This window comes from Lotus japonicus, chromosome 3 (genome assembly GCF_012489685.1).
Source record: "Lotus japonicus ecotype B-129 chromosome 3, LjGifu_v1.2".
Classification (NCBI taxonomy): Eukaryota; Viridiplantae; Streptophyta; class Magnoliopsida; order Fabales; family Fabaceae; genus Lotus; species Lotus japonicus.
Window position 1 is genome coordinate 28,925,582 of NC_080043.1, and position 72,089 is coordinate 28,997,670.

General features: G+C 35.6%; 6 protein-coding genes and 2 pseudogenes across 6 annotated transcripts; 4 read left to right on the plus strand and 4 right to left on the minus strand.

Annotated features, from left to right (window-relative positions):
- Positions 1-6,064: 6,064 nt before the first annotated feature.
- LOC130743902 (uncharacterized) lies at positions 6,065-7,994 on the plus strand (annotated as a pseudogene).
- An 8,963-nt stretch (positions 7,995-16,957) lies between these two features.
- On the plus strand, positions 16,958-18,887 carry LOC130743903 (uncharacterized; annotated as a pseudogene).
- A 10,089-nt stretch (positions 18,888-28,976) lies between these two features.
- On the minus strand, positions 28,977-31,852 carry LOC130748920 (ferritin-3, chloroplastic). Its single transcript, XM_057602170.1, has 8 exons — positions 31,437-31,852; positions 30,819-30,902; positions 30,661-30,721; positions 30,293-30,380; positions 30,133-30,194; positions 29,907-29,972; positions 29,347-29,410; positions 28,977-29,254 (listed from the first exon to the last, which is right to left on the minus strand). The coding sequence occupies exons 1-8, from the start codon at positions 31,748-31,750 to the stop codon at positions 29,205-29,207; spliced, it is 789 nt and encodes a 262-aa protein (XP_057458153.1). The 5' UTR covers positions 31,751-31,852; the 3' UTR covers positions 28,977-29,204.
- A 3,947-nt stretch (positions 31,853-35,799) lies between these two features.
- LOC130748921 (uncharacterized protein At5g01610) lies at positions 35,800-39,625 on the minus strand. The gene is made up of 3 exons (XM_057602171.1): positions 39,412-39,625; positions 37,844-37,898; positions 35,800-36,355 (listed from the first exon to the last, which is right to left on the minus strand). The coding sequence occupies exons 1-3, from the start codon at positions 39,496-39,498 to the stop codon at positions 35,985-35,987; spliced, it is 513 nt and encodes a 170-aa protein (XP_057458154.1). The 5' UTR covers positions 39,499-39,625; the 3' UTR covers positions 35,800-35,984.
- Positions 39,626-42,224: 2,599 nt separating this feature from the next.
- On the plus strand, positions 42,225-44,963 carry LOC130748922 (APO protein 4, mitochondrial-like). Its single transcript, XM_057602172.1, has 3 exons — positions 42,225-42,555; positions 42,648-42,910; positions 44,096-44,963. The coding sequence occupies exons 2-3, from the start codon at positions 42,654-42,656 to the stop codon at positions 44,838-44,840; spliced, it is 1,002 nt and encodes a 333-aa protein (XP_057458155.1). The 5' UTR covers positions 42,225-42,555; positions 42,648-42,653; the 3' UTR covers positions 44,841-44,963.
- Positions 44,964-54,952: 9,989 nt separating this feature from the next.
- Positions 54,953-56,037, plus strand: LOC130748923 (abscisic acid receptor PYL4-like). Its single transcript, XM_057602173.1, has one exon. The coding sequence runs from the start codon at positions 55,239-55,241 to the stop codon at positions 55,869-55,871; it is 633 nt and encodes a 210-aa protein (XP_057458156.1). The 5' UTR covers positions 54,953-55,238; the 3' UTR covers positions 55,872-56,037.
- Positions 56,038-60,366: 4,329 nt separating this feature from the next.
- LOC130748286 (dirigent protein 20-like) lies at positions 60,367-61,228 on the minus strand. Its single transcript, XM_057601470.1, has one exon. It carries the CDS (start codon positions 61,150-61,152, stop codon positions 60,568-60,570), a length of 585 nt encoding a protein of 194 aa, XP_057457453.1. The 5' UTR covers positions 61,153-61,228; the 3' UTR covers positions 60,367-60,567.
- Positions 61,229-70,066: 8,838 nt separating this feature from the next.
- On the minus strand, positions 70,067-70,909 carry LOC130748929 (dirigent protein 22-like). The gene has a single exon (XM_057602177.1). The coding sequence runs from the start codon at positions 70,878-70,880 to the stop codon at positions 70,290-70,292; it is 591 nt and encodes a 196-aa protein (XP_057458160.1). The 5' UTR covers positions 70,881-70,909; the 3' UTR covers positions 70,067-70,289.
- Between the last annotated feature and the right edge of the window lie 1,180 nt (positions 70,910-72,089).

Below are 72,089 nucleotides of genomic sequence, written 5' to 3' on the forward strand. Positions count from 1 at the left end.
GGTCCTCTTCCAGCAGTGTCCGTGTCAGCTCCGCGATGGTAGTTGCACCCTCTGGATGCCTGATGTTCAGGAACAAGTCCTCTTCAAAGGCCTTCTTCCTCAGCTCTTCTAGTGCTACGTTGTATGATGCCATTTTTTCTTACTGAAAATTATTCGAGGTGTGAAGCTTACCTTTCTCTCCAACGCTTTTTATAGGCTTCACCTTCTCTCTGAAAGTTAATGCTCTTACGGTTTCTCGAGGTTAAGTTCTTGGTAACTGACCCTTCTATTTACTCACTTGACCGGTGGTAAACGTTCATCCTTTGCATTAACTCTTCTATTTATTTTCGCCTAACTCTGATTCTTACATCGTTTTCTCTTTATTTTAAACTTAGACCTTCTCTAAGGGGGAGTACCTTGTACTTCAAGCTAAGTTTTTCACACCCCAAGCTTTTTGCTTATGACAAAAAGGGGGAGTAAACCCAGTTTTTGATGTGTAAGATGTGTTAGTGTGACTTATTTTTCTTTTGGAGATTTTAAGAGTTCCACCTTCATGACCATAGATGTGTCACTGGGCAAATACAAGGAATACATTTCACTTCTTCTGAAGTGATTCCAAGTTGACTCTGATACCCAAGACTCTGATACCTTGTCCATGACTCTGATCACTTATGCGCTCTGATTATTCGTTTTTTCATCTATGTCATAAGTTTTTCACTCTGAACTCTTATATCATTTAGCTCAGAATCTAGACTTTACTAACGTTTTCATCAAGTATTAGATTCAGGGGGAGCTAAGCTCAGAATCAAGCAGTGACTTGAATTCAGAATGAGCAAGATAAACTATTCACATCAGGATAAGTCTTATTCTATATCTCTAAACTCTGAGTGAATTCAGTTTAATGTTTAAGAATTGTTCATCAAAAATCTTAGTTTTGTCATCATCAAAAAGGGGGAGATTGTAAGATCAAGTTTTGATCTAGTAGTACAACTCTATGTTTTGATGATTACAAGTTAACCTTTTGATATGAACAATTGTGGTACTCTAACGTGTTTTTCTGAGTGTGCTATTTACAGGCTCTGACCTCAACTCAATCTCACACAAATCAGAAGCACTGTGTATAAAGGGTAACCCAAGCAACGCTTTCGCATTCACCATGTTCAGTATGAACAGTGGAAAAGCTTCAGAAGTTCTGAAGCTATACAAACTCTGATGTGGACTCAGTCGCTAGAAGCTCTGAAGATCCAGAAGTTCTGATAACCAAGAAACACTGAAGGTTCAGATGTTCTGATGGTGTAGAAGACTCTGAAGATCCAGAAGCTGAATAGTGGAAACTCTGAAGTCCAGAAGCAAGAAACTCTGAAGGCCATGTTCTTCCCTCTGAGTTCAGAATCAGAAGATACAATGGTCAGAGGATCTGTGCTTTCCCTCTGACTCTGATCAACCGGCTTCACAAGTTCCTATATGAAGTATTCCCCTGATCAGAAGTCTCCTAGGTTAAAAGGTCAAGTCGCTATCCAAGTACAAAAGCAAGTGTACCTTCCTGACGACCTACCTAACGTTCTCAGCCACTGCAGAAGCTGGATTTTCCAAAACTGCCCTCCAACGGTAGCATTTCCCATGCAACGCTCAACCCTAATCCTTGGAGTATATATAGAGGCTGAAGATTGAAAGAAGCGGCTAGAAGAAACTAGCAAGAAGCAATACACGCGCAAGACATATTCAAAATATTCTAAGCTTTCTTTCATCTGTTCTTATTTAGTTTACACTCAGCTTATTTAGAAGCAAACCTTTGTAAACACCAACCTCAAACAGTTGTTTGATTTTCCTTAAGGGACCGGGTAGGTCAGTATCCTTAAGAAGACTAAGAGAGTGAATCTTAGTGGTGATTCCTTTAGGAGATCAAGGTTGATCGGATCCTAGAGAAGACTAAGAGAGTGAATCTTAGTGTGAGCTAAGTCAGTGTAATTGTTAGTCACTTGTAGGTTTCAAGTGCAGTTGTAACTCTTACCTGATTAGTGGATTGCCTTCATTCTAAGAAGGAAGAAATCACCTTAACGGGTGGACTGGAGTAGCTTGAGTGATTTATCAAGTGAACCAGGATAAAATACTTGTGTGCTTTTCTATCTCTTATCTTTAGCACTTAAGTTCTCGAAAGATTTGTCAAAATCTTTAAGGTGGTAGTTTTGTACTGAAAACGTTATTCAAACCCCCCCTTTCTACCGTTTTTTCATACCTTCAATGGGTTTTGGCGTAGTGGTAAGCACGTGATCCTACAAGTGGTATCAGAGCCAGGTCCCGTGTTCGAATCCCACGGAAGGCATGCTGTGCAGCTAGTTTGGCTGGCAGGTGCTGGGGGGGGATTGTTGGGTCCAGGTGGGCCAGCATCCTGCCTGCAGGTAGCATTCGAAACGGGGCGCTGTCTGCTACGCTATAAGAAATAACGTTGCGCCCTCACTAACACCAATTGGTTTTGGCGTAGTGGTAAGCGCGTGATCCTACAAAATGTGTATTGCTTAGTCCCACAATCAAATGACTTAGTCCCATGGTATTCATGAGTCATGCATATTGAGAAAATGGGCATGGTAAGTTCTTTTGATATGTTTGGTTAGTGGGAGCATTGTATTAATATTTTCATGTTAAACCTTTATCCTTGAACACTTATATTGTTGGGTTGACATGTGTTCTAAGCAATTGATAATACAATTATTGTTTAATTTTATATATCATTACATATGCTTATGTTTATGTATATCAATTGCAAAATCTTGGAACTCGGTGTTGTTAGGACCATCGTGCCCATGGTTGACACCAGCTCGGCGTCATTTGGGACCTCTGTGCCGGTGGTCGACGCCAGTTTGGAGCTGAGGCATATCGAGGCTCGGTGTTTTTGGACCACCATGCCCATGGTTGACACCATTTGGGAGTCTGAGGCATATTGGAACTCTATGTTGTTGGACCATCATGCCTATGGTCGACATTAGAGTTCGAGGCATAATTATAATTTTGAGCTCGGTGTCGTTGGGACCACTATGTCAGTGGTCGACACTAGATTGGAGCTGAGGCATAATGGTTTTAAGAACCATACAATTTCTTTGGCTCTAATGCATTTGAGAGAAATTGATATTTTAGCTCGACGTCAATGGGACCTCTGTGCCGGTGGTCGACGTCAGATTGGAGCTGAGGCATGATGGTTCTAAGAACCATACGATTTCTTTGGCTTTAAGGCATTTGAGAGAAATCAGGAGGACCGACAAAAAAAATAGCAGTTTGGATGTTGGATCATATTGGCATGCTATTTTCTAGCTACACTCCACACTAATGACTAGTCGACGGAGTTAGTGATGTTTGTAACCATGGAAGGTCATATACCAATAAATGCTATGATGACCGCCATGATTCGATATTACTTTACTATAGTTGGACAGAGTCTCAGATATCGCACATTGGATCATGTGTTTTCAAAATGTGGCCACATAACAAAATTAGTCATTAGCCCGAGAGTCGTTTTTAAAATGTTTTTCAAAATATAAATTATGCAATTGATTTTGCCCAAGTGGGAGAATGTAAGAATTATTTATTAATTCTTGTGGGCTTCAATCAATTGCAGTTTTTGTTTTAATAAAAACGGGCTAATTCATGATCCAGAAAAGTGCATATGTAAGCCAACTTAATCAATTAAGTGATCTATTTATTTGGGCTTGAATATCTGTATTGATTAGTGTGGACTACAGTGTAGGCCTTAACCTATAGGCCCATGATGGGAAGGGGACTAGGGTTAAATATATGTTGGCTAGGTCCCCTCTATAATCACTGATCTAATCTGGCTCCACAGTTTGTCCCATTGATAGCTGTGAAAGGGAGTGTGAGATACAGAGGAAGCCCTAGTCACTTTCAGTCACTTGACTGTCACAAGATCCGATGATGCTAACAAGAATCCTTATTCCATTCATGATTTGTCAGGTACGCAATCTATCTCATTCTATTTGGTGTTCTATAATCATATATGGATTCCAATTTATGCTTACAATAACACCAACATCAATATATTGCCATAACAAGAACTATGAGTACTTGTGGACCTTAGATTGAAGGTGTATATCTGGTTTCCACCACTGTTGAAACACAACCCCCTCCTCACCACCAAACTTTCGAAGCCTACCAACAATCAAACTCAACAACAGCCCCCACCCACCAACAACCCCACAAAACTCACCCAAGAAACCCAACAAAACACCCATTTAGCCATGCTCGAATCTAGGGTTTGCAAAACCCATAGAGAATGGAGAAATTGAAGATGACAGGGGAACCAGAAGAAACCAAAATCAAAAGAAATCAAATCAATTTAAGATTTCCAAGATAATGAAAAAAATGAACCAACCTGAGATTTTGAGGGTTGTGTGCCACGGTGCTTTGGTTGTGCGTTGCAGTGCTTGGGATGAGAAGGTTCTAGCAGTGCTTGGGATGAACAAGTTCCAGGAGAGCTCATCCCTATTTAGTTGAAAAGAAAGCGTTTGATACTTTTGATAGTATTTACCAAGTTTGCCATTACTGAAAACACCCACTTCTCCGTGTTTTTTCAGTTTTGGAAAGAGAAAAGCAAAACTGAAAAGAAAAACACATTTTACCTCTTTCCGTTTTTCAGTTTTTAAAAAGCAAAATTGAGAACAGTTTTTAGAATTGAAAACAGTTTTTTGATTACCCAAGCAAGTTTTTCAGTTTTTTAATTTTTAAAAATTGAAAACAGTTTTTAAAAAGGGTTATCAAACAGGCTCTAAGTCTCTCTTTAATATAATCCAAGCAAGCCCACCACTTACTTTCACAACCCACTCATCAAACCCTTTGATGAATTGAGACAACAGAAGGAAAACATATTCCCAAATCCTGAGAAAGGAAACCCTATGAATAACACACATGAGAAACTAAATAACACTCCGCTTTATCTTTGAAAACTCATTATAAGTGTATTAATTGTTTTACATGTGTTTTGAATAAAAGGAAAGGTACTATATGAACACAAAGGTATTTTTGTAGTCAATCTTGCTAACATAAGCTCTATTGTAGTTTGTTAATGTTAAAGCCTGAACGAATCTATGAATAAACTCTAATTTTGACCATGGAGAATTAACATGGTTTGAGTATGAATGACATGAGTACATTTTGTATCTATGCTTGTAACTTTTTTTATGAGTTATGAGTTCTTATTTAGTTAGCATGACATGGGTACACTCTATAGGTAGCTTTATGAGTTCTCATTTAGTTACCTATATGGCCCCACATTATGCTTGTAATTTCTTAATAATTTTATTGTTGTTTTCTTGAGCCAATGAAAACATAAAGTTCATATTATTAATTTGCTATGTTTATACTTGTCATAATTGTGTCTTAATAATAGGGGTAAATATGAATCAAAAGCAGCGTTGAATGCTAATATATTTAATCATGGAAGCTACGCTTTATGAGATAGTGGGGATTGTTTTGCCATTGCAATGACAATTAGTTCTTCTGCACAATGGTTTTATGAAAATAATTGTCATAGGCATCTACCGAGATAATGTGATATGTATTGATCAACTTCATGTGGATATTAGGTCTTTTAATTTGTCATGTGTTCTCCTTCATAATGAAGGTAAATTGAAAGATGATGGGTTAGTCACAGTTGAGGAATAAGTGTCTATGTTTCTCCACATATTAGCACATCTGTTGTTTTGAGGGAATATCTTCAGTCCATCAATCTGGAGCGAGTGGCAACATGCAAAATACTCGAGAGTCGAGACCAAATTCATGCTTTGGACGACAATTCAAAGAATCGTGTCATTAAGTTTCTCTTTAAGCGGTCTTGAGAAACAATTAGTAGGTATTTTAATAAGGTGTTGAATAGCATCGTACGAGTGCATGCATCACTCCTTAGAGCACCAGATCCTGTATTAGAAGATTGCTTAAATGAAAGACGAAAATTGTTTAAGGTATGGTGAGCCTATTGTTCTTAAGAAACGACTTTCATTGTCAATTGTTGTGTATTATTCTTTTTAAGATATTCATTTTATGTTTGAATTTTCCATATAAAACTGTCTTGGGGCAATAGATGGAACACACATTGAAGTTAATGTTCCAGCAATTGATAAACCAAGATATCGTAATAGAAAAAGGAGATATATCTACCAATGTCCTTGGTATATGTGCTAAAGATATGTGGTTTATATGTGTTACCCAGATGGGAAGCATCTGCATCAGACTCAAGGACATGATGAAATGTTGTTTTTAGGAGGAATGGTTTAAAAGTTCCAACAGGTAAAAGCATTGCATATTTACAAAGTTTATATGATTTTAGATTAAAAATATTTTGAATTGACACATTTATTATAGATTATTATTATCTCGTGGAAGATATCTTGCTCTATACAGAGGTTAACATTACCACCACAGTGAGAGGAGACGTGGATACACTCCACAATGTAAAGAAAAGTTCTTCAACATGAGGCACTCTATGGCTAGAAACATGATATAGTGAACTTTTGGAATGTTAAAGACGTGATGGGCTATAATTCGGTCTTTATATTCACTCAAAATCCAAAATAACATAATAATTTCTTGTTGCCCCTTACACAATTTTATTATAAGAGAAATGTCTACGGACCCATTGGAAGCACTATTAGATTTGGAATGTGATGCATAACTACACAGTGAGGATGATCCTATATGTACGATTGAGACAACTGAGGAGTGGTCTGAATGGAAAGAAAATTTAGCTACACATATGTGGAATGAATGTGTTGCTACTACAAATATGAATTATGACATGTATTTTTTGTCATGCATTTTGAAATTTGAGTTACTTTGTTGGTCTATATTATACTTTTGTTTGTTACGTTTTTAAAAATTTGGTTATGTACTTTGATAAGGAACTAAGACATATGTTTGTTTGTATTTATTGCACTATATTTCGGAATTTCAGCCATTGTGTTTGTCTATGACATACTTATGTTTTATGTCTTGATTATTTTTTTGAAACATGTTGAATAAAGTTTGAGTATCTCATAGAAATTGACTCTGAAAGTTGCATGCAGCAAAACAAGAGAAAGAGAGATCGTAGACAATGGTAAGGATGAAGTATTCTTAGATATATTGGTTGAAACTATTAACCAAGGTCAAAGATATGAAAATAGACAATTCAAATCACATACTTTGAAAGCAACTAAGAATAAATTTGAGATGTTTCCTGAATGTGATATTAAGGTAAATCCACATATTGAATATTCAATAAAATGGTTAATGGGAGTTTATAATGTTGTTTATGATATGCTGAATCAAAATGGATTTGAATGGGATGACAAGTAGAAGATGATTAAGGGCGATAGTGAAGATGTGTGGAATGATTATATAAAGGTTAGTGTTTATAATTTTCTCTCACTAATGAATTTTTTTCTTTCACAAACTATTTATGATAAATTAAATGTTTTCCATTTTGTGTTGTTTGAGTCATCCGAATGCATAAGATTATAGGAATGCACATATTCCACTTCTTGAAAAATTAGCTTATGCTTTAGAAAAAGACCGTGCTATTGATAAATTATCTCGTTCTCCTGCAGATGTTGTTGAGGAATTGGATAAAGAAGAGGAAGAACAAACTGATCATGATGTTGTTAGAGTGAAGATGACCCCGACATCATCTATCAATCAATGACAATGCAGAAATGATGACCTTGTAGAATGTCAATCAAGAAAAAGATACAGAGGAGCAAATTTGATTGCTAATAATATATCTTAATTAGGAAATACTATTAGAAAATGGCTTAAATTAAGTGCTGAAAGATTGGTTGAGGCTACTAACTGCCTCAAAGTTGATAAAGATATGTTTGACGATTCCAGGGGCGTCATGGACGAGCTGCTGAAAATGGGCTTAACGGATGAAGAGTGGTATGCATATGAAGATAAAATAATGTCCATGCACCATCGTGTGCCCATGGCCTTTTTGTGGAAAGGATTGTCTCAAGTTTGTGAACTCATTAATATAATTGTTTTGAGTGAGTAATTTCTTTGAAAAATGACATTTTGTTGGACGGTGTTTATGTCATTTTGCTTTGCTTATCCAGCCCACCTCCAATTAAGGGTATGATATGAGTCTATCTTATCTAGTGCACCCCAAACGCCATACAGACTAACAATCTATCCTACTCTTATCTTATCTTGTCCTATCCTTTCATGACCACCAAACGAGCCCTATATGACAAACTTTATTAGATTCAATTGAACACATGGTCAAGATTATCTAACCAATCTATGTGTTCAAGCAGTACATGAATATGGGAATTATAAAATACAGTAAAACACAATAAACTCATGTAAGCTATTTCTCAAGTTCTTCTTTTTGACTCGTGTTAGTCTTCTTCAAAAACTCTGTTACAGTCCAGAGAAAGACCTCTTTCCACAATCTCCCCATTTTACTGATGATAAATACTTTTAAAATGTTAGCTTAGATCATGAATGAACAACTCCTTTTTTTTGCACTTTAAGAATTCTTGAGGTAGTCATGTATGCTCTAAAATATTATCAATATACACACATCTTCTCCCCTTTTTGACATTATTCAAAAGATAAAAATACTGAAAGGTTACTAGGCATAAATATAAGAAAAATAACAAGTAACACAAGTGTTAAGGGTTCAATTTGACATCAAAATATCAAAATATGTCATTAGAGTTGTCAAACAATCAAAATATCACAGTAATCAATAGAATCCAATTAGTCTAATAGTCAAATAAATTAAAAGAACAAAGTACATCAAAACAACTAATCATCCTCTAGTCGAATCCTTCAAATTTTCCAAGAGTCCATCAATTTTATTAAGACGAGTATCAAATCATTCAAAACGAACACGATGTTACTCAAACACTCATAAGAGCTTGAAGAGAATCCAGTCGATCAATGACCAACTAAAGAGAAGGGTGACCATAGGCACTAGGGATATCAGAAGCAACTGTATTAATATGAGAAGAATAAGATCATCTTGAACAAAAGAGATAAGTTATGTAAGTGTTGAGTCTTTTCCTTAGGTTATGTAGGCTAAGTCTATTATGAAGCCTTTTGATGTAATGTAATGACGAAATGCAGAACATCATTAGATAAGTTGCTTGTTTAAGTGTTACGTTTCTAGTTTTCTAAGACAATGTGTTGTCAAGTAGTGTAGAAAAGTAAGTCTTCACTCAATGTATTTTGTATAAGTATATTTTCTATTGAATGAAAATCAAGTTGTTGTTTTTTACTTCAAACTTAGCTAAAGACCAACAAATAGCATGAAGACCTCCTTAATCTTAAGGGGATTGTGAGTGAGAAGGAAAAACAAGTGAGGAACTTTCAACCCAAAAAACACAAATAAGAATGATACCCAACAACAACTCCTTGCCTCCACCTCCTATATTTGCAGGTGAAAACTATGATTTATGGGCTACAAAAATGAGAACTTATCTTAAAGCTCAAAGTTTATTGAATATGGCAGAAAATGGAAACAATCCAGCCCCTCTACTAAACCTGAGGCATAGCCAGGATATTTACACTGGGAGGACTACAGATCAAACAAATGATTTATATATGCACGTTTGGTAATACTTTAAAAAATTATAGTAAACAAAAATAATGTGAAGTTTCTTGTGTCGACTATAATTTTTCATTTGCATGATTTTTATTGTGTATCCAAACTTACTTTTGGGTATAATTTTCACATACAAATCCAAACTTACTTTTGGGTATAATTTTGGGTATAATTTTCACATACAAATCCAAACTTACTTTTGATATTTTTTTATAAATAAAAGAAATATATAATTAGTTCGAATATAAGAGATACCAACAAAAAACTGTATTTGTTATCTACAAAAGTAATAGTAAATAACACATGAAAATTGGTATCGAATATTTATCAAAATGACTATTGATGTTGTTATTTAGATGTAGAAGTTACGTAAAACATCATTTGGTGCCCGTTTGAGATTCCGTTGGAAATGTGGTCTTTGAATTAATGTGATTTCGGACGTGATTTTAGTATAATTGTGTTTGAGTAAACGTGATTTATGTTTGGATGATTTGTAACAAACGTGATTGTGAAAAAAATGAATATTGTTTGGATGATATGAATCAAACTCACGTTTAGAATTAAAATAAAAAAAAAGACATTATTATCCTAATTTTCCAAACATTATAACTGTGGGTATAAATAAATTAATAACAAAGGTGGAAAATCATCACATCATAGGGCAGATGGTGTTTGGATAAAAAATAGATTACATTTTCAAAGTACAAATACAAAACTAGTGATTTTGCATGCTATCTACAATCTGATCTCTATTTGAGTTCCGAACAAAATCCATTTCTGTCGAAGAGGCAACAATTATGGATGGATTCTCACCAACTTGATTGTCATTGTCATTGTCAAGGATATCTTCATCTTCAGAGTGCATGATAAAAGTGTATATAACAGTATTAAGTTGGTCATAACAAACTACAATAATTCAGCATATCATTACCAAAATATCATAACAGAAATTGAAACACAAGATAAAGACTCATAAAATCTGTGAATAGCAGATTAATTAGGGTCTTAAAATCTAGTAAATGTGCAGTTTTTCTAACATCAGTAGATTGAACATAGGATTTCAGTTCAGCATGTCAAAAATAAAATATTGAATAACATATTACACAATTTTTCAGATCAAGACCCAGTTTGAATTTTGGAACATTAAAAGAGACCAAGACCCAGTTCTTCAGATTACACGCATGAATATTGAATAGCACATTCATTTAAGCAAGAGTAAACAATAGCAAGAGTAGAATAGTTACAAACCTGAAATAGCTTACAAGAATGAACCACAAATATAATTACAAAGAGAACCCTCTTAAAACACTCTTCAAGTCCTCAACCATCCATTGTGATAAGGTGAACCGATGCTTTTCAATATATAAATAGAGACAACAAAGGAATAACAAACCAAGATATAAATGGATTTACCGGTTGCCTTTAATTCTCTATCAGATGCACATAAGATGACTTGGTGAGTGAGGTAAGGACTTGAGAGCCATAATTCAATTCAAGGTTTGTACCAATGTCTGATGCACCCACTTGCATCTACTTGCCTTTCATTCAAGGTCTAAACCACCCAAAACTTTCAAGAGATTTGGTGAAACCCAAAATTAAATTTTACTTTTACCTTTCATTACTGATGCGAAAGGAGTGAGCCAAAGCTTTCAATAAGTTGGTGAAATCCAAAAACCTGCCTTTAATTCAAAATCTGATGTGATTCATATGTGTAGTGAAGTGAAGCCAAAGCTTTGAACTTGATCTGATGTGCAATGAAGAGAGTTGGTGAAAGTCAAAAAAACTAGTCTCCAACGGTCAAACGTTGTTCCTTAACGCCAATGCTCCAATTTTACGTTTCAGGAAAAACGTGATTTGGGGGGAGATGAGCGTTCTTGCGTTTTTCTGAACACCAAGTCATACGCATGTGAAAATTGGAAAATAGTTAACAAACGCAACGCACGTTTGAGCCATTAATGTTCAAGAGTTGCATCTATTATAGTGGTAGTTCATTCTCACAATATTCTTGTTGGAATGGGTTCGACTCATTCAAATCATTTGTCCATGTTTGAAATTTTTTTCGTTAAAAAAATATAAAACTGAGGGATCAAGGATTCAAACTTGGGACTTGTACAAAAATGGCAGTAGTGCTTGCCACTGTACCACCATGTAATTTATGATTTCTACTAACTTTTACTTTATATTATCTTGACTACATGGGCGAGAATATTTTCTTACATAATATTACTATAAAAACTTAAAATATACGAGGGTGCGAAGCATCGGTAAGCCACCCCGCTGGATCTGCCCCTGTACAAAATAACCCAACAATAACTCAAATAAGGTTGCACAATGAATAGGTGGCTAAGGAAGGCAAAGCTCTTGCCATCAGTGGCGGAGTTATGATTTTTGTGGAGTCTGGACAAGGTTAAGCCTAGGCCTAGCTGCCCATACCTAACGCCTGACTTAGGGTTTTAAATTGCGGTTGCGATCGCGGTTGCAGGTGTTGCGGTTGCGGCTTTGTAGTGTTGTGGCGTGAATAGTCTGTTGCAACAACAAATATGTCCCATTTTCAATTAAATACCCAACCCAAATATATACGAATAGTCCATAATTACCAGATTCGTCATATCAAATTGAAACTTAAAAGTCGTTGACAATAGATTTGAGATAAAATAAAAGACAAAACTATTTTCATATCAATATCTATAGTATCAAACCAACTGATTTAATTCTTCAATTTTATGCAAATTAGGGAATTGACCATAAATATATACATATATATATATGTATATATGCAAATCACTATTGATTATATATAATTAGCTTTTTGCTCTCAATAGTTGGCAGGTCATAAATCGTTATTGCGTTTGTATTGACCCTGCATAATGCAACTATTGCTGTGTATCTTGGGCTGGACCCATTTCATCTCTAATAAAAGATTTATGTTCAAAAAAAATGATGTGACAGACACGTTTAAAAAAATCTTAATCACAACATATTATCCTTAATCCTCTTTCATAACTTTCATTTAAAAAAAAATCTTAACCTCCAAAAATTCATCTTCATCATTCATGTTCTTCATTCCTAGTAACAACCCAAAAATAAATCACCAAACCCAGAAATTTAAAACTCACCCAAACCTAGAAATTAAAAATTGATGACAAGCCAAGTCATTAAAAGATGGTTGTGTTAATCAGATTTATAGAACTAAATTAAATTATGATGGTTCTTTGAACACATTTAAGGTAAGATTAGTTGATAAAGGCTATTATCAAAATCATGGAGTTTTTTGCAATAAGATTTTTGATCATTTGGCAAGTCAAAGCAAGCTTGGGGCCTCTAAGGAGTATCAAGGAGTGTTAGGTTTAAGTCTTTTCCTTAGGTTATGTAGGCTAAGTCTAATAGGAAATCTTTTGATGTAATGTAATCATGAAATGTAGAACCATTAGATAGATTTCTTGTTTAAGCGGTTTTACTTTTCTGGTTTTCTAAATCAATATGTTCAATGTATTTTGTATAAGAGTCTCTCACACCAAAGAGACTCTTCACTAGTGTCTCACACTATTGGAGCACATGAAACTTGACAGCATGGCTTAATGGAGTGTGTCTCTAAAAAAGGTCTTCGTATAAGACAAAAGAAGAAATATTATTATATTTGGCTATTTGCTCATGGAAATAAACTGTATCATTCCAATTGTACCAAGTCATTCAATTATGTAATAATTAGAAAAAAAATTAATATCCACAATTCTTGAGCACCAACGTCCATATTATATAACGGTAACATTTTGTACAATTTCAACGGTAAAAAATTGTGTTTATATCAAATGTGTATTGCTTAGTCCCACAATCAAATGACTTAGTCCCATGGTATTCATGAGTCATGCATATTGAGAAAATGGGCATGGTAAGTTCTTTTGATATGTTTGGTTAGTGGGAGCATTGTATTAATATTTTCATGTTAAACCTTTATCCTTGAACACTTATATTGTTGGGTTGACATGTGTTCTAAGCAATTGATAATACAATTATTGTTTAATTTTATATATCATTACATATGCTTATGTTTATGTATATCAATTGCAAAATCTTGGAACTCGGTGTTGTTAGGACCATCGTGCCCATGGTTGACACCAGCTCGGCGTCATTTGGGACCTCTGTGCCGGTGGTCGACGCCAGTTTGGAGCTGAGGCATATCGAGGCTCGGTGTTTTTGGACCACCATGCCCATGGTTGACACCATTTGGGAGTCTGAGGCATATTGGAACTCTATGTTGTTGGACCATCATGCCTATGGTCGACATTAGAGTTCGAGGCATAATTATAATTTTGAGCTCGGTGTCGTTGGGACCACTATGTCGGTGGTCGACACTAGATTGGAGCTGAGGCATAATGGTTTTAAGAACCATACAATTTCTTTGGCTCTAATGCATTTGAGAGAAATTGATATTTTAGCTCGACGTCAATGGGACCTCTGTGCCGGTGGTCGACGTCAGATTGGAGCTGAGGCATGATGGTTCTAAGAACCATACGATTTCTTTGGCTTTAAGGCATTTGAGAGAAATCAGGAGGACCGACAAAAAAAATAGCAGTTTGGATGTTGGATCATATTGGCATGCTATTTTCTAGCTACACTCCACACTAATGACTAGTCGACGGAGTTAGTGATGTTTGTAACCATGGAAGGTCATATACCAATAAATGCTATGATGACCGCCATGATTCGATATTACTTTACTATAGTTGGACAGAGTCTCAGATATCGCACATTGGATCATGTGTTTTCAAAATGTGGCCACATAACAAAATTAGTCATTAGCCCGAGAGTCGTTTTTAAAATGTTTTTCAAAATATAAATTATGCAATTGATTTTGCCCAAGTGGGAGAATGTAAGAATTATTTATTAATTCTTGTGGGCTTCAATCAATTGCAGTTTTTGTTTTAATAAAAACGGGCTAATTCATGATCCAGAAAAGTGCATATGTAAGCCAACTTAATCAATTAAGTGATCTATTTATTTGGGCTTGAATATCTGTATTGATTAGTGTGGACTACAGTGTAGGCCTTAACCTATAGGCCCATGATGGGAAGGGGACTAGGGTTAAATATATGTTGGCTAGGTCCCCTCTATAATCACTGATCTAATCTGGCTCCACAGTTTGTCCCATTGATAGCTGTGAAAGGGAGTGTGAGATACAGAGGAAGCCCTAGTCACTTTCAGTCACTTGACTGTCACAAGATCAGATGATGCTAACAAGAATCCTTATTCCATTCATGATTTGTCAGGTACGCAATCTATCTCATTCTATTTGGTGTTCTATAATCATATATGGATTCCAATTTATGCTTACAATAACACCCACATCAATATATTGCCATAACAAGAACTATGAGTACTTGTGGACCTTAGATTGAAGGTGTATATCTGGTTTCCACCACTGTTGAAACACAACCCCCTCCTCACCACCAAACTTTCGAAGCCTACCAACAATCAAACTCAACAACAGCCCCCACCCACCAACAACCCCACAAAACTCACCCAAGAAACCCAACAAAACACCCATTTAGCCATGCTCGAATCTAGGGTTTGCAAAACCCATAGAGAATGGAGAAATTGAAGATGACAGGGGAACCAGAAGAAACCAAAATCAAAAGAAATCAAATCAATTTAAGATTTCCAAGATAATGAAAAAAATGAACCAACCTGAGATTTTGAGGGTTGTGTGCCACGGTGCTTTGGTTGTGCGTTGCAGTGCTTGGGATGAGAAGGTTCTAGCAGTGCTTGGGATGAACAAGTTCCAGGAGAGCTCATCCCTATTTAGTTGAAAAGAAAGCGTTTGATACTTTTGATAGTATTTACCAAGTTTGCCATTACTGAAAACACCAACTTCTCCGTGTTTTTTCAGTTTTGGAAAGAGAAAAGCAAAACTGAAAAGCAAAACACATTTTACCTCTTTCCGTTTTTCAGTTTTTAAAAAGCAAAATTGAGAACAGTTTTTAGAATTGAAAACAGTTTTTTGATTACCCAAGCAAGTTTTTCAGTTTTTTAATTTTTAAAAATTGAAAACAGTTTTTAAAAAGGGTTATCAAACAGGCTCTAAGTCTCTCTTTAATATAATCCAAGCAAGCCCACCACTTACTTTCACAACCCACTCATCAAACCCTTTGATGAATTGAGACAACAGAAGGAAAACATATTCCCAAATCCTGAGAAAGGAAACCCTATAAATAACACACATGAGAAACTAAATAACACTCCGCTTTATCTTTGAAAACTCATTATAAGTGTATTAATTGTTTTACATGTGTTTTGAATAAAAGGAAAGGTACTATATGAACACAAAGGTATTTTTGTAGTCAATCTTGCTAACATAAGCTCTATTGTAGTTTGTTAATGTTAAAGCCTGAACGAATCTATGAATAAACTCTAATTTTGACCATGGAGAATTAACATGGTTTGAGTATGAATGGCATGAGTACATTTTGTATCTATGCTTGTAACTTTTTTTATGAGTTATGAGTTCTTATTTAGTTAGCATGACATGGGTACACTCTATAGGTAGCTTTATGAGTTCTCATTTAGTTACCTATATGGCCCCACATTATGCTTGTAATTTCTTACTAATTTTATTGTTGTTTTCTTGAGCCAATGAAAACATAAAGTTCATATTATTAATTTGCTATGTTTATACTTGTCATAATTGTGTCTTAATAATAGGGGTAAATATGAATCAAAAGCAACGTTGAATGCTAATATATTTAATCATGGAAGCTACGCATTATGAGATAGTGGGGATTGTTTTGCCATTGCAATAACAATTAGTTCTTCTGCACAATGGTTTTATGAAAATAATTGTCATAGGCATCTACCGAGATAATGTGATATGTATTGATCAACTTCATGTGGATATTAGGTCTTTTAATTTGTCATGTGTTCTCCTTCATAATGAAGGTAAATTGAAAGATGATGGGTTAGTCACAGTTGAGGAATAAGTGTCTATGTTTCTCCACATATTAGCACATCTGTTGTTTTGAGGGAATATCTTCAGTCCATCAATCTGGAGCGAGTGGCAACATGCAAAATACTCGAGAGTCGAGACCAGATTCATGCTTTGGACGACAATTCAAAGAATCGTGTCATTAAGTTTCTCTTTAAGCGGTCTTGAGAAACAATTAGTAGGTATTTTAATAAGGTGTTGAATAGCATCGTACAAGTGCATGCATCACTCCTTAGAGCACCAGATCCTGTATTAGAAGATTGCTTAAATGAAAGACGAAAATTGTTTAAGGTATGGTGAGCCTATTGTTCTTAAGAAACGACTTTCATTGTCAATTGTTGTGTATTATTCTTTTTAAGATATTCATTTTATGTTTGAATTTTCCATATAAAACTGTCTTGGGGCAATAGATGGAACACACATTGAAGTTAATGTTCCAGCAATTGATAAACCAAGATATCGTAATAGAAAAAGGAGATATATCTACCAATGTCCTTGGTATATGTGCTAAAGATATGTGGTTTATATGTGTTACCCAGATGGGAAGCATCTGCATCAGACTCAAGGACATGATGAAATGTTGTTTTTAGGAGGAATGGTTTAAAAGTTCCAACAGGTAAAAGCATTGCATATTTACAAAGTTTATATGATTTTAGATTAAAAATATTTTGAATTGACACATTTATTATAGGTTATTATTATCTCGTGGAAGATATCTTGCTCTATACAGAGGTTAACATTACCACCACAGTGAGAGGAGACGTGGATACACTCCACAATGTAAAGAAAAGTTCTTCAACATGAGGCACTCTATGGCTAGAAACATGATATAGTGAACTTTTGGAATGTTAAAGACGTGATGGGCTATAATTCGGTCTTTATATTCACTCAAAATCCAAAATAACATAATAATTTCTTGTTGCCCCTTACACAATTTTATTATAAGAGAAATGTCTACGGACCCATTGGAAGCACTATTAGATTTGGAATGTGATGCATAACTACACAGTGAGGATGATCCTATATGTACGATTGAGACAACTGAGGAGTGGTCTGAATGGAAAGAAAATTTAGCTACACATATGTGGAATGAATGTGTTGCTACTACAAATATGAATTATGACATGTATTTTTTGTCATGCATTTTGAAATTTGAGTTACTTTGTTGGTCTATATTATACTTTTGTTTGTTACGTTTTTAAAAATTTGGTTATGTACTTTGATAAGGAACTAAGACATATGTTTGTTTGTATTTATTGCACTATATTTCGGAATTTCAGCCATTGTGTTTGTCTATGACATACTTATGTTTTATGTCTTGATTATTTTTTTGAAACATGTTGAATAAAGTTTGAGTATCTCATAGAAATTGACTCTGAAAGTTGCATGCAGCAAAACAAGAGAAAGAGAGATCGTAGACAATGGTAAGGATGAAGTATTCTTAGATATATTGGTTGAAACTATTAACCAAGGTCAAAGATATGAAAATAGACAATTCAAATCACATACTTTGAAAGCAACTAAGAATAAATTTGAGATGTTTCCTGAATGTGATATTAAGGTAAATCCACATATTGAATATTCAATAAAATGGTTAATGGGAGTTTATAATGTTGTTTATGATATGCTGAATCAAAATGGATTTGAATGGGATGACAAGTAGAAGATGATTAAGGGCGATAGTGAAGATGTGTGGAATGATTATATAAAGGTTAGTGTTTATAATTTTCTCTCACTAATGAATTTTTTTCTTTCACAAACTATTTATGATAAATTAAATGTTTTCCATTTTGTGTTGTTTGAGTCATCCGAATGCATAAGATTATAGGAATGCACATATTCCACTTCTTGAAAAATTAGCTTATGCTTTAGAAAAAGACCGTGCTATTGATAAATTATCTCGTTCTCCTGCAGATGTTGTTGAGGAATTGGATAAAGAAGAGGAAGAACAAACTGATCATGATGTTGTTAGAGTGAAGATGACCCCGACATCATCTATCAATCAATGACAATGCAGAAATGATGACCTTGTAGAATGTCAATCAAGAAAAAGATACAGAGGAGCAAATTTGATTGCTAATAATATATCTTAATTAGGAAATACTATTAGAAAATGGCTTAAATTAAGTGCTGAAAGATTGGTTGAGGCTACTAACTGCCTCAAAGTTGATAAAGATATGTTTGACGATTCCAGAGGCGTCATGGACGAGCTGCTGAAAATGGGCTTAACGGATGAAGAGTGGTATGCATATGAAGATAAAATAATGTCCATGCACCATCGTGTGCACATGGCCTTTTTGTGGAAAGGATTGTCTCAAGTTTGTGAACTCATTAATATAATTGTTTTGAGTGAGTAATTTCTTTGAAAAATGACATTTTGTTGGACGGTGTTTATGTCATTTTGCTTTGCTTATCCAGCCCACCTCCAATTAAGGGTATGATATGAGTCTATCTTATCTAGTGCACCCCAAACGCCATACAGACTAACAATCTATCCTACTCTTATCTTATCTTGTCCTATCCTTTCATGACCACCAAACGAGCCCTATATGACAAACTTTATTAGATTCAATTGAACACATGGTCAAGATTATCTAACCAATCTATGTGTTCAAGCAGTACATGAATATGGGAATTATAAAATACAGTAAAACACAATAAACTCATGTAAGCTATTTCTCAAGTTCTTCTTTTTGACTCGTGTTAGTCTTCTTCAAAAACTCTGTTACAGTCCAGAGAAAGACCTCTTTCCACAATCTCCCCATTTTACTGATGATAAATACTTTTAAAATGTTAGCTTAGATCATGAATGAACAACTCCTTTTTTTTGCACTTTAAGAATTCTTGAGGTAGTCATGTATGCTCTAAAATATTATCAACATACACACATCTTCTCCCCTTTTTGACATTATTCAAAAGATAAAAATACTGAAAGGTTACTAGGCATAAATATAAGAAAAATAACAAGTAACACAAGTGTTAAGGGTTCAATTTGACATCAAAATATCAAAATATGTCATTAGAGTTGTCAAACAATCAAAATATCACAGTAATCAATAGAATCCAATTAGTCTAATAGTCAAATAAATTAAAAGAACAAAGTACATCAAAACAACTAATCATCCTCTAGTCGAATCCTTCAAATTTTCCAAGAGTCCATCAATTTTATTAAGACGAGTATCAAATCATTCAAAACGAACACGATGTTGCTCAAACACTCATAAGAGCTTGAAGAGAATCAAGTCGATCAATGACCAACTAAAGAGAAGGGTGACCATAGGCACTAGGGATATCAGAAGCAACTGTATTAATATGAGAAGAATAAGATCATCTTGAACAAAAGAGATAAGTTATGTAAGTGTTGAGTCTTTTCCTTAGGTTATGTAGGCTAAGTCTATTATGAAGTCTTTTGATGTAATGTAATGACGAAATGCATAACATCATTAGATAAGTTGCTTGTTTAAGTGTTACGTTTCTAGTTTTCTAAGACAATGTGTTGTCAAGTAGTGTAGAAAATTAAGTCTTCACTCAATGTATTTTGTATAAGTATATTTTCTATTGAATGAAAATCAAGTTGTTGTTTTTTACTTCAAACTTAGACTCTAAAGACCAACAAATAGCATGAAGACCTCCTTAATCTTAAGGGGATTGTGAGTGAGAAGGAAAAACAAGTGAGGAACTTTCAACCCAAAAAACACAAATAAGAATGATACCCAACAACAACTCCTTGCCTCCACCTCCTATATTTGCAGGTGAAAACTATGATTTATGGGCTACAAAAATGAGAACTTATCTTAAAGCTCAAAGTTTATTGAATATGGCAGAAAATGGAAACAATCCAGCCCCTCTACTAAACCTGAGGCATAGCCAGGATATTTACACTGGGAGGACTACAGATCAAACAAATGATTTATATATGCACGTTTGGTAATACTTTAAAAAATTATAGTAAACAAAAATAATGTGAAGTTTCTTGTGTCGACTATAATTTTTCATTTGCATGATTTTTATTGTGTATCCAAACTTACTTTTGGGTATAATTTTCACATACAAATCCAAACTTACTTTTGGGTATAATTTTGGGTATAATTTTCACATACAAATCCAAACTTACTTTTGATATTTTTTTATAAATAAAAGAAATATATAATTAGTTCGAATATAAGAGATACCAACAAAAAACTGTATTTGTTATCTACAAAAGTAATAGTAAATAACACATGAAAATTGGTATCGAATATTTATCAAAATGACTATTGATGTTGTTATTTAGATGTAGAAGTTACGTAAAACATCATTTGGTGCCCGTTTGAGATTCCGTTGGAAATGTGGTCTTTGAATTAATGTGATTTCGGACGTGATTTTAGTATAATTGTGTTTGAGTAAACGTGATTTATGTTTGGATGATTTGTAACAAACGTGATTGTGAAAAAAATGAATATTGTTTGGATGATATGAATCAAACTCACGTTTAGAATTAAAATAAAAAAAAAGACATTATTATCCTAATTTTCCAAACATTATAACTGTGGGTATAAATAAATTAATAACAAAGGTGGAAAATCATCACATCATAGGGCAGATGGTGTTTGGATAAAAAATAGATTACATTTTTAAAGTACAAATACAAAACTAGTGATTTTGCATGCTATCTACAATCTGATCTCTATTTGAGTTCCGAACAAAATCCATTTCTGTCGAAGAGGCAACAATTATGGATGGATTCTCACCAACTTGATTGTCATTGTCATTGTCAAGGATATCTTCATCTTCAGAGTGCATGATAAAAGTGTATATAACAGTATTAAGTTGGTCATAACAAACTACAATAATTCAGCATATCATTACCAAAATATCATAACAGAAATTGAAACACAAGATAAAGACTCATAAAATCTGTGAATAGCAGATTAATTAGGGTCTTAAAATCTAGTAAATGTGCAGTTTTTCTAACATCAGTAGATTGAACATAGGATTTCAGTTCAGCATGTCAAAAATAAAATATTGAATAACATATTACACAATTTTTCAGATCAAGACCCAGTTTGAATTTTGGAACATTAAAAGTGACCAAGACCCAGTTCTTCAGATTACACGCATGAATATTGAATAGCACATTCATTTAAGCAAGAGTAAACAATAGCAAGAGTAGAATAGTTACAAACCTGAAATAGCTTACAAGAATGAACCACAAATATAATTACAAAGAGAACCCTCTTAAAACACTCTTCAAGTCCTCAACCATCCATTGTGATAAGGTGAACCGATGCTTTTCAATATATAAATAGAGACAACAAAGGAATAACAAACCAAGATATAAATGGATTTACCGGTTGCCTTTAATTCTCTATCAGATGCACATAAGATGACTTGGTGAGTGAGGTAAGGACTTGAGAGCCATAATTCAATTCAAGGTTTGTACCAATGTCTGATGCACCCACTTGCATCTACTTGCCTTTCATTCAAGGTCTAAACCACCCAAAACTTTCAAGAGATTTGGTGAAACCCAAAATTAAATTTTACTTTTACCTTTCATTACTGATGCGAAAGGAGTGAGCCAAAGCTTTCAATAAGTTGGTGAAATCCAAAAACCTGCCTTTAATTCAAAATCTGATGTGATTCATATGTGTAGTGATATGAAGCCAAAGCTTTGAACTTGATCTGATGTGCAATGAAGAGAGTTGGTGAAAGTCAAAAAAACTAGTCTCCAACGGTCAAACGTTGTTCCTTAACGCCAATGCTCCAATTTTACGTTTCAGGAAAAACGTGATTTGGGGGGAGATGAGCGTTCTTGCGTTTTTCTGAACACTAAGTCATACGCATGTGAAAATTGGAAAATAGTTAACAAACGCAACGCACGTTTGAGCCATTAATGTTCAAGAGTTGCATCTATTATAGTGGTAGTTCATTCTCACAATATTCTTGTTGGAATGGGTTCGACTCATTCAAATCATTTGTCCATGTTTGAAATTTTTTTTCGTTAAAAAAATATAAAACTGAGGGATCAAGGATTCAAACTTGGGACTTGTACAAAAATGGCAGTAGTGCTTGCCACTGTACCACCATGTAATTTATGATTTCTACTAACTTTTACTTTATATTATCTTGACTACATGGGCGAGAATATTTTCTTACATAATATTACTATAAAAACTTAAAATATACGAGGGTGCGAAGCATCGGTAAGCCACCCCGCTGGATCTGCCCCTGTACAAAACAACCCAACAATAACTCAAATAAGGTTGCACAATGAATAGGTGGCTAAGGAAGGCAAAGCTCTTGCCATCAGTGGCGGAGTTATGATTTTTGTGGAGTCTGGACAAGGTTAAGCCTAGGCCTAGCTGCCCATACCTAACGCCTGACTTAGGGTTTTAAATTGCGGTTGCGATCGCGGTTGCAGGTGTTGCGGTTGCGGCTTTGTAGTGTTGTGGCGTGAATAGTCTGTTGCAACAACAAATATGTCCCATTTTCAATTAAATACCCAACCTAAATATATACGAATAGTCCATAATTACCAGATTCGTCATATCAAATTGAAACTTAAAAGTCGTTGACAATAGATTTGAGATAAAATAAAAGACAAAACTATTTTCATATCAATATCTATAGTATCAAACCAACTGATTTAATTCTTCAATTTTATGCAAATTAGGGAATTGACCATAAATATATACATATATATATATATATATATGTATATATGCAAATCACTATTGATTATATATAATTAGCTTTTTGCTCTCAATAGTTGGCAGGTCATAAATCGTTATTGCGTTTGTATTGACCCTGCATAATGCAACTATTGCTGTGTATCTTGGGCTGGACCCATTTCATCTCTAATAAAAGATTTATGTTCAAAAAAAATGATGTGACAGACACGTTTAAAAAAATCTTAATCACAACATATTATCCTTAATCCTCTTTCATAACTTTCATTTAAAAAAAAATCTTAACCTCCAAAAATTCATCTTCATCATTCATGTTCTTCATTCCTAGTAACAACCCAAAAATAAATCACCAAACCCAGAAATTTAAAACTCACCCAAACCTAGAAATTAAAAATTGATGACAAGCCAAGTCATTAAAAGATGGTTGTGTTAATCAGATTTATAGAACTAAATTAAATTATGATGGTTCTTTGAACACATTTAAGGTAAGATTAGTTGATAAAGGCTATTATCAAAATCATGGAGTTTTTTGCAATAAGATTTTTGATCATTTGGCAAGTCAAAGCAAGCTTGGGGCCTCTAAGGAGTATCAAGGAGTGTTAGGTTTAAGTCTTTTCCTTAGGTTATGTAGGCTAAGTCTAATAGGAAATCTTTTGATGTAATGTAATCATGAAATGTAGAACCATTAGATAGATTTCTTGTTTAAGCGGTTTTACTTTTCTGGTTTTCTAAATCAATATGTTCAATGTATTTTGTATAAGAGTCTCTCACACTAAAGAGACTCTTCACTAGTGTCTCACACTATTGGAGCACATGAAACTTGACAGCATGGCTTAATGGAGTGTGTCTCTAAAAAAGGTCTTCGTATAAGACAAAAGAAGATATATTATTATATTTGGCTATTTGCTCATGGAAATAAACTGTATCATTCCAATTGTACCAAGTCATTCAATTATGTAATAATTAGAAAAAAAATTAATATCCACAATTCTTGAGCACCAACGTCCATATTATATAACGGTAACATTTTGTACAATTTCAACGGTAAAAAATTGTGTTTATATCAAATGTGTATTGAACACAAAATTTATACAATTGAGCTCCAAGTTTTTACACAAATAGCTCACAATCAATTTAATACCAATATGCTTTTTAATTGGATGCAATACTCTCAATCCTCTAGTGATCAAAATTCTCCAATGTTTTTAAATTCTCATCATCAACCAAACATGAGAAATTTTCCTATGGTTCCATTTCCTAGTTTCTTTCATCCACAAATGTCAAATATGGGTAATCAATTTGCAATGTCAAGCCAACCTTGAGGTACAATTCAATTTGCAACACTCAATCCCGCCATGTTTAGTGGGGCTTCAACAGGAAGCAGTGCTAGAGATTCACTAATAGGGTCCATACTAGAGTCTCAAGTTGCGCCTTTTTCACCTCCAATTGGCGCGGAAATTGTTACTCTCAATGAAGCTGCAATAGTGGATGGTCGCACCAATCATAAGATAAGGTTCTCAATGCAAGATGATAAACTTTTGGTCCAATCCTGGCTAAATATTTCGAATGACTCAATTAGGGGCAATGATAAAAAAGCATATAGCTTTTGGTAAAGGATCAAAGACAACTATAATTAGCATCACTCTCATTTACGAGAAAGGGGCACAAATGCGCAAAAATGTCGTTGGAAGAAGACAAAGAAGATAAACACCGTAGTTCAAAAGTTTGTTTGGTGCTACAAACATGCAGTCGGAAGGAAAAAAAAAAGTGGTAGCTCTGAAAATGATGTCATCAATGATGCATTTTCAATTTTCAACCAAGATGAAGGAGAACCATTCAAACTTGCATATGCATGGCGTCTATTGAAAGATGATCCAAAATGGAATTCACGGTTGAGTGATAATTCTTCAAAAAGAACAAAGACTTCCACTTCAGGAGCGTACACATCATCCCCGTTGGACACGCCCACACATTTTGAATTTGACCCGACATCATCCCATTCACACCGTCCAATGGGAAATAAGGACGCAAAGAGGAAGGCAAAGGAGAAAAAGAAAGAAACTTCTTCCGGTATTGTTGAGTTAAGGGAAATGCTACAAGAGTCCCAAAACAAAAGGTTGGCTGAGGCAACATAAATGAGACGCCTTAAAAGAGAGAGAGGTGACATTGAAGGAGTTTGGAGTTCTCATGAAGGATACAACTGAGATGAACAAGGTACAACTTCATTACAATTTTGAAATATGCATAACAGAAATATGCATGAATTAGATTAAGTCTATGATGTGATGTAATCCTTGGTTTTTATGTTATATTTTACTATATCATGTAATCCTTTAAGTTTATCTATTATATCATGTAATGTTCAAGTTTTATATTATGTAATGTTTAAGTTTTATGTCATATGCATCAGTATTAAGTTCTAATCTTAATTTTTTTTCCTAGTCTTAAGTTTTATAACCGTTAGAATGAATGTTTAACTTTTATAAGATACAATGTTTAAGTTTTTTTATTTTATTGGAGCTATGTAGTAGCGTACATTTTTTTTTTTAAAATGAAAATATTATTAATAATAAAAATCACGAGGAATAAGAACTCATGACCAAGAACAACAAACATCAAACATAACAGGTGTGGGTCTTTCACCAACAAACATCGAACATTGAAATGGTGAAAGACTCATTCTACCCATTTTTGTACAACTGGTAGAATGGGTCTTCACCATTACAGAAATGCACTACTGCAATTCGTATGTTGGCTTATGGGTCACCAGCTGATAGCGTTAGTGTGGATGAGTATGTGCGAATTAGTGAAAGCACCACAATGGAATGTTTGATCAAGTTTGTTACAGGAATACATGAGATATTTGGGCCAGAGTACTTGAGAAAACCGAACAACCATGAAGTCACACGCTCTATGGAAATAGGGGACGCACGTGGGTTTCCCTGTATGTTAGGAAGCATTGATTGTATGCACTGGGTTTGGAAAAAATTTCCTACCGCATGGAAAGGTCAATTCTGTCCAGGAGACCATGGCAAACCTACAATCATCCTCGAAGTAGTAGCATCAAAAGACCTATGGATTTGGCATGCATTATTCGGTGTTGCAGGTTCAAATAATGACATCAACGTCCTCAACCAATCTAATGTCTTTAATGAGGTTTTGCAAGGGCAAGCTCCTGAGGTACAATTTACATTGAGTGGAACCACATATGACACAGGCTACTATTTACTTTTTAGCTGATGGAATTTATTCAGAATGCGCAATGTTCGTCAAAAAAATCTCAATGCCACAAGGAGAAAACAGAGAGTTGTTCGCCCAACATCAAGAAGCGGCAAGAAAATATGTGGAGCGTACTTTCGGAGTACTTCAATCACGTTTCATAATATATGTATGCATAACATGACTGTTGAAGATGAAAGAGCAAAGTATGGTGGCAATATTGATTTTTTGTACGACCAACCAGAGAATGACGCATCAACACCTAAACTATTTAGTGGCTCTCCTCTTGGTTTTGCAGCGTACCTACGGATGAGAGCACATATTCGTCAAAGGGATATACATCGTCACCTTCAAGTAGACTTAGTGGAGCATATTTGGGAGTGTTTCGGACGTGAGAACAAAAACAAATAGATTGTATTATAATTTTATGATATTGTATTTTTCTAACATTTCATAATTATTATAAATTTGAATTTTCTATTTTCTACTATTTTATTTTTTAATTATTTCTATTTTTCATTATTTCAAAGTTAATTAAAAATATAATTAATTGAAATGAAGATAAATAATAAAATATAAAAGTGTGATGTTGATTGTGGGGTGGACTAGAGAAACTTTTAAGAGTTGTTGAGTTGGAGTAAAAAGTTAGTAAAATGGTCTAGATGATGTGGCACTATGGGGAGTTGTAACGAATTATATAAAATAAAGTGTAGACACTTTAATGAATGTGATGGATAAAGATGCTCTAAGTATCTCTTCTATTGAATGAAAATCAAGCTGATGTTTCTTACTTCCATCTTAAAGTCTAAAAACCCAACATGCATCAAGCTGATGGATTTTGTTTTTGGTGTATTTGGTTGTTTCTCTGATGGTTGTGTTGGCTTTTTAGTGGTGTTTTGGTGTTTGGTTTTCTCTATTGGGGTTTTAGTCGGGTTCTTGGTTGTTGGCAGTGACGGATCCAGAAATTTAATGTTGTGAGGGCAATATATCCATATAAATTTGTAATAAAAAAAATTAACACATACTATTAGAAGTTATGAATTTTTTTACCAAAACAGACACAAGTGAAAGCATTTTTTACTAAATGAGTCATCAAAAACCATACTTTTACTACTCAAGTGAGGGTATATAACAATGTGAGATATAAGTGAGGGCATTTTTTACCAAATAAATCATTAAAAAACACATATTTTTACTACTTAATTTTTTTTCTAATGATATTTTCTAAATTTAAGTGAGGGCACTTGCCCTCATGATGTTGAACATGTATCCGTCCCTGGTTGTTGGGAGTTTCTTTTTTCGCCTTAACGGTTTTTCTCCGTTTGAAAGTGTAACTCCCCATTCTGTTATATTTATATATCTTTTATCTTTCTAAAAAAAATGTCTAAAAACCAACAACATCACTTTTGGAGGTCTTATTAACCTTATCAAACACGATGTCCTTCTTTCCATACACATTGCATTGCAACTTATCATATTATCTCGTGTACGCATCAATGTATTTGCTTCATTAGAGAAATTAATATTGCAATACTTAAGAATATCAGTAATAGTCAAACTGTAAGGCAAATGATTTTTCTCTCTACACTTCATCATGTGGCTTATAATCACGAAAGTTTAATCAAACTCCAAGGTGTTCTTAAATCCCATATATAAGTTGTAGCTCAATAGTACTGAGCATGATTTAAACCCTTAGGAATAATGTTCTTACCTGTCCTAGATATCTTAGATATAGGGTTTTGTGCAAGGATTGTTTACCTCAATAGAGAATTGGATTTATTATGAATAGGGTTTTATCTTGTATGGTGGGACAATGACTCTAACCTTAAGTCTATTACAAAATGGGTCTTACAATAGCTTAATGGACATTTAGTTAAGACTAGCCCAACCCGCTAGGATTCTGTTTATGTCCTAAGAGGTGGACCCGGCCTTACCAATCCAATGACAAATCACAAAAGATAATGGAGAAGTCTATCATTAGGGTGCAAATTTTCAGCAATCAAACAGTTTTTGCTTCGCTTCTCTGTTCTCACTGTCAACTGATTACCTCTTCTTTCTTATTTCCTCAAGTGGAACATCTCAAGATTCAATTCTATTTTCCTTCCTTGAACCTCACTAACCAGCACATCACCATCACTCTCAGGTTACAATCGAAACTCATGCCGTGTAAGTTTATGCGCTGAATCAAAACCATCAGGTTTAAAATCATATAAAGAAATATACTTAGTGATCCAAGTACATTTTCATTTGCTCTTTCATAGAGAACCATCTTTTAATGACCAATTTCTTGCGCACATCATCTTCTTTGTGCCTTGCTAGAGCATTAACTTTATTCTTAGTTTTCAAGTCCTGAAGATTAATCCATGGAGGAGTTTGGGGTTTGAACAGGGTTTTCAAAGAATTTTGAAATTCTGATTCGTTTCTTCATCTACTTTCTCACTGCAAGTCACCAATGCCTCTCCTATTGATGTTTTTGTTCATTGTTATGTTGTTGGCATGGTGATAGTGATTGTGTGTTATTATATTGTGTTTGAATGATGAATGTTTAATGTTGCATTTTTATTTCTAAAACAAAGTAATTCGAAGCTACAAACACACATGATTGCATTGCACAGAATAATGACTCAAGTCTTCTACAATCAAGCTATGATACACACACCACCTACATCTTCACTACCTACGAGATACTACACTTATTCACTGGGCTAAAATTGCAAGACACCGTGCTACTACTTCATCAAACATGTGGAAAGCTGCATGCTGTTCATGATCATGCATGACCTCCCTCTTCAAGAAGGCGTTGATCAAAGTGCCACACACCTACAAGCAGAATACAACAGAGTTAGTAAATTTTTTATGTAAATGTTGATCCCACAATAGCAAGTTGAATAGCATATATATCATAAGCATACCGTGACCCTTTCCAACTAATCTCAGCTGAGTCACATACTCTGATATCTTCTTAATTGATTGAACCTGTACAAACCAAAACAACATGTTCTACATGAGAAATTTGAGTCACATGTTGACAGCTGGTTTTTACCAAGAAATTTGACTAATTCATACCATTGTGTAAGCAATTTTTCCATGACAAACCCCTAGTACTACCTCTTAGAACTAAACTTTTCTTGTTGCCATTTTTCATGTGCATAACAGCTAACACTAAAAATATCATGAATCTGTTAAAATCATAGATAATCTAATGTATATTATGTGGTAGATGATCACTAATACAGAACAGAACCTTTCACTTGTTCCATTTACACCTAAATATTATCGTTTCATTCAGTTCTTTTTTTAGTAAGTTTATTGCATTTCCTTAATTGAAGGAGCTGAGGCGTTAAATCTCATCAATGAATCCCAACCATGAAGTTTCTTGTTTCATTCATTTCTGTTATGGTAAGTATATTGCCTTTTCCTAGTTTAAGGAACAGGGGTGTTCAATCCTTAATGACATTTAGCAAAGTTTTACCTGTTCATCCAAAAACTCGCTCTCAATGAAGTCTGCAAGTTGAGGGTCATTGTTACGATCCGCCACCTATTAATCATGAAAGAACAAGTGAGATCATGAAAGAACCGGTGAGATTATCCTAACATGACACAGACTAAGAAAAAATCTTTTGTTATGGTTAGGTGAAATAGTTTATGGCATTATGGCATCATGAAAGAAAAAATCAATCAAAAAATAGAGGCATTACACTGTGAAGATTCAGAAGTTTCTCATTCACCAACTTCTCCAATGACAAAGCAAGTTCCATGGCTGAATCAAATCCAAAAAGGAAATTAGAAAAATCAGCACATATGATGAGGGATCAAGGTGAATGACGGCATCTTGAGTAATGAAAACAGAACACTCACCGTACAATGCATCCCCCTTTTCAACATGGGCAAATTCTGAGAGGGGACTCACAATAGGGTGCAGCACCACCCTTCCACCACGAATGTTCTAAACAAACACAGAGTTCATAAAATTAATTAATCCATTATAAAAGCAGGGAACAATATCAGCTAATGCTATCACCTAAAGAATCATGATTGGTTCTAAAATACCATGTTAATGATTGTCCCCAAAACATAACAGAGTAATGTTAAGGATAGTAATTGGTTTCAACCAGTAAGTTTAGGAATCTGTTACAACATGCTTTCTAATAAAGTTTGAACCTTGATTAAAAGGTAGATCCTAAAATGAGGAGCCAAAAAGAAGGGTAAGAATGTTCAACACCAACCTGATATTTCATCAGTTTCTCTGCATGCCCTCTTTCTTCATCACTTGATTCCTTAAAGAACCTGTTCTCCACCAAACAACACAATAAAATGAAAACCCATTTGAGAAATGTATGAAACAACAAGGAAGAGGTAACATGTATGGGTTTAGGTTAATTACTTGGCAAGCCCCTTGAGGGCTATGTTGTCCCTGTCGAAGTATGCAAAGAGGGAGTGGTACACATAGGAAACGTTGTACTCCACACTGTATTCAGATTTGAAAGGCAAAATAGGTTGTTAGCAAAAAGACTCTCCTTAACAACAAGAAAGTAATAAATGCCATAAAAAGAAGAAATTAGTAAAAAATTAACTAAGATAGAAAGGTAAACACAAATGGATCTTGGGTAATAATAGAATAATAAAGCAAAGATTATATTATAGTGATTCTGCAGGGAAAAAATGCATCAACTTTAGATCTTTACAAAATTACAATAAAGAAACAGAAAAACACAAGCAAAAGATTTCACTTTCACATAAAGGGAGTAAAAAATACCATAAAAATAAAAAAATAAAATAAACAATCAAAATCAACTGAGATACAAAGGTCACAACTACCATATGGATCTTGGGGAATAAGTGGATAACAAGATAATAAAACAAAGAATACATCAGTGATTCATCAGGTAAAAATGGATCTTTAGATCTTCAAAAAGTTACAAACATAGAAACAGAAAAACACAAATTAAGGACAATAATACAAATTTAAATGAAAAACTATAAGAATCAAGGGATTTCTTACTTAATCTGCTCATTGATTGCAGCTTCAGACTCATCCTCAAAGCGCTGACGAGCCAAGGAAACATTAGGAGCTATAGGAACAGCCAGAACCTCCTTCTTAACCTCCTCAAAGGGTTGAAAGATCACCCCAGTGAGTGACACCGTGGCATCCACAGCAGAAACCTTCAAGCTCCTTCTCTGAGAACAAGGAGAAGAAGAAGAGGGAACAAAGCTCATAGAAGAAGAAGAAGAAGAAGAAGAAACAAGCTTCTTTGAAACATCACCCACAACAGGTGAGAGAGAAAACACAGAAACATTGGAAGAAGAAAGAGCCATTAGAGCGAAATCTCAAAATGGGTATTCAGAGAAAGGAAGAGAAATGGAGAAGAGAAGGAAGATAGGGATGAATCAATGGCGGCTCTGAGGGATGAAGATGAAGGGAGGGACAAAGGTGATATAAGTAGTGGTGGTGAGGGGTAGTTTGGGAATTAAGGTTGTTTTTGGACCGTTGGATGGAATCTTGCGTGGACGGTTGAGATTGATTTTGGTGTACTGGCGTGTGGCGAGCTCGTGGCCTATCCAGTGTGAACGTGGAATCAGCGGAAAAATCCGTTCCACGTTGCTGTCGTTTAATTGAGCATCGATAGAAATTTTCGGTCATGTTTTTCTTACGCGCGAGAGTACTGTGTTGTTGTGCTACTCGCGCTTAGAGCTTTTCAACAAATAAATGCATTTTTCAAAAAAAAAAAATTTTTTTTTGTTATATCGAAAAGATAAATTGCACCCGCCAGGAATCGATCACTGGATCTCCCTCTACCTAACTCATATGTCCCCCTGGTCCTACCACTTAAACTATCATACGGCGACTATTTCATATTTTATTATAAAGAGGGTTCTTTTTAGAGTTTAATTAATGGATATGCACTGACAGTGTAAAATAGTTTTACACAGACATCTAATTGAATTTCGCCAAATCAGAAAATATCTTATTCTTTTAATTAAAATTAAAGTCAAATGTAATTATCTCTCTTATGTGGCATGCTTTGATTGGATGACTGTGTAAAACTATTTTACACTGTCAGTGCATATCCATTAAACTCTTCTTTTTAATGTAAGGTAAATTAAAATATTTAAAATTAATGTCTATGAATTTAATTGCTCCTTTATTTTGTTTTCTATCTTCGCATGGTCGTGAAATAGTTATATATTTCTCTTAACGAATGTTTTTTCATGATTCAAACATCCTAAAAGGCTCATGTATACCTTACTTACCATTGTATCAACAACTTATTAGTAATTTTTCTTTTATAAACTGCACCCTCCATTCCAAAGTATATGTGTTTTCAACTTTTCACATATTTTTTAAAATATATAATGTTTTAGAAATTCACGATTAGTTATCTCACTTTCTTCATTCTATATCTTTTTTAGTATTATAACTCTCACTTACCGCTTTCTATTTTCATTTATCATAACTTTCAAAATTCACTTAACAAATAAACATCTTTCACTCTCTTTTTTTTTTTTTTTTAAATCACATCTTTCACTCTTCTTAATATGACTCAAATTTAAATAGAGATATTTTAATCAAAGTATTTATCGAATGAGTTCTTAATTCTCATGCATAACTTTAAACAACATTTTTTATTTTGCTTACATGTGTCTTTTAGGGAAGGTAGTTCAATTTGAGTTGGAAACATTCACATTATGATAAGATTAACTCTTCTAATGGAGGTTTTTTTCACTTACAAGACTCTAACTCGAGAATTTAAGAGAAATCAAATATGTACCACTTGAACCAATCATTCATTTATTATTTATAATGGAGCTGAGGAAGTATTAGTTAACATTTTTACTGTTTAATTAAATATATAGAATTTCTCATCAAATTAAATGTGTAGAATTTGTAGTGAAGGTTATATGCAGTTGTTCACGAAGGTACTTTATATGTTTTCACTTACCACCTTATATATTAAGCAAATGATAACCTTCTGTGATTAAAAGGGGTAAAGATCAAATATATCTCCTAATAATTGGATTTTTCTTCTTCTATTATTAATTTAGATGACATAAACAAGAAATTCCAGAATAAATAAAAGAGAGAAAACAGAAACACCACAAAGTGAATGAAATGGAAGTGCGTTGGATGAAAGTGAGAGAATGAAGCGAGTGGAGATAGGAGTTAAGGAAACCGCCAAAGTGGGCCAAACAAGCTTTTGTCCAATAGCGTTCGGAGACTGAGAACTTCAACTCAGTGACTGACAGATAAATGTTTTCTACTTTTTCTCTTAAGGCTTTGTTTGGATGCTAAAACTAAATTAGAACGTAGTAATGAAAACTTTATATACTATTTGAATTTCAAAATGATAAAATGAGAGTAAAACTTTATTTTTTCTTTGTATTTATTTATTGAGATATTTTCCAAAGCCTCATAATTCTTAAAGTTCGTTCATACATTACTAACCCTTTGAAAGAAAATGCATGTTTTGATAATTGCACGGGTGAGAATCTACTTCCCCTTCAACAAGAAGGAGAGTGTTAACAGGGTCAGGGGGGCTAATCCTATTTTCTGAAGCTCTTGAGAGATGAAGGGTCTGACATATGATCACAAGGCAACGCTATGGTTTAATTTTGATGCAATATTAGTATAAAGCTACTTTATATTGACATCTAATTATTAGGTTCAAAAAAAATCCAATTATTAAATGTCTTATGTTCAAATGTAGTTACATTCTTTTTATTTTAATTAAATTAAAAGCATATTTTTATGTGACAATCCATTATTGGATCGGATATCGGTATAAAAAAAATTACACTGATAGTACATATACTTTAAATCATTTACTTATTTTAATTCAAATCTGAATGAAAACATGTCATGTATAAAGTGGAAATTAATTACGAAAAATGTTGTCATATTTATTTACTTTAGCATTCTCTTTCGAATATCTGGGATCCATTAAAAATATGAGTCTTATTTTCAGTTTAATGGAATCTTCATGAATTTCAATCACTCATTGAGAAAATGTTACAATGAGTGTTGCTAGCACTCCTCACTATTTATCTAACTTCAAAATTGATAATTCAACTACTTCATAATTGATTCAAGATTTATGAGTTCAATTTTCATTTAAATTGATTATTATTACCATTGATAAATGACAACTTGAATTAAAAATGTTATAAATCATATATTTAATATTTATGCAAAATTACACTTATATTTATATAGTATATGGGAATCTGTGCCAAAAATTGTATACAAATCATCAATTTCTTGATAGTAAAAATGAACAAGTAACTCTATATATTAGTAACACTTATTTTTATCTTTTTTTTTTCCTATTTTCATCCATTTTTTATTCTCTTATTTTTTTCATCACATTATTATTCATATCTCTCACTTTTTAATTTGTGAGTATGTGATTTTTTTCCCAAGAACAAGCTTATAGAATGCAAGACGCAACTCCTTGTTGGCTTTACCTTGGTAAACACGACAAGATGTAAAATTCTAGTAGGGGCGTAGGGCTATTATGTTGAAATGTTGAATGCAGGTTCTTTTGTGTAGCCCAATGTCAACTTTTTCCAGAGGTTTGAATGGGTATGATGAATTCATTATTCCAAATATATAGATTTTCAATCGACCATACAGTCATACACATACAATGGCTTTCTCTACAAAGATTGAAGTGAAGTTCCACTCCTTCAAGGATGTTTTCAATACCTCCATCTCTTGTTGCCTCTATCGATGACTTCGTGCACCGTCGCCATGACACAACCACCTTCATTATCGTGTTGCCGCTGCCGCTGCATTCGCACTCGTCTATGACCATTCCCACCACTACCACCACCACCCTCCTCTTCCTTTTATATTCTCTACTGTTGATGGGTAAAGTTGGTTCTGAAGTTGTTTATTTTCCTTAATTTTAGTATTGTGGCTTCATAGCCACAATGTAGGCTTCCTTGAAGGCTTTTTTAGATTGCAGAAGTTGGAGTTGTTGGTTAAATTGGAAAGAAAAACAAAATTGCTCGCCTCATTCAGTGTTGGTAGGAATTTAGATTTAGGGGCTTTGTTTGTTTTCTAGTATGGTTTTTTTTTAATAAGCAGTAGTTTTCTAGTATGGTAGTTACTTATATCAACATAAGTGAGTAAGCATGCTTTGTTCTTAATGTTTTCTCGGATTGTATTGGAAACTCTGATTATTAAACCTAATAAAAAACATGGGCTTTGTGTGCCGTGTACTACCATAACTAGATTAGTGTATCATCATGACAAAAAAATAGTAGTATTGTGTGTAACATCATTTTCATTTCTTTAAAAAATAAAGTACTATACATAGATTATAGAGTACCATTTGCTATGGGAACACCCCTAACAAGCGCCATGAACAAGTACCGAATAGATTTCACTTTCAGCAAATCACAACATTGGAATTGCAAGGCAGTATCTGAGATACATATTTTACCACTACTTACAATAACCAACCAAGGAAAAGAAGATCAAAATGGTCCACAAGAACATACAGGTTTTTACATATTGCCAAACTATAGACAAAATGATGTTAAGGCTTTAGAACTTATCTATACATATACCATCTCTTGTAACTTCATATGCTTCCCTACTCCTTGTTTTCTTCATGCCAGCAGTCACATAGAGCTTCGATCCCTCCGAGGAAATGGTTGTCACTTTTACCCAGATCAACACTTTTGTCTTCATTCCCTCTATGTCTGCTAGCTTTCCTTTCTCCAGATAACCAGTCACGGTGGTGAAGAAGCGTAAAACTGATGAATCCTTGTAGCCTACTTCACAGACTTGAGGAATGTAAACAACAAGCTTTCCTGTCTCTGGGTTAAATTCATAGTTTGTTGCGTCACGAGGAAAGATTCCGATTGGTAGATCATACTCCTTTAGCAGCTCCGTTAATGGCTTTTGCATCTTTCCTGTTAAGTGATCAAAACATAAACATGAAATTGAGGGATAACATTTATTTTACCTCATTTGATTTGCTTAATCACAAGTATGAGACAAATAAATAACATGAGAAAGCTAAGGGTGCATGAATTATCTTTATTTAGCATGTTTTCGAAATTCATGCAAGTGGGATTCGAAAGCCAATAAATAAGTAACTGCACACTAATACTTGACAGCAGTGTAATAACCAAAGTCTATTACCGGGTGGGTTAGATAGATCAAATGACATTGTCGTTTTACGCACAAAATGACAATATTGGTTTCAAATTTCTAATTCTCAGATTCCACTTCATTGGACAAGATGACTGGGACATACATTATAAAGTTAATGTTACAATGCCAGTATGCTCTGCTGCAGAGTGCAGTATAAGTATTAGAGGTGAGAAAATTATTGCCACTTCAAATAATGTTAGTTTCTGTAGAAGAGACAGGCAAACAAATTTCCAACTAATAATGATTCCATAAAAAGTTATATTGAACTACAATTACATTTCAATTTTGTTTTTATGGCGCGTAAATTTCAAATCAAGAGTCCACAGCTACAAAGACTATAATAGATGCCAGAATAATTAATAATTGATAACTTCAAGTTTCCTTCAAAATAGAAATATATCCACTAATGTTCTACAAATAATATGTCATCTAGAGAAATGCGATTTGAAATCATGTGATGAAGAAGCATTTAGCATACTTCAAAAGCAACCACAACTGTTATTTCAAGTATAATCTCAACAACATTCATACTTATGGCTTGAGGAATCTATTTGGATGATAGGCATTTCAGGAAGAAGAGAAGTAAACAGAAGCATTGACGGTTTTCCATCTTTTCCTGTTCGTACATTTTAAATTCCTTGTTCTTGAAATAATTTTGAAAGTAGCTTCAGGAAAATTAATTCCAAATAAACATTCACAGCAGAAACTGTCGTTCCCAAAATAACAGTCGTGTATCCATGGTTCAGAGTTCAGAAATTCTCAAACTTCTTTTCAGCCCACTCACCCTGCAGATCCATTATAAAGTTTAATGCCATTATGTTGGGAAACCAGCTATTGCTATTGCTAAGGTATACATCAGATGGAGCACAAACATCCAGGTCTCACCGGGAGAGGGAAAACTTATAGTAATAGATTGCAAGTGAGTCTTAAAGGGGAAAGTTCGATCTGTATGGGCATAAAAGGGAAAGGGAGAAGATAGAGAGGCAACGGAGAAAGTGGATTTGCAGGGTATCTCAGTACATGGCGTTATACCTATTTTCTGTTTCAAGACTTCATCTTCTATAATAAATCCACCAAACAAATATCAGTATCCACCAAATAATAATAAACTGAGTGTGTTCCTATACAGCTTCTGTCAATTTCTTTATTTTGGATTATAAGGTTAAAGAAAACGAAATCATAAATATTGCATGGGTTTCAAAGCCTGGACTTGTAGCAACAGATAGAAATAGGGAAATACAAACCTTTTAATTTGTTGACCAACCATTTGCTTCCCTCTTCGAGAGTGTTTGACAGTGACTGATCATCAAAAGAAAAGGTGTCAATAAGGACATTACCCAAGCAATTAAAATTCATCTTTACCAAATTTTGTAGTCTAGTAGAAATGTTTGTTTTTAAAATTTGACATATGAGAGGTTCATTATCTCCAACAGTAAGAAAAGTATGTACCAAGGCTTATGCTAAACTATCTAATCGCTTCCAATTTATCAGCAATCAGAAAATCTTATCACCGCACCTTTTTCCCACTAATCGTATCAAAGACATTTTCGATACCCTAAGCAGGAAGAGTTAGCTGCCTAGGCAACCGTTAAGTCATTAGCAAGCCAACATACTTTCTTTTATTAAGAGCTTTTATACACCTGACAGTAACAAAACTCAGTTTAAACATCTATTTAGATTATTAGATAATTATTAGACTCCAACCCATAACGTGACATTATTTTAGCTAGATTAACATAAATAAGTGGGTTAAAAAAAAATAAGTTGATGGTTAGAAACACTAAAATACACAAAGGATTTGTAATGCAAATTTTGTAAATTATCTTTACGTTAACCAAGAAACAACATTATTTCAATTTTCATGGGGTTCATCTTGATGCATCTAAAATTGATTCAAGAAATGTAATATATCACGCAATATATTGCCTATACACTACGGTAAAATGGCTTCTCCAGCTCCCTTGCTCATTCCCAATGTTATTTTCCCTACCGAGCATTCAGATTACACAAAAGGGCCACCCAATTCTGTAAAGCTCCCACCATGGCGGAGCTCAGGGAAGGCTTGGGCCAATTGAAAACTTATTGTAAGTAGTGGTCTTAGCTTGTATTTACAAGAGAGTAATTCTCCAACTGAAACACATGAACTCTCACACAACAACGCAACCAGCTGCACAAGGGCTTCAACATAGACTTTCTGAATTTCCCGACGCGACCCATTTCTCATATAACTACACTCCTCCCTCACCATAACATGATGGCCTCATTAATCTTCAGATTTTGGGAATCAAACTTAGACAGGTAGGCTTTTTTCCCTCCATCAATTCAAAATCATAACTTCTATATGCATTAAAAACTCTATAATAAATGCAAAAGCTAAGAGTTGATAGATGCAATGAGAACAAATATGGACATCAAGAAATTAGTAGTTACAATTGAAAACTCTCACTGACATTTTACAACACAAGAAAACATTTTGCTTCATGACTCTACTACTTATGCCTAAAATGCTGAAATTAACCTAATTCCCTGCTTTCTGTCAAAGATATAAACTTGATAATTGATATCAAAACAAGGTCAACATTCATAATCCAATACCTCACACTTTCAATTTTCCAAAATTCATACCCAACCCAACCAAAATTGGGTCAAATGCAGCATCTTGGTCCCAATTTCCAAAAAAAAAAACTCATTTTCTTGCATTCTTTTTTCAGATCTTGGTGGATCCGAAACTGTAACCTCGTGTTTGATTCACAACAAATAAAAATAGAAATAAAAAGTGAAATTTTGCAGGAGAAAGTGAAATTGCACGTACGTTGATGTCGTCGCCGACGGAATTGATCTCCTTGGAGGCTTTCTGGTTAAACCAATAGGATCCAACCTTGCCGAATATCTGATCCATCTCGTTCTGAATCCAAAAGGCTCTTCCTCTCTGACTCTGTTCTTCGCCGAGAGAAAGAGAAAGAAATGTGAAATGGAGAACCACCTTGCCTGCTTCTTCGGTGGAATGTTTTTGTCAGAGTCGTGATTTATTTAGGCTTAATATGTTTGATGTCCCTGAGATTTTAAGAGGAATCAATTTGAGTTGAAAAATAATTCTTTGAAGTGTCATATTGATGTGAAATAAATCCACGTGAACAACCTCTGTTGACGGCTTGTAACTAGACCGTTAACCGATCAAAGTTGATGAAAATAACTTAATTTTATTAAAAAAAATTCTCAAGGATTTCAAAGAAATTTTTTCGAGATACCGTATTTGATTTATTTTACAATCTCAATGACATCAAGCATATTTAAGCCTTAAATTAATTAGTAATATAAATTTATAATTAAAGTTTCAAGTACATCCTTGGACTATGTTTATGAGTTTTTAGAAGCTGGGTGGAAGACTTTGAGGACTCGTTTGGAATGTAGTATAATATAAAGGTCTGATAATGTAGGTTGATAAAAATTTAGTCAAAAAAAATACATTGTTTAAATTGATGTAATCATATGTTTTGTGAAATATTGATTAATGATAGATAGTACAAAAATGATGATATGGAATTAATGGGTGGTGAAGATGTGGTGATGACAACGGCGGAGGCGGTGATGGAGGGTGGTGGTTATGGCGGTAGAGGTGGCAGTGATGATGCTGAGTGATGGCAAGCAGGTGGTTGTGGCGATAGTGATGGCGGTGACGGTGGCGGTGGTGGATCGTGGCGATAAGCAATGATAATGGTGGTGACGATGGTAGCAGAGGATGGTGGAGACGGTGGTTGTGGTGGTGGTAGTAGTAGTGGTGGTGGGTGGTGTTGGTGGAGATTATTGTGGTGGCGGCAATGGCGGCTGCAGTTCTGGTGATAGTGTTGTAAGGTGATGTTGATGATGGTGCGGGTGGTGGTGGAAATGGTGGAAGTGATGTAGGCAACGCTAGTGGCAGCAGAGGTGGTGGAGGAGGTACAGGGTGGTGGAGGGTAGCGATGGATTTATTATTTTCATATAACACTCTTATAATATCTTATCCATCATCTATATGGTGGATTAAATAATTCATTATTTTAGGGCTCGTTTGGTATGCCGTATTAGGCATGATTATATAAGCTTATACAATACATTATGAGTTTATCCATTGTTTGGTGTTAACATTGTATTGTATAAGCTTATCCATCAACTCACTCTTATACATCAAAATGATGTATTATTTAATCCATCATGTAGGTGATGGATAAAGTCTGATAAGATTTGACGTATAAGCCACCATCACCACCACCCTCCACTGCTTCCACCATTCGCCTTCAACTACCACTACCGTGACCGCCACTATCCTCCACTATCTCCGCCACGATCGCTGCCACCATCGCCACGAACACCGCCATCCTACGCCCACCACAACCACCCACCACCACCACCGCCACCCTCCACCACTTCTACCATCGCCGACAATATCACCGACGTCGGCGCCACCACCACCATACCGCCACCATAACCATTGTCCTCCTTCACCACCACCCTCCACCGTTGCCCCACCACCGCCATCGCTGTCGATATCTACACTATCCATCCTCCACAACCACCACCACCATCATCACCCCCTTCCACTGCCGCCACCACCACCAACACCACCCACACCACCACCCTACCGCCACCGACACCACCATCACCCTATCGCCACCAGAACCACTGTTCTCATCCACCACCACCACCACCACCCTACCGCCACCAACACTGCCACCAACATCCTACTGCCACCACAACCATCGTACGTCCTCCTCCACTACCATCACAGCCACCACCGTACCGCAGCCACCACTACCACCGTCATCACTGCCACCATCAACACCACCCTACCACCACCCTAACCACTGCGCTACCGCTGACACCACCACCATTCACCACCACCAGTACTGCTACGACTATATATACTCGCAACCACCATGTCCACCAGCCTCCACTATCACCACCTTCTCCACTACCACTACCACTACCCACACCACCACCGCCACCCTCAATCATAACTATCGCCACCATCCTTCACCATCACTGCCACCGGTGCCGCCACCACCGCCGCCGCCACCACCATCCACCACCACTTTCGCCACCAAATTATACAGTGCATGAGCAAACGTTGTATAATATTAAAATTTTATCTGGTCTTATCCTATCTGACCTAATACAATCAAGTATTATACTATCAAGCCTTATACTATACAGCATATCAAACAGACCCTTAATGTATAAGAGTGAATTGATGGATAAACATCTAACATACAATGTTTTTCACTTAACAATGAATAATTATATAATGCATTGTATAAGTTTATACATCATGTCCAATGCGACACATAAACGAGTTCTGAGAGAAAAGATAAAGGAGAGAGGAGGCCAAGAGAAGGGTAAGCGTAAGTATTTCCTTGTTTTGGTTTTTTCAAGGTATTCCCACACCCGACAATCATGAGACTAATCTTTCGAGACTCATAGATAACATTAAGTGAGTAAGTCTCTCCCAAAAACATTTCCTTGTTTGAGAGTATAAAAATTGAGAAGTAAAAAATACAATTAAGAGTGAGCAAAAGTGGGAAGGAGCAAAAGTGGGGGAAAGTAATGGAACATAATGGAATTAATACCATTGGTTTCCATCTGATTCCATCCTTTTTTTAATTACACAAACAATGGATCTTTCAAACCTCTCTCTCCCTTCCGCTCCACTGCATCCCCTTCCCCTAATCCAAACGAAGCCTTAAGAGAGGGTCATGGATGGGTCTCCGAGGGTTCATATAAATTCTCCAACCTCTTCCCGTTTAATTAAAAACTCTCAAACTCTCATTCCTCCCTTTTAAAATTCAACTCAGGAACTCACTCTTACGAGTAAACAAGCATTCGTAAACAAGTGCACAAAACCCACAAGAAAGAATCGAGATCCACCGTCTGAGATTCCATTGGGGCTTGGTTTCCTCGTATCACATCTCTATTGTACGAGGTCAGTACCAATTTCAAATAGATTTTCACGATATCATTCAATGAAATGCCCCTTTGCCGATTTCAATGTTTTTTCTTTTGCTTTCATTGCAGGTTTCAATGGCATTGAGTAAGATTCCGCGGCACAATGTTGCTTTGTTCGTTGAATCAGGTGGCTGCCCTCGCCGGTGTTACGCCACCAGCAAAGTAGACCTGAGGAAGTTCCACCCCTTGATTCTGGAGAAAATCGAGAAACGTTCTCAGGCCTACCCTGTTGGCACCATGGTTCCTGTTGCCAAGGAGGTCCTCCTCTCTAGGAATGTTCTCATCCATGGCGTTTCCACCCTCATCAACTACTTCCCTTTCATGGCTTGCAAGTCAGTGTTCTTTTTCTTCTTGTTATTTGATTTTTAATTGTGACTTACATTTTTAATTAATTTAGTCCTTATGTTAAAATGTTTTGAATTTAAGGTGCGTTTGGGTAAACAACTTAATGTAGTGCGGATAGCAATGAACGCATTAGCGTTTATTCATAAGTTAATTTGAGAAACTTAGTGAAATAAGCTTACTGAGCAACTTATGAAAATAAGCTCATAATAGCTAATAGGCAGGTCATAAGCTGTTTACATAAGCTCTTTTCAGCAGTTGCATAGACGCTTATGCTATAAAGTAAGCTCAAATAAGCTCTTCCGAACGGAGCCATAATCCTGCATTGACGATCATTTTCACTTTTCTTCAGGGTCTACTTTGAAATTTTGAGAGTCAATGAGTCGTGTGTAGGGGGAAAAGCAATATAGCTCAGTTTTTATTGGTGATGGTTATTTTATAATTTGGTCTTTATACTTCAGAGTAAATCCATATCTAATGGTATTATATTGAAAATAATTGTACATGTACGGAATTAGGGATTAAACCTATAAAGAACAATTTGAAAATGAATGTTCAGCACTGGGACCAAAAAATATATTTGAACTTTTAAATTTCAGTATTAGGGTTTGGGATTGTTTCTCTAAATTTAATGTGGGTGCGTTAGCATTTTACATTAGGCAGCTTCTTCTGCATTGTCATTACATTAAGTAGTTATCTTGCTGATACTTATAGTCCATTATGATTCTTGAACACTGGATATGTTTTGATCCTTCCATTTTTTGGCTTAAAATCTTAAATTTCCGTTTATATATTAAGCAATGGAGGAAAGGAAAGTGCAAGGTTTTCTTGGTGAATGAAACGAAGATTGGAAACATTAGCCTGTTATAACATAATGAGCAAACACTTTTGCTTGTTGCTGTTGCTTATAAATGATGAATGCTATCTATCATAAATATCAAGTTGGTAATTTCTACTTAAAATGCTAAAGCCGATTTTCAAGTATTTTTCAGGATTATGTTCTTCAAGAATCGTTGCCATTTAATCACAGTCGAGCATTATTTTAAGGAAAAATGTTTGAAATAGGGTGATCATTGAGCAAATTGTATTTTACTTGGACTTGTTGTCTTCCAACTTTTGTAAGCTGAAGTTATTGAGATAACTATATCTGATCTACTTAAATTGTGTAACTACAGATTCTGTCCAGAGATATATATTGGCGAGCAGGGGCATTTAATTCAGACTTGCTGGGGTTACAGGCATCGTGCCACGAACCGGGTTCATGAATGGGTCAAAGGTTGTTTGAATGATATAGTTGTTCCTGTTGAAACATTTCAGCTGAAAAACATGTTCCAAGGTGTTAGCCATAACCAAAGGTTTGACTCTGATCGCATCCCTGCTGTTGTTGAGTTATGCTGGCAAGCAGGGGCTGATCCCGATGATAAAAACCTTTGTCCAAGTAAATGGAACTTGGAGGCTGCCAATGGTGGTGTTGACGGAACTGAGTCTTTGTCACCAAATGATCTTGCTTCTATAGCAAATAACACTCTCAGAGCTTGGGAGACTCTTAGGTCTGGGGTGGGGAAGTTGTTATCGGTTTATTCAGTGAAAGTTTGTAAACATTGTTCTGAGGTTCATGTTGGGCCATCTGACCATAAAGCTAGGCTCTCTGGAGTGTTTAAGTGTGAGAGTTGGAAAGGAGCTCACTTTTGGATAAAAGCTAATGTGGATCATTTAGTTCCCCCAAAGATCGTATGGAGACGAAGACCTCAAGATCCTCCTGTACTTTTGAATGAAGGGAGAGACTTCTATGGGCGTGTTCCAGCTATATTGGATCTGTGCGCAAAAGCTGGTGCTATTGTGCCTGCAGAGTATAATAAAATGATGAAAGAGCAAGGTTTGCCTGGTCCTGCCAATAATAAAATTTGGCAAGGGCATTAGAGCATCAAGATTTTGAAAGCAACAATGAGTTGAATTCTAATCAGGCCACTCAATCAGGGACAGTTTGGAGAACAAATCTGACTTGTCATTACTTTCATCTGCATTTTTCTGCATAATGTCAAGGTTGTCTAGCATAATGCCTATTCTTGTGTTGCTTACTTCAAGATATTTTGTTCCCATATCTCACATGTCCCCAAAATGTTTATGCAGAGAAAATCAAAATCTCAGACATCTATATATGTGGATGGACTGGAGATGGACCCGCGCTTCAGGTTGGGCAAAGGTACTCTAATGTTCTACTCTTAAAGTCAAAGATCCCAGTTATTTTTCCCTGGTTATTATTTTTGTAAACATTGAGGAATCATATCCAATAGTTCCTGGAAATATTGACAGGGGAGATATTGCATTGTTGTAAATATCTGTAACAAGTTCACCACTGCCAAAAAGGGGCAGTTTGCCAAAAAGGGAAGTGACATATCACATGAATCGAACCTCTGCTTTCTTGAAATGAAAGTTTGTTTTCTATAAAGTATCAAGTGTTTAGTTACCAAATTTGGATTATTCAAAGAACAAGGTTCACTCTAGAGGAAATAGTAAGGATCAATAAATGTTGATTGAAAAATCAGTAAATAAGATTGTAATGAAATACATGTGAATATCTAATAGACAATGAAAGCATTAAAATCTACTCTAACAAACAATCAAGTTATTCAAATTTACTCTGAATCTTCCAATTATTAGTTACAACTCTTCACTTTTCTCTATAAAGTAAATCTCTAAAAACCAAGTCTCTAGTTTGTTGGCTTTTATTTGCAGGTGGTGGTTCATCATAGATAAATAAATTGCAGATGGTGTTTCATTGTGCATAAGTTCTTTCGATAAATAAAACTCTCCTTGAAGTCTGAGTGATATCTTTGAAACAAGAAAGATAATGATTTGGTGATTGGCTTTTATCATTTGGCAAGGATAATATAATTATCCCTGTTTGCCTTATCTAATGTAATGGCCAAATTTGGTGAAAGAAAAGCGAGAATTAGGGATTTGGTTCTTCTAAAGTCTACAAGCAAGATTCTCTTACTTGCTTGGTTGTGAAAAAATACCGGGTTACCACACTGATTTTCATGCTATTATTAGTCAATGTTTATCTTACTATTTAGTTCTTTTTAATCAGTTAGCTACACTGATACATATTACGAATTTACGACTCTTAAAATTAGTTGTTAACAAGTTTAATGAATTAAATGATATAAAAGAAAGGAAAGGATACAAAATTCGAACTATTCCATCTCTCTGACTACTGAATGGTTGATACATTTAATTTTTATAATGTTGGAAGAATAATGAGATTTAAATGCAGGCCAACCATCTCTGTTGTGAACTGTAAGATACAAGAGGTGTATGATAGTACTTTTTTTTTGCTTATTGCACTTTTGGTCTCATTGTTGGATTGTGTAATTTTGGTCCCCTTGTTTTTTTTTTTCAAGTTAATTAAGTTCTGATAGGAACCCAAATATTAGTAGTCTTAGTATTGCTAAGGTATTTGTTAGGAAGGGTAAAAGGGGGAATAAAATTGATTCCCACTAGTGATAACTGCCAAGCTGATGTGGCAGTATCTTCAGGGTGCTAGGAGTGTGAAAGAGAGAGAATGCTGAGATGAAAATGGGTATATAAGCATGTATTGGGAGAGAGGGTGGTAGGCTTGATTTGGGATTAAGCTTGCAAGAGTAGAGGCACTCTCGAATTGCCTCAGTTTCTTTTCTGTTATTCTCTGTAATTTTCCTAAATTGGATCTGAGATTTTCTCAGTTTCCAGTACCAATCAATAGGAAACCTTTTCAATTCATTTTCCTTTCTCTGAATTTCTGGGTTCCTAACAAGTTCCTTTAGTTTTAAATTTTTGCAAGTTTTATCCTTCTATCAATTTCATGTACCTAAAGACATCATGAATCATCATTTTCTATTAAAATATTTTGGGGTTTATGATGGATTGGAAATATTAAGTAATTTTAACAGTATGAAATTTAGTAAAAATGGGATAAAATATGAAGTATTCTATATGATTTAAAATCAGGTTTTGAAGAGGGGTAAATTTGAGATTTTTATTTGTGTGAAGTTTAATATTTTGGTTGGTGAGTGTTTGAAGGAGGCCTTAAGTGTAGCAAATTTAAATATTTAGGGACTAAATATGCTAAAATATTTATTAGGAACAAAAATCACATATCAAACTATAGTAGATATGGATATGTTTGCTTTCAAGCTGGATCGTGTTAAATGAAAACGGAGCAGAATACTTTCTTTCACATTGAGTGTGTTCAGTTTCATGTTTGCCTCGACGTGAACCTGAAAACACATCCCAACGCATAAATGGAGAAACATGATTTTGCCAAGTTGACTTCAATATGATACTTTCTGTTCTGCTTAACTGCATTTGGACTCATCCAAGTTATACAGTTCCTTTTCAATGTATCTGTATATATACTTTCAAGGGTGCTGTAATTGGTTTCTCTGGTTTGACCTTTACTTAATCCAACTCCAGTATATCAGGATTACATGTTAAGCTGTCTTTTATTGGTTGTTAGCTTGATCCTGTCTTTAATTTGGAACAGTGTTGTAAATTTATATTAACCTCTTTATTAGATTTGAAGGTACGAGTGTTAGTTAGTTGTTACAGTTTGAAGAAATTTTGATGCTGATACCAAGATTAAAGAATGAAGGGATTCAATTGTACAGATAAGGTTTTCTGATTAAAAGGTTGGTATAGTAGCTGGATAACATGGTCAATTTTCACTCCTAGTCTCCCTTTAGAAAGTTTGCACTATGAAGATGTGTTTATTAAGCTTCCCTTGTAGTTTAAATAGCTTTGTAATTTTGTTTTATTTATTTTTATTTGGTGTCCTTTGCAGTTTTGCTATGAATATGATGATTGAATTTTCTTCCATGGATTTCAACGTCTATATCATTATCACTGATGAATCTCAGGATTTGCAAAATTGCTTGATCACTGGTTCAAACCTGTCTTTTATTTTTGTTTACCAAGTTGGACTTCTGTTGTGAACACAAAACTGTCTTAAATTGCCTGATTAAATGTTAATGTCTTGAATGGAGATTTGATTATTTGATAGTATCCCTTAGCTGATAGCAATTTATAGTATAGTAAACAAAAATTACATCAAGAAGTGTTATTTTTCTGTTTTAATACTTTTCTTATTGTTATTCAAAGGGGCACTAAAAACTGGTCTAAGACCAGTTTGGTTCTTAAATCGGTTTAAAATGGTTCAGAGTCAGTTAATTGTATACATATATCTGTAGCAAAAATATTGTATAGTTGTATATTCACTTAGGAAAACTATCATTATATCGACATACCTGCATACCCTACATTTGAATGTCAAAATTAAATCAACCAATCATAGAAAAGATATCTACTCAAAGTTGGTCCCAGAGGTCAATGTCGGCAATTTTTGTGGTACACCACATCCCAACTAGCCATGGCAGTGGCATAGGGAACACATGTTGGTATAACTTTCATGTCATGTGTGCAAAAATAGAAAAAAGGTCCAAAGTCTCGATTTGCCTCTGCCTGCCGCTAAAAAATTCAATGTATTTTGGTAATATTACATTTATTCTATTCAAAACAAAATGTTTGATTATACTTAGGATATTTTATTGACATATTGGAAATTAAATCTAAGCCGATGAAATATATTAATTCGCCCTTTACTTTAAAATTTAGGAGACGTACAATCTGAGATTTTGAACACACCAAATTGAATCTTCGGAAGATTACAAGAAACTGCATGTGGTGCAGTTTTGTGATCCCATTATATATAATGGTTGAAGTATTAAATTATAGTCTCTTTTTATATAATGAAAACTTTAAAGGTCAAAATTTCTGTAAAAAGAAAAAAAAAGCATAATAAGAATGTGCCTCTTCACGTTAAAGCACACATAAAGCCATCTGCAAATGGGCATGCACAGATAGATATGTGCCTAAAAACTGTACGGTGGGTAGAAACTAGATGTATGAATAGAGTCTGGAATCTGTACTTGGTTAAATTGTATCGTAGTTTTTAATGTTTTTTAATGTTTATAATATTGAGAATGATTCTTAGAGCAACTCCAACGCTGGTTTCTTAACCCAGCTGGAGTTGCTAAGAAACCGTATCCTATTTTTTGCAGCATTGGAGAATGCCTAGTTGGCACTTCTGGTATCTTAGCAACAGTGCAGAGTTCCTTGCACAAGGAACTCTGCTTTTTGGTTTCTTAGCATTTAAAATTATTATTTTCTCTCACTTTCTTCAACCGAATGCTCCAGAATTCAGAGGGAAAAAAACAGATTGAAGGAACTTGGAAGAAGATGAACAACAGAGCTCCAAAACAACAATTTGATTACAACAAAATTATAACTTTAAAATATAAATTATTACTTTACAATAAAAATTAAAACTTTACCCTCATGATCTGGGTTACATGAAAAAAAATAAGGAAGAGGGAGCAAAGTGAGCAGCAAAAATTAAAGCTTGGACCACCGATCAAGCACCTTGCATGTCTGATCCAGAAGCTTGAGGGGCGATTTGGGTCTTGATTGAAGCTTTGGTGGCGGCTGGGGTAGGTTTTAGCTGCGGTGGTGGGTGTTTGGTGGTGGTGAGGTGGGTTTCGATGGGTGTGAGGTGGGTTTTGGTGGCGGTGGATGTTGCATCGTGGCCGGTGGTGGGTGTTTGGTGGTGGTGAGGTGGGTTTCGATGGGTGTGAGGTGGGTTTTGGTGGCGGTGGATGCTGCATCGTGGCCGGTGGTGGGTGTTTGGTGGTGGTGAGGTGGGTTTCGATGGGTGTGAGGTGGGTTTTGGTGGCGGTGGATGCTGCATCGTGGCCGGTGGTGGGTGTTTGTTGGCGGTTGAGGTTGTTTGTTGGCGGTGGTGGGTGTTTGTTGCGGTGGTGGGTGAGAGGAAGGGGAAAAGGAGACGCTGCAGGTCGTGGAAGAGGAAGGGGGAAAGAGGAAGGGGAAAAGAAGAAGGTGAGTGAGAGCTTGAGGAAGGAGGTGAGTGAGAGAGGTTGAAGAAGCTGAGCGTGAGAGAAGAGAGGAAGGAGGTGAGTGAGAGAGGTTGAAGAAGCTGAGCGTGAGAGAAGAGAGGAGCGGCTAGGGTTGAGGGTTGGGTCTGAGGGTGAGAGTGAGGAAAAATAGATTATATAGTGGGTGACCGGCTGAGCCGGTCATCCCACCGGCTGGAGCCGGTTTTCTGCCCGTTTGGGCTTTTTTTTTTTTGAATTTTTTTAAATTGACCGGTTTGACCGGTTTTCTGACCGTTTTTTCAATTATCAGCTTCTTTACCGACCGTTTTTTCAATTCTCAGCTTCTTTACCTTATATATAGTGCAGTAGACCATTTGAAACACCAACATTTACTCCCACAATATCTCTCTTGTCCAAAAATTCTCAAATTTCTCAAAATGTCTAATCCTTATGAGCAATATTATCCACTGCTCGACAATGAAACACCTCCTACAAGTGAAGGTTTGCAACCTTCGCCTATGTTTCCGCCACAAAACCAACCTCCGCAGATGATTCACCCGCAAAGCCAACCTATGATGGTGTTCCAACAACAAAACCAACATTCGCAGGTGATTCGCCCGCAAAGCCAACCTATGCCGATGTTCCAACAACAAAACCCACATCCGCAAATGTATCAACCACAAAGCCAACATCCGCAGATGTGTCACCCTCAAAACCAACCTCCTCACACCGGTGGTAATGTTCAAAATCCTTCGTATCAAATGTTTCCACAATCGTTCTACCATCAAAACCAACCTCAGGGTCAAATGGGACCATATCCACCACAAATGCCTTATCCAAACAATCCACAATATTGCATGTATCCACCACAATACCAAGCACCTCCTACTGGTAGCAGCAGTAGTTCAAAAGTCTCAAGTACACATTGTGAGGCTATGCCCGATGAGCCTGAATTTTCTACTCAACGGGGTCTAGATGATATTGATCTTGAAGAATCCGGAAAGAAACGCACCAAATGGAGTGGTAAAGATAATATACTTCTTCTTCAATCATGGCTCAACGTTTCTACCGATCGGGTCGTGGGAAATGAGCAAAAGTCAGATTTGTTTTGGAATAAGATTCGAGCCCAATATGAGGAGTACCGCGACGATGCCTCTCCTTCGAGGACATGGTTATCCCTGAAATCTCATTTTAATAAATTGAATGCTGATCTTCAAAAATTTGTCGGTTGCCACACTAAAGCCGTCAATCATTGGAAAAGTGGACACTCAGATAAGGACATCATGGCTACGGCGCATCAATTATATCATGTAGATACAGGTAAAGATTTCAAACATGAGAATGAATGGCGGTTGGTGAAGGATGAACCAAAGTGGAAGGGAACATTTATGACAACCAGTTCAACGAGGCAGAAGAAGTCAGTAGATGGGGTGTATGCAACATCGTCTGACCGGAGTGCATCAATCGAGGGCGACGAATATGAGGCCACACAACCAGCAACCCGCCCGTTGGGAAAAAAGAACCAGAAAAGGAAGGCCAAAGTAGGAGACACAGCTTCAAGTGATCTCGATTATGTTCCTAACTCCGAGATGATAGCCATCGGGAAAGCTAAACTGGGATTCCTTGCGAGTTTTGAGAAGCTCAAGACTGAAGAACTGGAGGTGAAAAAGGAAAAAAACAAACTTCAAAAGGCGCGGTTATTGAAGGAATACAAAGATATCCTTATGGAGGACACATCACAAATGAACGAGGTGCAGTTAGCAACGCATCAGCGCCTAGTTGAATTCGCCATGAAAGAACTAGGAATGTCTTAATTCTTGTTGTTGTCTTTCTTAGCGTGTGCCAATGTTGTGATTTTAGCATTTCTACTTATTGATTCTGCATTAGTGTTGTAATTTTAGCATTTCTACTTATGTGTATTGCATCAGTGTTGTAATTTTAGCATTTCTACTTATGTGTATTGCATCAGTGTTGTAATTTCAGTATTCGAATTTTTCTTAATGTGTACTGCGTTTCTACTTATGTGTTCTATATAGCCGTTGGGGAATATAGCCGTTGGGGAATATAGCCGTTGTGGAATATAGCCGTTGGGGAATATAGCCGTTGTGGAATATAGCCGTTGGAGAATATAGCCGTTGGGGAATATAGTCGTTGGGGAATATAGCCGTTGGGGAATATAGCCGTTGTGGAATATAGCCGTTGGAATTTAAATTAAATTCGTATTAATTTTAATTAAATTATTTTTAAGTTGAAGTATTGATTTAGTATTAAATTTTAAATCTAAATTGGGTGAAAATAAATATTATTAATTTATGTTGTATGGTGGGACACGGGTGGGACCCTTCAAATAGTAATTTAAGAAACCATGGGTTGGAGCAAAATCTGCTTCAGTTTCTTAGGAGTTTCTTAAGTCTGATGTGGCAGACAGGGCCCACAGAAATAGTGCTGAATAGTGCTGAATAGTGTGTTAAGAAACCAAATAAGAATTTTGGGGTTGGAGTTGCTCTTAGCGTGAGTTTTTTAAATGCACATTTTTCTTAATTGGATTTGTGTGATCTCACAGCTCACGATCTTGCCTGCAAGTTGATCGTCAATTTGCATATTATTGTAGCTATCTGGGAGGAGTTAGGAGCTTTCCTGTTCTTTTAAATTACCAAACAGCCATAAAACTTGACTTAGACAGGAATAGAGTGCATGATGCTGCCACAAGGTCTGATAGGCCAGATAGGGTGTGTTTGGATTATCTTTTTTTATCAGTTAACTTTCGTTAAGACACATTTAACATTTAACACTGTGCAAACATGTTTGAGAGTTTAATTTTTATATTTAGTATAATGAAATATTAGCCTTAAACGAAGTTAAGTTCAACTCAACATATGTCCAGCTTTTCCGTTGAAAGTTGTCAATTTTTAGCATTTACTCTCTTAACAGTGGTTTTAACTTATATATATTCCTTTCTAAAACTATTTTAGAATAAAAAGTTTTCAAATATGAGTCACATTTGCATGTTTAGTTTGAAGTTGAACTCGACTGGACGTCGTCACTGAGGTCTTGTGTTTGTTTCACGTTTCGTGCGTTACAAGATTTCATAACGTGCATTCTTAAATTTCAATACACCATAAACAGTTTTCAACTGAAAAACAAATGTGCTCGAGTCCACCCTCGCTTTTCTAAACTCGTGTTGACATAAACTTAGTTCCGTAAATTTTAATTCAAACGCACTACATTCTTTGACGTTTCAAATGATCTAACGTCCCATCCCACCCTCTTATGTCTTATTAAAGGAAAAAAATTAGGAGGTGTTTGTTTCACGGATTGGAAAATGATACCCGGGAATCTTGTTTCCGGGAATGTTATAATGAGAATGTTATTCCCAGACATCTTTAAAAAATTCATTTGGTTCACAAAATCAGTTTCTGGGAATCTTTTTTAATATTCCTGGATATAATTATAATATATGTTTGGTTCAAAATGTATATTCCTGGGAATAGATAGTAAAATTCTTAAAATGCCCTTCGCGGTAAAAGATATAGGTAGTGGGTAGTTGGTAGTGGGTAGGGGTAGTGACAATTCAGAGATTTCACACCAAAAATCTCATTCCCTTCTATTCATGATTCAACTTACCCACCTCTCCATCATGGGAATGAGAAATGCTTCTGGATGAGCATATGACTTATCCAGGAATGAAAGATACCCGGGAATATTTTTTTCAAATCTGCTACCAAACACTGGAATGTAGATTCCGGCCCAAACATTCCCGGAAATCCTTTTCCAATCCGTGAAACAAACGCCCCCTTAGATGTATCTGCATCATATATTTGGGGTATTTAAAAATGAGAATGTATAAAGGCGAAGTCTAATGTTTGCCACTTAGAGAAATGACACACGGTAAGCCAATGAATAGCTGAGGATGGTATAGACATTTCACTGACATTTAAAATTTTTAGAAACATTAAATAGGTCCCTCAGTTCCAATTGTATTTTCGTGCACCCTCTTGCCCAGGCCACCACAGCCACCGCCACCACCACCACCGGATCTTTGATGAATCACACCTCATCCCAACCATCGTCGCAACACCCGCCACTTGAATAGAACCTTCTGCTTTGGAGAACAACATTTCATCACGGTCTTCCTCTGCCGTAATTTTTGACCTCTTTTCTTTCATCGCCGTCTTTGATCTCATTTCTTTTGTCGTCACCTTCGATCTCTTTAATTCATCTACATCAATTCAATCATACATCATAAATGTCTCGCATGAGTTGATAGCATTAACTCTCTAATCCTAAACTTGATGTCTCACATGATTAAGAAAAAGTGTAATATTTAAGCTTATGTGTTTAGGTGACTAAAAACCTAACTCAATGTCTAGCAATTAGATTATTAGAATTATGAGGTGATTAATTAACTCTACTTTGTACTCAAAACGTTGTAGTTGTCGCTAACAAGTTGAATAAAACATAATATCCAAGATGATCTTGGAGGTCATTCACCAAGACTTCCTAAAGACCCATAATCACAAATGTAACAACCACCATGTCCATAAATACATACCCGGTTGTTCATTTACACAAACATTACTCATTTTACTTACTAAGTATTCTTTTGATGACTTTGAGATTCTCTCTTTATACTCTCTATCTGACTTAAGCGTCAACAACACCTCCCCGTCGTGTCAACGCAACTCCACAATGCCGGAAAAACCTCCCAAGGTCATGCGTTACAAATCCAAATTCAGGAAAAACAAGTTCCTTGGTCTTGGTTCCACAATGGTTTATGTATAATGTAATAACAATGTTTCGTTGACACTCGAAACACACCTGTACTTAATGAGATATTGGAAGAGAAATGAAATATATGATACATGATATTATAAGAAAATAAGATAGATATAAAAAGATAATGAAAATAAGGTGAAATAGAAAGTAAAATACAGTATAAAATAATTAATTAAAAAGTTGTGGATTTTTTTTCCTCACGAAAAAGTTGTGGATTCAAACAACCCCATTTTTGTAAATTAACTTTGATCAACTTGGCCCCCTTTTTTAATACGACCCCCACATGAAACCTCTCTTCTTCTTTACAAAATCAAACCCCACTAGTCTCTACCACTCAACAATCCCCACAAAAAACAACTTCCAAGCTCAAAACTACTAGGCTTCTACTACTATATAACCCTTCCTTCATAGCAAACACAAACCCCCCCTTCTTTCATCTCCAAATCTCTTCTTCAACTTCAATTCTCCTCATTTTCTCTTTCTTTCATTAGGGGAAAAAGAAAAGAAAATATAGATCCATCATAAACCCTTTCAAGAAACCATTCTCAAATTGATAAGTAAGAAAGAAGAGATCACACTACAACTCATTTCTTCATCATCTTAATATAAAAAAATGCCCCCAAACCCACCCAAGTCATCTCTCCTCCTCCACCGGATCAACCACACCACCACAGTTAACTGCCACGACCTCCATCGTGACACCATCCTCGTGAGGACCCCCGCCGCCGTCCCCGACACAGTGGCGCGCTACCACACCCACGCCGTCTCCCCGAACCAGTGCTGCTCCGCAGTGGTTCAAGAAACCACCGCCTCCATCGCCACCGTCTGGTCCGTCGTGCGGCGCTTCGACAACCCGCAAGCCTACAAACACTTCGTCAAGAGCTGTCATGTCATCGGCGGCGACGGCAACGTCGGCACACTCCGGGAAGTCCACGTCATCTCCGGCCTCCCCGCTGGCCGGAGCACCGAGCGGCTTGAGATCCTCGACGAGGAGCGCCATGTCCTCAGCTTCAGCGTCGTCGGCGGAGACCACCGGCTCGCGAACTACCGGTCCGTCACTACGCTCCACCCCTCCGCCGCCGGAGACGGCACCGGGACGGTGGTTGTGGAGTCGTACGTGGTGGATGTTCCGCCGGGAAACACGAAAGAGGACACGCGCGTGTTCGTGGACACGATTGTCGGGTGCAACCTTCAGTCACTCGCGCAAACCGCTGAGAGCTTGACACAACCAAACAATAACAAGTGATCTTCCTAATTTTCCTTTTTTTCTTTTTATTTTTTCTTTACAATTTTCACATTTAGTGTTTTGTATGTATTATGTAAATGGTAATCGTCAATTTAGTATTATGTATACTGTGAGATTTTGAGATTTGTATGTTTGTTCATAGAAATCAGAACTCAATTTGTTTGCATGTTTGTCACCGGCCGTTTATCGTTTAATGAAAACATCCGGCAAAGAAATTAGTCACTACCATCGACCGTCGACAGTGGATACATTTATTCATCAAAAACCTAATGTGCTGTGATTTTAATCTCAAAGTTGATTATGTGTGATAATTAGTGGAAATAAGAATGAGATAGAATTAACGGATGGTAATTGATCAATAGAATTAGTGTGAAAGTAAATAATGTGGGTGATAATCTAATTGGGGCCACTTCCTTTTTTAAATAAGCAAGTGGAGATGGTGGTAATGTGGTAAGATAATTGCAATGATTAATTTATACGTCTGATAAATCAATGGAAGTAAGGTTTTGGTTGTTTCTGAATTCTTTTCTTTTTGTTACTCAAAAAAAGAATTGAATATTTATTTGTATAATTATATACATAAATAGAATATAGCTAGTGGTTATATATATGTCATGAATTACGTTACCAGATAAAATGCATAGAGACCTTAATTTCAAATTGAGTTCCCGGGAGTTATGGCGAATATGTCGATAACTATGATTGTGATTTATGATGCAACTTGCAGTATGGGTTATATTTTGGTTATGGCTGTCATCGATAGCTTTATCTTTTGTATAGATAGAAGAACATAATTATACGTCTCGTATTGTATAGTGTGTACACTTACGTATATTCCATAATATATATATAAAGAAAATTATAAACAAGGAACATCTTATAATCAGAACAGAAGAAAGTAAATATATACCAAAAAAATTGCAAGTTGCAGTGAATAATAATCGTAGTAGTTAATAATGTTTTGGCGTACTATGCAGACACTAAGGTTTTATTTTATTTAATTTGCAAGTTGCAGAGTATAATAATAATATTAGTTGGTGTATGTAGATACTGAAGCTTTATTTTAATTCAAGTTGTGTGTGAGAGAGATAAGCTAGCGAGACCTAACCACTGGAAAGAGAAAGAAATGGAATCAAGAGTGAGCATTGAAACCCAAATAGAGAAAAAAATAATGGTGACATATAAACATGTTGGAACGTGAATGAGGAATAGTACAAAGTCCTTTTATGCAAGTTGATGAGCAAGTGGGAGAGAAGAGACACAACACGAGGAAGAAGGGAGAAAAAGATAGACAACATGCTAGCTCTTAATTATCCCGTGACGTGCACCTCCTTTTTTATTTAGTTTGTGCACTTTCCGGGTTTTGAATTTTGAAATATGATGTAATGTTAAACGAAAAATTTGTGTACCAATTTTTTTTAGGAGAACCTAATATGCACCATTTTTAGGTGGTGTAATTTTACACCACCTACTTTGATTGGGTGTAGCAGGTTAACACATTATTTTTTTAAGAAAAAATATCATTAAAAATTTGTCATATATTAAATATCTTTAAAAAAAGATGTGTTAACCTGTTATAGCAGGTTAAAAAAAGTGGTCTAACCCTAGTTGCTAAGTGTGCGTCGGGTACCCAAGGATGGTGTTTTAGGGTTTGTGTTTGTGAGTCCTTGTTCTGTGATTTTGTACACCACTCTATTGACTCCATTGATAAATCATATGGCTTAGAGTTGATTTGTTTTAGTTGAGTTGTAATCTCTTCAATTGTTGTTTGATCATGAGATCTGTCTTTACTCTTGTGTAAGTTTCAATCACTGTGGCAGTGATTGTGAGAGAAAGTGAGAGGGGGTTCTCATACTTAGGGGGAGACCTAAGTAATAAATCACGGGTAGGAATAGGTAGAAAGGCTGGGAACTGGGGCAGTTTTGTTAAGACCTTTTTGTACTTGATTCTCTATAATAGTGGATTATTTTTCTCGGGCTGAAGCCCACCAGATGTAGGTGGTGTTGCACCGAACTGGGTTAACAATCCTCTGTATTCTTTACTGTTTTTTGTTGATTTAATATTGTGTTGCACTTCTGCTGTTATCTGTTGTTCGTTGTGCCAGATATCTCACACATTTGGTTTGACATCCGTCCTGTGCGAGAACCAGAATTTCAGCGTGAAATTCCAATTCATTCCCACATATATACAACTGTTTTCTTCTTCATGATCCTACTCGCATGCATGAGACTTCATTTTACTCTCAACAACTATCGTATCTCCTTTTTGAATGAACTTGTGGGCAAGGGCGGAGGGAGCACCGTGGCTCACCGTGGCCACGACCCCAGCAATTTTATTTTTTTCATACTAATACTATATGAAATTTTTGTGTGGTCCCAGTCTCATCTACTAAAAAAATAATACAAACAGGCTTCATCTAGATTCAAGCCATGTGTGTTCACAAAGAAAAGGATTCAATCCATGAATAAGAGATCTCTTTGAGCAATATGAATTTTCATTCCGCTACTTAAACTATTATTATTTTCTTCATTTGTGAAACTTCTTTTTACTTTCAACACTCCTCATTAAGTTTGACCACACACATTTTTTTGTACTTGCTTAGCTGATCTTCTACTCAAACGGAATGTCAGAGCTTGTCTTTGCAGGCCTGTGCTTCTTCTGTCTGAATTTGGGTCCTAGAGGTCTGTGACTTTTGGCTTTTAGTTTTTTTTGTGAACTCTTTTTTTTTTCAATTAGTTTTTTCTCCAAGCTCTTTTTTCTTGGAATTTGGGAGGTTGGGCTAAGTGAGCTATGATTCCACTTGTTGGTTCGAGAGCGTGTGCGTCCAAAATGGTGCTGAAAATCCAAAAGAGTGTTTGGCCTATAGTAGTAGTTGTGGTCTGGCTCAAACAAACTTAAAACAATTGGAATTCCAATTCATTCCCACATAACTATTGTTTTCTTCTTCATCATCCTACTCAAATAGGACTTCTTTTTTACTTTCACCAATTAATTATCTCCTTTTTGAGTGAATTTGCTGGGGTTAAACATTTCAATGAATAAAAAAAACTTTGGATTCTTCCATTGAACCTTTAATAAGGTTCCTCTCAATAGATACTAAATATCAGATTCGTAACATTTATCATTTTTATCTACATATTAAATTTAAAAATTATTCAATTATGTTTTTAAATCTAAATAATATATTTATCAATTTTAAATCTATTATATAAATTATATTTAAAATAATTATTTTTAATTATTTTTGGCTTAATTTCACTTTTGGTCCCTAGTATCGCGATTGTGTGAATTTAGTCTTTGTATTTTAAAATGACCGAATTTGGTCCCTCTTATTTGTTTAACATTGCACTTTTGGTCTTAGTCACTTCTGTGTGGCATAATTGCAAATTTGGTACCTCACTTATACTTTATCACGATTTTGGTCCCCACAAAAGTCAAGTTTACGTCGTCGCATCTCTAACGAAAGCCTCCGTTTGAAGAAATGGTTTTCATCCAGATTCCAACAAAAAACTAACGGAAAATCTGACATGGCATTTTTGTAATAAAATTTTAATTGAAAAAATTAATTTTTTTAATTGAATGAGGTTTCAATCGATACAATTTTGGTCCCTCTCTCTCAATCTGATTCTAAACCTTGTTTTCTACTTGTTTCCTTGTTTGCATGATCACAAACCAACTTTTCTTAGTTTCTTAGTTAAGATAACTAGGACTTCAATATCTTACGTTAAATTATTAATATTACTTAAGTGATATAGTGCACTTGCTTTTAATTTTGTGTGTATTTTAAACGCAACACCTAACATCAAAGCAAAGGGAGAGGAAGAAACCAAACAAGATCAATTCTTCTCTGCAACCCTTCTTCCTCCTTTTCCTCCAACAATCGAGTTCTCTCTTCTCCACAAGACTAGGGAACTGATCTTCTCTATAAAAGGGCATACCTCTTGATGGTTGATGAACAACCAGCAAAATGAAAAGAAAAAAAAGTGATAACGGAAATTGCACCATATTAAATGGATAATAATTAATGTTCTACTCACACTTAGATCACAATCACACACCGGGAGATATATGAGAAAGGTAGAGAGAAATGAGAAATATGATAGATAATGTGCTAGGAAAAGAAAAGAGTAAAATACACGCACCCCTTCAAAGTTTTGTCAAAATGACATTTCACCTCATTTTTGTCTAAATATATATTCCACACCAACTTTTTGAACTTTTGCGACCAAATATCAAAATTGTTCACAAAATCTGAATAATAGAGATCTGGGTGAGTGTATTTTACTCAAAAGAAAATGAGATAAAAAATAATCTTAGGTGTGAAAGATTATTGTTCTTTAATGAATGAGAGATATGAATGAAGATTGTTTCAGAGATCGCTTCACATCTCATTTCTATTCAAACTTGATAAGAGATATGAATAGAAGTGAAAGAAAATTGAAATATAATATGTGATGTGAAATGAAAAATAAGAAAAAGAAATAAAAAAAGAAAGTGGGTCAAAACATTAATTATTATTCCAATTATTCATCAATCACAAATACACCATACATAAAAGTTGCATGAAGACAAGGTAGCTCTTGTCTCTTGAATAGGCAAAGCTAATTAAGCATCACAAGAAACAGTTATATGACCTAAAAAACAGGAAGAATAAAAAAGAAGAAGCATATATAACCAACAGCAGTAATATAAATGATCAATAATGTAGGACATAAACATTATACTGAACCGAAGCATCCCCAGATGTGAAATTCAGAAAGACATTTCTAGCCTCTGCATATCCCCTTGCAAACCTGAAAAGTCCACTGCCACCCACCACAGGCATCTCCCTGACCTTGTTGTTAACAGGGTTCCTCCCCAAGATGGAGAGGCTACTGCCATTGTACTTCCCTTCAGTGAAAACGAAGGTCATGCTCATGAAAACACTGATCTCACTCTGTGATGAACCTGCATACAACCCCTGAGACCTCCCCACAAGCTTGGAACTCAGATCGGGGCCCACAGTCAAAGGGTTGTCGATAATTTGGACCGAGCCAAAGAAAGTGGTGGTGTTCTTGGTGCGAATAACATTAACCGATGTGGGATTGGGTCCGCTTACAATGTCGTGCCAGTAGAACTTGAAGTGGCTCAGCTTTTCTTTCTTGTGAAGGCCAAGTGACTTCCGGTCTAATCGGCGGACGAAATCGGAAGCGTCTTCCTCTGCCGTAGCAGAGGAAGTAGTGATGGCATGGCAAGAGAGGAGAAGGAAGATACACAAGGTGAGGAAATGGTGGGTGTCCATTGTGTTTAGGTGATTCTGGTTTGCTCTAATGTGAGTGAGTGAGTGGTTTATTATTAAGGAGACCCTCCCTTGAATTAAGAGTACTTCTTTCTCAAGTTATTTAAACTTTTGATTAAGAAAAATGTTGATGTACTTCCATGTGATGTAGTGAGAGATTTGTAAAATTTACTATTGGTTGCATGTTGTGTATTGGCTGCACCATTGAACTTCCAAAGTCCATCCGGCCTTTAACGTGGTTGACACTAGTACTACTTTAAATCATGCACATGAAGAGGTGGCAAATTAAATAAAGTAAATGCAAGACTTAGACTTTTAGGAGGTTCAAGGTCCGAGCTATGGATTCTAAGCCCACTAGTAGAATGCTGCTATAAGCAAAAAAAAATATATATAGGCCTCGTTTGGAAACATAGCTTAATTAAGCATTTATGGTCAGATATAAACGCTTATTCATAAAATATTTTAAATTTTTTATTGAAATAAATCGAAAATAAGTTATATATAAGCATAAGCTCTTTTTCATAAGTTATCATGAGTAGCTTATGAAAATAAGCTCAAAATAGCTTATGGTAGGCCATAAGCTATTTGCATAAGCTCTCACAAACACTGGCATAAGAGCTTATTGATGAGCAATATTTTACCCATTTTATATAGCCTTAATTTGTCATTATTAATGATTATTCGTAATTAATTGACCTTGCTTGACATAGATTTCTATTATTTGGTCTAATTACGTTTATTCTTATTTTCAGGTTTTATTTGACATCAAGGGCATTTTGAAGATTTGCAGAATGAAGATTTGATTGTGCTGGAGTGAAGATTGTATTTTAGGAAAAATTAGGATTTAATTTCGGAATAAATTAAGTTTGATATCTTTCAGATTCAAACTTATTTAGGTTGTTATTTTAAAACTCTATCTTTAGGATTTGTTAGGATTTGATTTTGATATCTTTTAGGATTTGATTTTGATTAGGATTTGTGATCTCAGCTCCTATTTAAGGGTTTGTGCTGAGAGAAACAAGAACCTTTTGCCTTCTGCTATTATTTAATATAATTTCGTTTTTCAGTAATTATTAGAGTTCTGCTAGGGTTTATGCTTTTATTCTCTGCTTCATCCAAATTAATTGCTGAATTCGCCCCATCCATGGAAGGCTAATTCCCTTCGAACGAATTCCTTTGCAAAGTATATCGCGCTCTTGAGGTATAGTGCTTAATAGAATTCGCCTGATTAGTTTTCTTCATCTCTACTTCTGGCTTAGGTTTGCTTAATTCCTTATGATTAGAAATAGAAGATGATGTATGTTCGCTTAGTTCATATTAGGGCGTAAACGATTCTTAATCGCTTAGTTTAGGAATCTGTGAATTAGTTATCGCTTAGTTAATTAATTCTCACGAACTAGGAAACTAATAACAAGAATTGATCTTTAGATACCCGTGATTGAGCAGCGATATACTGAACAAAGGGATTCGTCCGTCTTTACTTGATTTAATTAATCTGTTTTACTTTCTGCTAGTCCTTGAAACAGAATCACAAACCCCCCCCCCTTGAGTGTGTACGTTTGTGCGTTTTTAATATTGAGTCTTTGTTGAAACGATAATCCTTGGGAAACGACCTAGGAGTCACTTCCTAGTTACTACAGTTTTCTAAATTAATTATTTGTATCGGGTACGGCCTCGATCACTTATACTATAAGATAAGCTCAAATAAACTCTTCCAAGCGGGGTCATAATACATGTTCCAAGGGAGATACTGCTTGGATCATGTTCACTTGTGCAGCACAAGTGCAGGTCTCTGGCTATTTAGTGATAGTATCACGTATTTTTTTCCCCGGTCTCTTCCGGTTGTTGAGTATTATTAGAGACACTTCTCAATGGATAAATTCAATGAACTTTAAATATACTCTTGGTTAGAGTGCTTATAATTTCAATCTTTTGCACATCTAAGAGTATTTACAAGATGAGTAGATAGAGCTTGATTTTCAAGAGGTAGCTCTCGTTATTTATCTCAGATTGTGCAAACGGTTGACTTGTAGTTGCTTTGTATTGCTCTTCATATCTCCATCTTCATCTTTGGCAAATTAAGCTGAGTAGTTTCTTATCTGTCATGTGTGATTGATCTGGCTGAATTTGAAATTTGTTAGCCATAGATAATAGTAATACAACCGATGAGTATTCTCAGTCTCATATGTTTATCACTTGGTGCTCCACACTTGCAGCGTTTTACACACAAGTGCACACACAAAGTGCACATACTCGCTGAATGATTCTTAAGTGTTCTCATTCTGCACATTAATCTTCTTTTGCAGATTGAGCATATTTTTTCTTTTTGATAGGTAAATGTTAGTTGTTAGTAATGTTAGTAAATTAGTCCCTCCTCAGGGTTCGAACCCTGAACCCTTTACTCTTCATCCCACCCAACTCTTAAATGTCCCCTAACTCTTACCACTTGATCTAACCCTCGGTGACTTAGACATTGTAGATCTTGGTCATTAGAGTTCATCTTGGAGAGAGTTCTTGAAGAAAATTTTGTTTTTGATCTTGTCTCACTCTTCTATAGCTAGTTCGAGCAATCAAGAGCTTCTTCCATAAGGTAGATTCGATGTTTTTGTGGACTATACTATGCTTGTTTTTTCTTTTTCTCTCATTTTCTCGCTTTTCAGTTTTTCATTTCTGCAAGTATTCTTTATATAGTCTCTTTGAAGCATAGGACTATGGAGTATGAGGCTCTTCAACTAATTTGCCTTCTTCTTCTTCAAGCAAAACCTTGTCATACAATTAATGCTCAAAAGGCTCGAGATGACCGATGATTCAACATTTGTCTATTTCTTTGATGACACAACATACAACAGAAGAATGACAATACCAAAGCTTCCATTTTGATGATATATAGTTTAAGATTTGACTCTTTAGTTATTGTAGTTTGCTTTACTTAGTATTCAGACTCGATGTGCACTATAATTCAACGAGATTATTTTCGACCTTGATGATTGTGCCAAAGGATAAACATGAATTTGACTTCAAGGTGACTTTCACTTCCAGGTGTGCGAACATTGCTTTCTTTGTAGAAGTTGTTCTTGAGAGTACACGCAAAGTTGCAGACGTTCGATGAACTTAGGAGACGATGGAAGGTTACGAGCGTTGATGAGCTTGTTAGTCTAGTCTTCACACTTGTACTGAAAGGTCTTTAGATTTGATAGACGATACAAGATTGCTTTGGCATATCTTCAAGCTCTTGTATCTATCTTTCATGAAACTCCAATTTCTCATTAGAATCCATATATTCTTGAATAATTTCATGATCGTAATTTTGTTATTATCAAAACTATAATACAGAGAAATTGATACAGAGATATGAACTTAACAACCACAACAACAAGAGAAACATCGTCAATCCAGATTCAAGGAGAACAACGACTAATCGAAACCTCTTTGACCAATCATACAAAACGAAGTGTTTCTACTCTTCCAGAAACCAACAATTGAGAGCTCATCGCTGGATGAGGTGCCAAACCTCAAACACCCTTTTTCGCCGTCGTGACCCACCGGGTTGGTACCGACAAAGAGAACCCGACGCCCAAATCAGCGTGTAAGGGAGTGGAGTATGGAGAAAGAAAGATGAGTGAGTCACCTTAGATTTCTCTTGGGGGTATAGGGGCAAGGTTAGAGGGCTCCTAGGATACATCTATGTCGGTGTAGACGTGCTTTCAGGTTGACTGTTAGATTCATTCGATGAGTTGTCCCATCATACATGGAAAGGACGGTTGGATTGGCCTCCTGCTCTTGCTCTGTCTCTGCTTTGCTCTTGCTTTGCCTCCTCGAGTTTTGTTTTGGGAGCAGGGTTCTTTTAGGTGGGAAATATGTCGTGGGGGGGAGGGGGTGCGGCTCAACCTTATGATATTTTTGGGCCTGCTTTTTCCAAGGGTTTCCTCGAATGCTCTGTGTAACACCCCACTTTTCGTTATTAGGTTATTTATTATTTTATTTTAATTATTATTATTCTATATGGTAATTTAATAATTTATGTGATTTAATTAGATGATAAGGTCATTAAGTGATTTTATTAGATAATTAAGTAATTACAATCTAGATAAATAAGGGTTTTAGGTTTTATAGTGAGTAGTTGGGAGTGAGGCCCATTGTAAGACTATTTAAGGGTTAAGAGTGAATTAGAAAGAGAGAAATCAGAATTTGAGAATTGGAGAAGTTAGCAGACAAAGAGAACACGTGAAAAGAAAGGAGAGGAGAAAAGAGAAGAAAACCTATACTTTGATCTTCAAGAGGTAAGGGTTTGAATTTACCTTGTATAATTGTAGAATAACAGAGGTTGAGTTTAACATGAAGGAACCCCCATCTTCTTTGAAAATTCAGAACTGAGAGACTGTGTTGAGTGTTAACATGTGGTGAGCAAAATTGATTTTGAGCGAAATTGAGGTTCCGGGGAAAATTGGGTTCTGTTCTGTTTTGCCCGCAGATACCCTAACAGTCTGTGTTGTAGAGAGCATAACTCTCTCTACAGAATTCCAAATTGAGTGAAACCAATTTTATATGAAATCTAACTCATAGGCCTATCTTGGGTAATATTTTCATAATTTTTCGATTGCTGGTTCAATACCAGAATCATTTGCAAGTTCATTCTGTTTCTGCCCGCAGACACCTTAGCAGCCTGTGTTGTAGAGAGCATAACTCTCTCTAAAGAATTCCGAATTGAGTGAAACTAATTTTGTGTGAAAGCTAACTCATAGGGTTATATTGGGTAATATTTTCATAATTTTTGGATTTCTGGTTCAGTACCAGAATTATCTGCAAGTTCACTCAATTTATGCTCGCTGACACCCTAACAGCCTGTGCTGTAGAGAGCATAACTCTCTCTCTCTCTCTCTCTACAGAATTCCAAATTGGATGAAACCAATTTTGTATGAAAGCTAACGTATAAGGCTATGTTTGGTAAAATTTTCATAATTTTTGGAGTGCTCGTTTAGTACCAGAATTATCTGCAAGTTTGCTATGTTTCTGCTTATTTCTGTGATTGATTCTGGAACTGGTTCTAGCAATTGATATGAGACATTTGATGATTTTGTGTTTCTATTTTGTCAGTGGAATAGTGAATGATTTGATAATTATATTGAAGTGTTATTTTGTGCAATTTTGGTGTGATTTCCGTTATGGAATTTGGTGAGAAAATATGTTATATATTTGGGGCTGGAGTGGTCTCAAATTGCATGTTTTAATTTATGAGTTTTTGCACGAAATACACTTCATTTAGTCAAGAGGCAACGTGTCGGTTTTCATCGGAAAACTGAGGTTTGTCCCAGAACTGGCGTGGTTCTGGAAGTCTGGAGTGGACTTCATTGGTGGTTAACTGTCTGGAGTAGACGCGGTGATACCGCTAAGGTTAACAATTGGTACCACATGCATACATTAGAGTCTCACACATTAGTCGTATTAGAGCATTAAAATTGCACAAAACAACACTTCAATATAATTATCAAATCATTCACTATTCCACTGACAAAATAGAAACACCCCCCTTTTTCCCATTGTTTTATTTAAAAACGTTTATCAGAGTTTAGAAACATATCTAAGGGAGTATTACACTTCTTCACGAAAACTCATTAAAATTAACACTGATTGCGTTTGAAAATTTATAAGTTCATATGGTTTTCAAAGAATAAATTATTCCTACCAATAAAATTTCTAAACCAGCCAGATAATTCTATGATGCATAAAATCACTTATTTAAATAGGTTTATCTTCCATGATATTCCAATAAAATTGATCATACTCACAACTTAATTTCATAAGCACTTCGGCCATCAACAGTACGACATCGCCATAATTTAGAAAATTATTCAACAACTTCCATAAGGAGAGGTTATAAAATCCTCTCAACAAAAGTGTAAAAGTAACGTAAAATATCTACCCAGGGTTACATTACAGAGCAAGACACTAATTTTATAATAATAATAATAATAATAATAATAATAATAACATAAGCTAAGACTCTCCGAAGCTACTCCTCATGAGCCACATCTCTACCTCCAGTACCTGAGCGATGTCGCATAGAACATCATTCCAACAGAAGGGTAAGAACTTACATTGTATAAAATATAGCATAACAAAGAGCAAGTAAGCAATTCAGATCCTGCTTTATAAACTCTTCACATTGTCTTTAAAATCTGAGTGATTATAATATTTTCTTTCAAGACAGTTTCACGATTCTTATTAATGTTTCGGAAAATTATAAGCTTTAAGAAGAAGAATAATTCGACTTTACCACAACAGCAAAACAATTCACCAACAAATCACCAAACACATAAAACCACTGAAAACGTGAAACCTAGTGTGTGAGACTCTAATGTATGCATGTGGTACCAATTGTTAACCTTAGCGGTATCACCGCGTCCACTCCAGACAGTTAACCACCGATGAAGTCCACTCCAGACTTCCAGAACCACACCAGTTCTGGGACAAACCTCAGTTTTCCGATGAAAACCGACATGTTGCCTCTTGACTAAATTAAGTGTATTTCGTGCAAAAACTCATAAATTAAAACATGCAATTTGAGACCACTCCAGCCCCAAATATATAACATATTTTCTCACCAAATTCCATAACGGAAATCACACCAAAATTGCACAAAATAACACTTCAATATAATTATCAAATCATTCACTATTCCACTGATAAAATAGAAACACAAAATCATCAAATGTCTTATATCAATTACTAGAACCAGTTCCATAATCAATCACAGAAATAAGCAGAAACATAGCAAACTTGCAGATAATTTTGGTACTAAACGAGCACTCCAAAAATTATGAAAATTTTACCAAACATAGCCTTATACGTTAGCTTTCATAAAAAATTGGTTTCATCCAATTTGGAATTCTGTAGAGAGAGTTATGCTCTCTACAGCACAGGCTGTTAGGGTGTCAGCGAGCAGAAATTGAGTGAACTTGCAGATAATTTTGGTACTGAACCAGAAATCCAAAAATTATGAAAATATTACCCAATATAACCCTATGAGTTAGCTTTCATAAAAAATTATTTTCACTTAATTCGGAATTCTTTAGAGAGAGTTATGCTCTCTACAACACAGGCTGCTAAGGTGTCTGCGGGCAGAAACAGAATGAACTTGCAAATGATTCTGGTATTGAACCAGCAATCAAAAAATTATGAAAATATTACCCAACATAGCCCTATGAGTTAGCTTTCATACAAAATTGGTTTCACTCAATTTGGAATTCTGTAGAGAGAGTTATGCTCTCTACAACACAGATTGTTAGGGTATCTGTGGGCAAAACAGAACAAAACCCAATTTTCCTCGGAACATCAATTTCGCTCAAAATCAATTTTGCTCACCACATGTTAACACTCAACACAGTCTCTCAGTTCTGAATTTTCAAAGAAGATGGGGGTTCCTTCATGTTAAACTGAACCTCTATTATTCTACAATTATACAGGGTAAATTCAAACCCTTACCTCTTGAAGATCAAAGTATAGGTTTTCTTCTCTTTTCTCCTCTCCTTCCTTTTCACGTGTTCTCTTTGTCTGCTAACTTCTCCAATTCTCAAATTCTGATTTCTCTCTTTCTAATTCACTCCTAACCCTTAAATAGTCTTACAATGGCCCCCACTCCCAACTACTCACTATAAAACCTAAAACCCTTATTTATCTATATCACATAATTACTTAATTATCTAATAAAATCACTTAATGACCTTATCATCTAATTAAATCACATAAATTATTAAATTACCATATAGAATAATAATAATTAAAATAAAATAATAAATAACCTAATAACGAAAAGTGGGGTGTTACACTCTGTATCTCGGAGTTATATCTCGACCTCGACCACAAGGCTATAAGTCGACTCTCAGGGCTATGTCTTGGGTCACATGGCTATGAGTCGGATGGAAGAGTTATGTCTCCGCCTAGTCAACATAGCTATGAGTTGAATGATAGGGTGGTTAGGCCTTGTCCTCAACTACATGGCTATGAGTCGACTGTCAAGGCTATGTCTTGGCTTCGAAGGCTACAGTTGTATCTCGGCCTTGGCCACATTGCGTGGTGCTTAATCGGACCCGAAACTGCAGTCCCCTAGCTCTGACCTTCATTATGAATGATTGTCGGAGTAATAAGATGTGTAGGTTGAAGCACGAGATATTAATTTGAACACCGAAATAGTAGTCTCAGAGTTTTTGCCTGCATTATAGATAATGACTTGAGGTATAAGGTATGTTTGTGGACTTATGGGTGTCATATCCTTGAGTCCATATTTGTCATTGGTATTATTTCTCAAATTAGTATACATGCTCTATATGGCGATGTGTCGTGGATTCGAAAGGATAAGTCCCCAAATCTCAAAATTCGGAGGATGTGGCTGGATGATATCTCAATATCTCAGCCTCATAGTAGTGAAAAATAAAGTTATATGTGATTAAAAAGATTATATAAAAAATTGCGTGATGATTTAAAGGGTGAATCATTCACTGTAACGACCGCAACAAACATCACAAGTCACAACAGTCAACAATTGTAATAACCGCAATAGTGAAAACCGCTAGGTGACTGTACGTGACCGCAACCACACAGTCTAAAACTTGGTTAAGAGAATATTCTTTCATTGCCTTAGAGGACAACACAAATTATTATTCCAATTATAACAGCAACACAACAAGAAGCAACTAAAAACAGGAAGAAAAAAAGAAAATAGTAATAACATAAATGTAAATTCTGTGGTACCCTGAATTTTTTTTTTGGTGTGGTACCCATATCAAGTAATTTAATAGATTATTATCATGTTATTCAAGGTAAATACTACATATTTAGATTTTATTTTACTTATCAATCAACCTCATATCATGAAATTCATTTTTTTAATGAAAAATGAATGAGCAGTGAAAACAAATGATGGTGATGAAGATGTGCGTAAAATGACAATGGTTGACGGATGAACAAAGCTTGAAAACACAACTCGCAAATCTCACGTTCCTAAGAATGGAATACTGCATTACTATGATATAACATAATTAAAATTTTAACTGGTACATGAGTCTTTATTATCGAATCAACTCATTTTGGTACCACACCTTAATCTGACTTAAGATATCACAACAACCACCTAATATAAATGATCAATAATGGAAAACATAAACATTAAACTCCACCATAGCATCCCCAGTTTTGAAATCAATCGACTTGGTTCTAGCCTCTGCATATCCTCTAGCAAACCTGAAAATGCCACTACCACCAACCACAGGCATCTCTCTCACCTTGTTGAAAATAGCGTTCCTCCCCAAGATGGTGATGGTGCTGCCATTGTACTTCCCTTCAATGAAAACGAAGTCCATGGCCATGAGCAAACTGAACTCGCTCTGTGATGAAGCGGCATAGAACCCTTGAGCCTTCCCCACAAGCTTGGAACTCCGATCCGGCCCCTGAGTCAAAGGGTCGTCAATCATTTTGACCATGCCGAAGAAGGTGGTGTCGTTCTTGTGGGCTTGGGGAACAACTGTAACCGATGTAGGATTGGGTCCGCTTACAATGTCGTGGAAGTAGAGCTTGATGTGGCTCAGTTTTTCTTTCTTGTGAAGGCCAAGTGACTTCCGGTCTAATCGGCGGACGAAATCGGAAGCGTCTTCCTCTGCAGTGGTGGCAGAGGAAGTGAGGGCATGGCAAGAGAGGAGAAGGAAGAAGCACAAGGTGAGGAAATGGTGGGTGTCCATTGTGTTAAGGTGATTCTGGTTTGCTCTAATATGAGTGCATGGTTTATAATTAAGGAGACCCTCGATCCCTATAATTAATTAACTAGTGGCTGTACGTTGTGTATTGTCTGCACGACTGAACTCCAAAGTCAACCTTTAATGTGGCTGACACTAGTACTACTTTCATCAAACACATGCAGAAGGTCCCAAATTAAATAAAATAACTTAATTGCAAGACTGACTTTTAGAAGTAGCTCTTTTGGACGTTTAAGACTTTGGATGGACTGTTGAGTTTTAAGCCACTGGATGTATTTTAAGTACATTGTAACGTTGTTGTAGGCAAGATATATAATACATGTTCCTAGAGAGGAGGGAGTGAGGGACTCCTTGCATCATGTTTACGTGTGCTTCCATAAAAGTGTCCAGCTGTTTGGTGATGCCATCAAGCTTGCTTGTTAAGGCTGGATTGGCCTCTACCTGATAAGCAACTGCAGGCTTCTTCGAATTTGTGTGTCAGCGGTGGCAGTTTGATATATAGCTAGTTGGAAGCCATGTTCTGGGTGATTTGCAAGACTTCTAATGCAGATTTCTTCAGAATTGTTCTTCCGCAAGCAGCATCAATGTTGGACCTGTTATGATGAGACAAGCCACTATAGAGTATTTGCACATGTTTGCCTTCACTATGCCCATGATGACGAAACCCTCAGTAGTATATATTCTAACAAGCTGATGTATTTGTGTATACAAATTAAAGGTATGCCAAACTTACTTGAACTACAACTACCGAAGCCTTATTTTGGTAGGAATGGATAGTTGTATTTCTAAACCATGACATAGAAAGTGCTAACTTACCCAAATCATATCTTAAGCAACCATAACTTACCTTTGTGTCATCCAAAGCCACAGACCAAGCGGAACACCATTAACATATAAATTATTGGGAAAGAAAAAAAAAAGGTTGATATTACAGAGTTTATTCTTTTCCAGCTCTATTTCCTAACCAATTGATTAGAAGAGATTGTTGTATCTTTGGGAGTTATCACATCTCAAACGAATAAACTCTTGAGAACAATGTCATGTGACACGCTTCAAGCTATTGTGATTTGTATTGTAATTATCATTTCAAATCAACGGAATTTTATTGAGCTCCTATTGCAATACTTACAACACTATTTATGCATAGCCCATCTCACCTCAGTTTGTTTCCATCCGTAAGTGTCATGACAGGCA

Bases quoted from the DNA above. Each gene is read 5' to 3' on its own strand.
- LOC130748922 (XM_057602172.1), top strand. From the start codon at position 42,654: ATGGCATTGAGTAAGATTCCGCGGCACAATGTTGCTTTGTTCGTTGAA. The intron at 42,911-44,095 runs GTCAGTGTTCTT...GTGTAACTACAG, and splicing joins TTCCCTTTCATGGCTTGCAA to ATTCTGTCCAGAGATATATA.
- LOC130748286 (XM_057601470.1), bottom strand. From the start codon at position 61,152: ATGGACACCCACCATTTCCTCACCTTGTGTATCTTCCTTCTCCTCTCT.
- LOC130748923 (XM_057602173.1), top strand. From the start codon at position 55,239: ATGCCCCCAAACCCACCCAAGTCATCTCTCCTCCTCCACCGGATCAAC.
- LOC130748920 (XM_057602170.1), bottom strand. From the start codon at position 31,750: ATGGCTCTTTCTTCTTCCAATGTTTCTGTGTTTTCTCTCTCACCTGTT. The intron at 30,195-30,292 runs GTGAGTGTTCTG...GATTTGATTCAG, and splicing joins AAAGGGGGATGCATTGTACG to CCATGGAACTTGCTTTGTCA. The intron at 29,411-29,906 runs GTAAAACTTTGC...TGGTTTGTACAG, and splicing joins GCGAGTTTTTGGATGAACAG to GTTCAATCAATTAAGAAGAT.
- LOC130748929 (XM_057602177.1), bottom strand. From the start codon at position 70,880: ATGGACACCCACCATTTCCTCACCTTGTGCTTCTTCCTTCTCCTCTCT.
- LOC130748921 (XM_057602171.1), bottom strand. From the start codon at position 39,498: ATGGATCAGATATTCGGCAAGGTTGGATCCTATTGGTTTAACCAGAAA. The intron at 37,899-39,411 runs GTACGTGCAATT...TTTGATGATCAG, and splicing joins CCGTCGGCGACGACATCAAC to TCACTGTCAAACACTCTCGA. The intron at 36,356-37,843 runs GTTTGTATTTCC...ATCACTTAACAG, and splicing joins GTTGGTCAACAAATTAAAAG to GAAAGATGCAAAAGCCATTA.